Genomic DNA, 72,089 nt, shown 5'->3' with positions numbered 1-72,089 from the left:
CATTAGAAGCCCACAATGATTTGGGCTATCAGACCTGCAAATAAGTATGCGTTGGTGAAAACCTAACTGGACGTTTACATGTGTATTTTCTTACATTAGAACATATAATTTGACTTTTTATTGATTCGATCTATAAATGACCATTGGCATTTCTAGATCATTTAGTATTTATCTATAACTGGTTTGGTATTTAAGTAAAATTTATCTGCTAAACCTAAAAAGAAAGGTCTCTTCTTATTTTTTTTCATTCAGAAAATAAATCTAAATAGGCAGACTTGTTCACTTACATTCTTTCTATTAGTTCTTTCTCATCGAGGGCACCTGGGAGATCTCTCTTGTTTCCTAATACAAGGACAGGTATGCCCTGAAGTTGTGGTTTGTCTAACAAGTTGTGGAGTTCGTTGCGTGAAGCTTCTAATTTGTCTTGATCAGCAGCATCTACCATATAACTGTAAAAGAAGTGAATAAAATGAATGACCATTTGAATACAGAGGATGACTTTTTTTTGGTTTTAAATGATTTACGGCAACACATTTAGGTCATATCAACGCCAGTAAAAAGGAAGAAAATGGGATAGTCAAATTCTAGAATTACAATTAAAGCACCCAAGAAAAAGTAAGACAAAAGGGAATTGGGAACAAATAGGGATCAGAGGTAGATTCCAAGAGCATACCATCAATGTACTTAGTTTGAGGTCACCTATAAGTCTCATCCAGACACAAGCACATAATCCAACTAAGAGGAATACACTCAAATGCTTACATTATACATTCAAAATAACAAATATAATAATACATTACAGAGAGATGATTTACAAGGAAAAAAATATCATCTCCAAAAACAATAACTATGCATGTGACTGTTTCCCTCCCAGTCAAAGAATCCGGCCACGGCCAGGACAAAACCAAGTAATCTCATTCTAAAACAAAGACAGAAAGCAAACTGATAAACAGCCATAAGGGGATAGAGGACACAGTAATCCCACCCAGGAATACAGAGGATACCGTCTCATAATATATTGAGTTGTAAGACAAACAAGACAGGGTAATGTGTAAGAAAGGGGGAGTGGTCACAGCATAATATTCAGAATTCTGTTACAACGGCATCTTAAAAATCCTTTCAAGAAATAATGGAATGGATTGATGGGTAACATCACAATGAGTAAGAAGGGGGGGGGGGGGGGGGGGAGGAAGAGAGAAAATTAGGTAACCGATCACAATTTAACCATAGACAATACAACAATTAACGATAGAATGGGACAATTTGTTACAGTGAATGACATAATCAGTCGGATTGTGAAAAGGTTTGAACTTGAGATATTGCCAAGTTTAGTTAGAAGGATAATTATTATCAAAAATGAGTTCTTGCCATAAATGATTAAATTAACCCTTTTTGTAAATCTTCGGGAAATATCAAAGCTTAATTTTACAGTTAGTCAAGTTGAAAAAGTATGAAATTTGAGCAAAGTTCCTGGATATCTTTCCCATTCACCTGAACATTTCATGAAAAATCACCCGATTTCCTTCAAATAAAGATTAAAATGCTCTGTGAGCATCATCATCATCCATCGTGGCTTGTGCTCTTGAGGATGTTGCCGGTCAGCTGTCTCCACGAATCATGATCCTCTGCGGTGTGCATGAAATCTGTGTTGCTTTTAAAATCACATTTGGCCATTCTTAGGTTATTTAATAAGTCATTGTTTGTCTTACTCTAGCTCTCTTTCCTTCGATCATCCCAGATGTTACCAACTTTTCTATTTCGTCTCTTCTCCACACATGTCCCAGAAACCGTAACTGCCTCTTTCTGATGGTATCGAACAATATTCTTCCTTTTCTCACCTTCTCCAACACTTCCTCATTCGTATACCTGTCTGTCCATGATAACTCAACATTCTTCTATACACCCACATCTCAAATGCCTCTAACCTCCTCGTACATTCTTTGTCAAGCGTCCACGTTTTACAACCGTATAAAATGGTACTTATAAGATATGTTTCTACTACTTTCATTCTGGTCTTCAACTTCAGGTTGTTGTTTGACACAACTGGTTGTATTTTATGGAATACGTTTTTTGCTGTGAGCATATTGTTTCATAATACGCAAAAAAAATGTTTTCACCTTCCGACTGATTATGTCATGCACTGACACATGTATTTGGCATGAAGTAATAATTGACAACTTACACTATTGCATGAACACCCCGGCAGTATCTTTCCCACATACTTCTAAACCTTGGTTGGCCACCAATGTCCCATAACTGTCATGAGAAGAAGAATATGAGCACAGAAATAAAATATTAAACACAATCTCTTCTTCTCAAAACATGCAAACTTGTACATTTCTAATGATGTAGTTCCTAAAAACTGAGGTACCATGATTGAAAGTTTGTTTGTTTGTTTGTTGCTTTAGGTCTCTTCCAACACAATTGAGGTTATATGAGAGACCGCTGAAACAAAAAAACAAGCAATCTAACAAAAATAGTACAAATGTAAATCAAAATCATAACCTAAAGATATCATAAGCTAAATTAGAAATAACCAAGAACAAACAGGCAGAAGATTTACAGAAAAAAAAAATACCCCCTGTCAAAAATACAATCACAAACCAAAGAAGCAGGATAGGCTAGTAAAGAGAAGAAGAAACGACATCACTATCGGATCGTACACCCATGCGAACATCATAGGTATATGATTCAAGGGTGATGCTCCCATCCAACCACCCGCCATGATTGAAAGTAAAATAGCTGAATGTCTTTGAAAAAAATGTCTTGTTTAACCATTGGTTGCCTTTCCTGGCACACATATATTCAAATTTTTCTTATGACTATTATGTCATAAGACGACAATAAAGAATATTTATAAAAAGCAATTAACGCTTAACAATTAAGAACCATTTTAAACAATGGAAAAGAATTGTTCAGATGAATCAAATTTATCTAAACAACATTGAACCACAAATGGGGTATATCAACAAAAGTGGAACCAAAATAAAGAAAAAAGCAAAACAAAACAAAAACTAAAAATCAATCAACACATCTGCAACACTGTAATTATGGTCCCTGTAATCTAGATGTCATTTAAGTAAACTGTATAATTTTGTTGGTCCCGAGCCTACTTGGATAAAGAGAGTTATGGTATTACAAAGAGAAAGGGCTCGCCTGCTGAATATCTAATGATAAAACCTATTTATTAACTGAACAGTTTAACTTACTTTGATGGTAACATTGCCCTTTGTGATCTTTCTCATATTGAAACCAACTGTAGGGATCATATCTTCATTGAACTGACCAGACTGTGAAACAAAATATTAAAAAAAATAATTTATGACTAAAATATATATGGAAACTTGTATTCATCATAAATAATTCATTATTTTCATTATTTACAGTCAACTGTCAGTCTCTGGAGCTCGACAATGGGAACATAATTTGTCCTTCTTTGCTGTATCAAGATAAATCATTCTATTATTAGTTATGAAAAAAACAAAACAAAAACACCCCCAGTTCTTTCACCACTTGGCCACCCGTAATTCTACTGTAAATGGTACAGAACTGAGGGACCCCGACTTCAAAATCTATTAAGACATTAAGTCAAATATTGAGGACGAGCATAACTGAGTCAGTGGGGCGACGGTCCAGTATTGAGGACGAGTTGGCTTTGACATCGAGCGCGCCAGTCCATTATTGAGGACAAGATCAACCCCGTTTATGAATGGAGTTGTTAACCTTTCTATATTTAGAAATGCAGTAAAAACTTAATTGATTCTGATAGGTCAATAGTTTAGCTATGTCCTTCAACTTGTTGAAGGCAAGTTAGTGGCCTTTCAAGTCATAAACGAAGCCAACAAAGAGCCCCCCCCCCCCCCCCCCATGCCCCTACCACACTGTTTTGCATGCTCTGGTCATCTGTTACATCTCAAACAAAGGACACAAAGAAATAATGTTACCAACGTGTGTGTGTTTGTAGAAAATTCCTTTACTACATGTGTGCATCTGTACGTGGGCTCTTTGTGTGTATATGCGTGTGTAAGACGAAAACTAGGCTAATGTGTGCAGCAATAAGGTGCAAAGCCTTGCTCCCTCTCATTCCACCACTCAACTATTCGAAATAGAAAGATGACTGTTACAGGTTTAATAAATTCTTACTAAGTTTGCTCTCTCTCAATAATTATCTTATTTCCCTATAAGAAAATGTAAAGGTTGTACCATAAATTATTGCTATTAGTATTAGCTCAAAAAAGTATATTTTCTGGGATGGGTGTAAATATTGAAAAACTGCTAGGCGAGCTGCCATTGTTTCAACTGATCAGCTGTAGCAACTAGGCACTGTCCAGTGTAACTTCTGGAATGCAAGGCCGCGCCACTTGAGTTAAGAGTATTTTGTAGGGCAAAACCATTTATGGAAGGGAACTGTGTTTTCAGTCCACCAGTGGACTGAAAACACAGCTGTGTATTCAGTCCACCGGAAATAAAAATATAAAAAAGGACCAAATATCGTCTATACTTACCTTAATCGATACTGAGCCTACTATAGGCATCATCAGAAATGGACAGGCATAAAATTTATGGCAATTCAATGGCTTAATAATATCATTTAAAACGTTTTATTTACTCTCGGAAAGTCTTTATTGAGAGTTGTTCGAAACTGGGGGATTGAAATAGATCTCATTGTCAAAACTGATTTATCAATTATTGACGAGATTGGCCACACAGAGAATAATGTTTCTACAATTAATTTAAAATTAACATTTATATCTATCTTTAATTTTTCCTATCCTTAGAATTTTTTTGATTATCAAAAGCGATGAGTTTTCCAAGGAGATCAGAGTTTTAGTATTGTTTGCCCAAGTAAGGTTCTACTTGGCCACTTATCACATTGATCACTGGCCTCGAGTATGGCTGTGCTTCGAAGTGTCAGGCCTCCCCCTACCCCTCCCTTGGCAATCTTGACTTTGTCTTCTTCCAACATCTTTTTCTTCCAAAATCATTCGTTGTCCTTTGTCTTGTAGGACTGGTCTATTGTTCATTGTCTATCATGTCTTGCAAAACTAGACTTTTTTGACTGGTATTCCATTTCTTCCTTTCTACTAGCCCTAAAATATCATCAATGTTATATAATAAGTATATAAGCGCCATGAAACCTTTAACAGAGTCATCTTCCTTGTGGCTCAAGCCGATATTGCCTACACCAAAAGTGTCCCAAGCCACTGGTGGACCGAAAACACAGTTCCTTATGTAAATGTTGCTTATTTCCCTTCTTATTCCTCTGAGGGACAACATCTTAGAGATGGCAGACAGAAAAAACTGAATCAAATCAAGATATTTCAACCTCTAAAACAATATTTTTTTATAAATCATATTTTCAAAAGATAAGCTTTGTTCAAAAGGTTTTTTGCTGCGTTTTGAGAGGGAGGGAGGGGAGAGAGAGAGAGAGAGAGAGAGAGAGAGAGAGAGAGAGAGAGAGAGAGAGAGAGAGAGAGAGAGAGAGAGAGAGAGAGATGGACAGTGACGGAAACTATAAAGAATCTTTTTTTTCCCCAATTCTCATTCACTTTAAATTGCATAATCATGTGTCCCATTTAGCAAGTCCATAAACGTTAGAGATAGAATCTAAAGAAGCTGCCTCTTGAGTGGTTGAGCTGACGCGTTGCCGTTGTTATGTTATTGTTATGCACAGAATGAAGAATGTAGAATTGAATGAAATGCCTCTGAACTTTAAACTTAAATTCGATTGAAAAAGATTAAGTATTTCACTTTAAAATATGGTAAAAAAATTCGTATGGAATTTTGCACGTTTGAGAGTGTGGTGATTTCAGTGATTTTGTTCTGATTCTCTAGTGTCAGCAGAGTACGGTTGTTGGTCACATGAGCAGTTGCGAGTAAAAATACGAAAATAGACAGTTAATGCACTTTTATATGCCTTCTTACATTTCCTTCCCCACACAACAAAACAATAAACGGAATCGTTTTGACAACAACAAGATAATATAATTTTATTGACACGTCTACTTTATTGAATTCAATTAGTCCCGTTCTTTGTTGTGTCTGTGGGTAGAGTGTAAGGCAGAGAAACTTTTTTTAATAGACAAATGACAGTAAACTTACAGCGATAACATTGACAAATGTCGTTTTCCCCGAGTACTGGAGACCAACTAAAGTTAGCTCCATTTCTTCCTTCCAGAATAGGCTTCTGAACCAATCGAGTATTCTTTGAAAGAAAGACAACATCTTGTTTTTTTTCGGATCTACTGAGGGATCGTTATAAAAATCTCAGTTCCTTCTTGTCTGCTCTCAACGAAGATACACCGGAAAGACGTACAGATTATCATGTGACTTTTAATCATATGTCAAGGACGTTGTTAGAAGTGGTTAAAGGTATATTATGGTGATTATTTTAAGACTTGAGATAAAACTTCCGGTGAAAGAAAACCCCAACTCTATCAAAACCTGCTTTAATTGACTGGACAGAAATAAGGACAATTTTATAAAATGGCTAAACACAGTAACGCTTTCATTACATGTCTGTCTCATAAAACAAATCTAAAGAACAACAAAAACACGATGATGAAACTGATATCATTGATGACGACGACGACGACGATGATGATGATGATGACGATGATGTTAATATGATAAATAATAATAATAATAATAATAATAATAATAATAATATAATAATAATAATAATAATATAATATAATAATAATGAATAATATAATAAAAATAATAAAATAATATAATAATATAATAATATATAATATAATGATGATGATATAAATAAAAAATGATATAATATAATGATGTGATATGATGATGATGTTATAAATATGATAAAGAGTGATGATGATGATGATGATGATGATGAGATGATGATGATGAGATGTATAATAATAATAATAATAATAATAAATAATAATAATAATAATAATAATAATAATAATAATAATAATAATAATAATAATATATAATAATAATATAATAATAAATAATAATAATAATAATATAATAATAATAATAATAATAATAATAATAATAATGATAAAAATAATAATAATAATAATAATAAAAATAATAATAATAATTAATCCTGAAAACTTATATAGCGCTATAACTCCAAGACACCAGACTCTGAGCGCTTAAATTACAAATTACTTTGGCTGAAACATAATCATTTACACACACAAGAACGCACAAACACACACACACACACACACACACACACACACACAAAACACAAACCAAACCTATCATGTTTCTCATACCATCTACTAAAATCGAAACAGATGTTTTAAGCGAACGTTTAAAAATAGACAAAGATTCTTTTTCACGAATACTCTGCGGTAAGGCGTTCCAAATAGAGGGTCCGAAATGAGAAAAGGATCTCATTCCAGCATTTTTCCGAATTCGAGGGACAACTAGTTTTGTGGAATCACTGGCCGAACGTAAGGGGCGTGGTTTTGAATATCTTTCAATTAGTTCCGAAAGGTAGGAAGGGGCAGTACCTTCAAGACAACGATACACTAAAACACAAGCTTTGAATTTAATCCTTTTCTCAACAGGCAGCCAATGCAGGTCATGAAGTAGAGGTCCGGCAGAGTCGCATTTACGCTTCACGTCTGGCAGCGCTGTTTTGGACAATCTGAAGACGTCTCAGATTGTATTGCGAAACGCCAAACAACAGAGCATTACAATAATCCAATTTCGATAGTACGAGGGACACAACCAGGTGCTTGGTCACATCCTCAGATATGAACCGTCTAATGGAAGCATGGCGTACTAAAAGAGTATTATAGTAGGGCTATGAATGGAAGCAATCTTTTTTAGTTGGAAAAAGAGAGATCTAACCAAATTATTAACCTGATGCTCCATCGATAGTCCAGAGTCTAAGAATATGCCAAGGTTTTTCACTTTGTCAACAATTTGAGTGGAGGCATCCCCCAACTTCAAATCTGTTTCACTTTTTCACTTCCTGTTCCCTACATACAGCACCTCCGTCTTATCATCATTCAGTTTCAGTCCGTTCTCATTCATCCATTTCTTAACACTTTGGATACAATTTTTACTATTGGCTGATACTTCTTGTAAATTTCTCGTATTGGAAACGCAGTACAATTGCGTATCATCAGCGTATTGATGGTAAGACAGACTGAAACTTCTGATGATTTTAGACAGAGGGCCAACGTACAGAACAAAAAGAACGGGTCCAAGTACTGAACCCTGGGGAACCCCACAATCAAGAATTATTTCCTCAGATCTATATTCATCCACCGTAATAATCTGTTTACGATTAAACAAATATGACCTAAACCAATCAAGCGCTGCACCAGACACACCATAAGTAATTTCAAGACGTTTGAGAAGAAGATTGTGATCAATAGTATCAAAAGCAGACGAGAGGTAATTATAGGATTAATAATAATAAAAAAAAACAAACTAATAATAACAGTAGCCTGATACTACTACTACTACTACTACTACTACTACTACTACTACTACTACTACTACTACTACTACTACTACTACTACTACTAATAATAATAATAATAATAATAATAATAATAATAATAATACAGTATTAATAATAATAATAATAATAATAATAAAATAATAATAATAATAATAATAATAATAATATGATGATGATGATGATAATAATAATAATAATATATAATAATAATAATGATAATAATACAAATTGATAACTTTAATAATAATAATAATAATAATAATAATAATAATAATAATATATATTAATAATAATAATAATAATAATAATAATAATAATAATAATAATAATGATTATAATAATTATAATGACGAGGATGATAATAATAATTAATAGTGATTGCAGTAGTAGTAGAAATAACAGTATTACGATTATTATTATCATCATTATTATTATTATTATTATTATTATTATTATTATTATTATTATTATTATTATTATTATTATTATTATTATTATTATCATTATTATTATTATCATTATTATTATTATTATTATTATTATTATTATTATTATTATTATTATTATTATTATCATATTAATATTTATAAGATGCTGATGATGATGATGATAATAATGATGATGATGATGATGATGATGATGATGATGATGATGATGATGATGATGATGATGATGATAATAATTGTTATTAACTTTATCATTATAATGTATTATGCTTATTATCATCTTTATGATCATTTCCTCCGATACAAGGCTGGGTGTTCTAGGTACTCCAGGTACTCAGTCAACTTCAGTAGACGGTGTAAAAGCGCCTGGTGTTTACAGGGATGCCGAAGCATGTACCTCATGGACTGCTCAGAACCACATAATGCACAGGGTTGCCAGTTTGGCATTTTAAATGCCAGATTCCAAAAATCTGGCATTTTTGAAAACCGTTTGGCATTAGAAAAATCATTTGGCATTTGGCATTTTCATTTGGCATTTATTTTCTTGTATATTATACTTCAAATGACACCTTATTTAACTGTTTACGCATTTACCTTTCATGTTAATGTATTTCTTTTTCATTCTTAAAATCCAACCGTGGTGTAGTGAGTTAGCACCCCACTTAGTAGTCAGTAGGTAAAAAAATTACCCCAACAGGAAATTTAGTATAATTCAAAAAAAAAAAAAAAGAAAGAAAAGAAAACACGCAAGCCACCAGGATATGATAGTAAATTGTCTATCAAAAGTGAGTAGTTTTCTTAGTGGGGGTGGGAGTCAACAGACTTTGGCATTTTTTTGAGTGTTTTGGCATTTTTTGAGTCTTCCCCTGGCATTTTGTTGAAAAATAATCTGGCAACCCTCATAATGCAGTGAAAAAAAAAAAAATAAGGGAAAAAATAACAAAAACAAAGGTTGCCAAACCGATCCAGCGTAGATTTTTCATGAATGCTTGAATTAATCATAATTGTTTGCAATTTTTTTCATTTTTCTGGCCTTGCAGCAGGGAATAATAGCATTAAATACATTGTATAATAACTCTCTGTTGCGGAACATCAAGCTCAATATCTAACCAAATTCAGAAAATGACTGACAGCGATTCGGGAGCGGTGGTGGTAAGTCTCAACTTTGACCTATTTTTCGGTTTAGCAGTCGGAAATGAAAAAAAAAAAAAACAACAAAAAACTACACTCCGTGTGACTGTGACTGCTGATTGAACTCGACAAGTTCATGCATTCTTATCTGCTACACCAATAACATTAGATCAAGCGGTTATTATTGATTCAAATGAGATTCAAATTGACAACGCCACTCGGTCTTCTCTTTGTTGGTGAGACAAATAAATTAAATAGTCCTCCGATAAGTCATTACCCCTGCGTTTTAGTTTTAATTTAAAGTTTGAGAAACTAAAGCCGGGAACGTTGTCAATGAAGTTTTAAAAGTAAATTACAACATTGTTAAATAAACAAGTTAAGCGACTTTTACATTTAATTTTCCATTCATTTCGCATGCCACCGGCACCGGTGCCGGTAGTAGTAATAGTGCAGATACCGCTTGTTGCTGCTTGCTACAGCAGATGTCCATGTGACAAATTATGGATCATCATATTATCTTTCACTTTCTACATCAATTTACTTCAGCACCTTTTCTCTAGATAGAGCTATCTATCTTATCACTCAAAATGCAATTATCCGGCTTTTCGCAATGATTTGAGAGAAGGATTAATGATTAATTGTGAAGTGAAATATAATTTTATAATGATATTCGATAGCTATTATTTTAAACTAGAGATAGGTAGTCTAGATCTAGATATAAAAGTAGTTATTACACTGTAATTTGTATTCAAAGTTCACACATTAAAAAAAAAAATGATCATTTCACAGCAAGACGAAATTGCCAATAAATTTGTTTTACCTGAGCGCCAAGCCAAAGTAAATTTGTTGATAAAAGCTATGGAGCAAGTGGGCCCAGATGTGGGAGATACATTGTATTGTATTTGCAGATCTTCAGACTGTGAAAGGTTTATGATGTAAGTGTGTTGCAATTGATATTTTTCTTAATTTTTGTCTTTTTCGTTTTCATTTTGTTACTAAACTTTTTGCTCAATAAATAACACGATGGAATAATATGATAAATGCATTTTTCAAGTCAGTCCCAATGACAGTGTATTAAAATATAACTAGAGCTAGTGCACAGTGTTAAGCCGAAGTGGTTTATTGAAAAAGGGAGATGAGAAAATAATATTATAAAAAGGTGATCATTCGGAATCGAAAGACTCTTGAATGCAGAGTTTACCCCACTTTCACTTGTTAAATGAACAATAACAATTGCTGGCCACTCTTTCGTCGATAGTTTGCTTGTTGTCTTAAAATACTTTTGGACAGATCTTATCACTACTGTTTGGACAAAATGTTAAGAATAAATCTTGACTGCTCTTCTAATCACTGTTAATCTCTTCGTAATCAACAAATTATTATTTCATTTCATGCTTTTTCAAATTGAGTGACTGAGTGTTATCATATGTGTTTGTATTATGTGTTTTTCATTTTGATTCAAGTGGTTGTGATCATTGTGAGGAGTGGTATCATGGAGACTGTATTGGTGTGACACAGCTTGATGCCAAGTCCATTAAACGTTACTACTGTGATGCATGTAGAGGTATGTAGGTATTCAGCATTCTAGGGGACTGATCGCATCATTATGATTTATACAGCACTTTGCTCTTAGTGGAATCATTTGGTGGAAATGTGAATGTTTCAGGGATGCCACTTTTTTGGCTCTAGCCGGAAATCCGGCATTTGGCATTTGACTGGATCCTCTGGCTTCTCTGGTTATGATGGTCCAACGCAAGTCATAACTTTAAAAAAAATGTTTTAGCACTTTCTTAAATGATTTAACAAGTATCTGCTATACTTTACCAGTATTCCACTTCGATACTTTGAAGCCGTACTCAACATAATAAATGGCACATTTATGCAATTTTTCAGGATTAAAAAAAATAATTGCCAGGTGGCATCCCTGATATTTTGTAATTGTAACTCGCTCAATATTCAAAGGTTTGTGTCATAGATTCGTACAAAGGGCACTATCTTACCCAGAGATGACAACTGTTATAAAAGTTATAATTATTTGATGTAGATTGGTGTCAATACAAATTTTTTTTGAAAATGACATGTTTTTGGGCTGCTGTTTTCCTCATAATTATATATTCTGTAAACTGTTGATTATGTCATTAAAACTTTCCCGGTTTACTGCTTTATGATTTGCTGTTGATATTGAAAACTGTACTTTCACTTTGTGCTTATTTTATAACAATTATGTGGTGATATTTATTGTGGGATTAAGGTTAAGAGTATTAAATAGATGTCATGATTTTGTGAATGGCGTTCAATATTTCTTATGAAATGAGGACTGCACTGGATTGCAAATTTTTTTTTGGTTGAATTTACACATTGTTTTCCTCCCAAATTACAAATTTCTGATTCTTGTGGTTGGCATCTCTGGATACAAAGTGTCCTTTAGAATTTTTATAAATTATGCATTTTTACCTCATCTTTATTTCAATATACTTTTAAAATGTCAAGCTGTTTTGCATACATTAAGACTACTGCTGATTTTGATTTTAGTGCCTCGAGCTTTACCACAGGAAAGGTTGGATAAAAATAAATTTGTAGATATACATATTTGATAAAATAATGTATTAGATATAGGGGTTTTTTGAAATGTTACAGGAATATTGTAAGATGCATAGATGAATTTTGTTAAATGATAATTGTGTCTTTGCCCATATCATAGTCCAGCTTGGTCAATCTAGTAATCCAGTGTTAAAGGTCCTAAAGACCTATACTAACCGAATGGTAAAAGAAATTTGGACAGCAATCTGAAGTTGACTTCATAAAAGAAAAGAGTTAACCTCTTCTACACTACACTTCTAACCCTCTTTTTTGTTTTTTGTTTTTTTGTTTTGTTTTAAGTGAAAAACCCATCTTTACAAATCAAATACAAGAACAAGAAGAAAGAACCAGAGAAGCCTATAAAGAATCGTGAAAAAGCAGTAAGATTTAATATATTTTTCTTTATACTTTATTTTTTAAAAATTGTATTTTCTTTGTGCAGCTATGTGGTCTTGTGGTATGGCACTCGCCTTAAGACCGGAAGGTCCAGGGTTTTGAGTCCTGCTCTGAGTGGCGCATACTTGAGTCCTTAGAAAAGCCTCTTTACTCAAATTCTCTTTCCATACACAGGTGCACAAATGAGAAACTGATTGTTAATAGCGTTGATATATATGTTGTGAAATATGTATATGTATATAATCTTTTCTTTAATTTTATAAGTAATGTAACTCATTCTTAGGCACTCTGAATTGTAATCCTGGTTCTGAAAAGCAATTTAGAAACTCAGAGGCGGAGCTAGAAGAGATGAGAATGATTGCTTTTATTCTTGATGTATTGCTTTTAAGTCATGTATTTAGCAATTGAGCTGTGATTTCCCCAATAGCAAAGGTCATGGCTATTTTTTAACAAGGTTGCCAATTTTCCATGTGTTTGTGTAAAAGTTTTGTAAATTCTTGCCTTGTGAATTGGCAACACAGTTTTAAAAATAATTAAAAGACACAATACTTATTCTACCGTACTCTGGAAAAGTACTATTAAAAAATTTGCCAAGATTAGTTTCATTTAAATCGATCGATATTTGAAGGATGAGTTTTCTGGCCAAATTTTTTAATACAGTTCACTCCGCTTAATCACACACTCTGCTTTTACTCTACACATTCCCGAAAAACGGAATTTTTCTTTGTAATCGCTCCGCTTAATCGCTTACCTTCTCCGCTTAATCGCTACATCTTGATTCCATCTTGATTTGAGAAAAATATTTAAAAAATGCAATTAAAAAAGGTCATGAAAATCCGTTTCACATCGAACAAGTTCGGCACATCCATGCGTGAAAAAAGCTTTCCCGTCAACGCAATTCCACTGTCCCTTTGACCCCGACCAGGTGAGATGCGCAATGCTTGTTAACTGACATCAAAGGATTACCTGACACGAGGGGCTAATTGACTCAGAACACGTCAGTATCACAAGGTGTGAAATGTGATCACAATCCACCCAATGCCGTGTGTTTGTTTACATTGTCTGACCACTTGATTGCAATTCTCTACCTGTGCATTGTTTTCCTCTACTGGGCCGTGAACAATAAGAAAGGATTATAGGGAGGATTCGCGTCTCATCTTTTGATCTATACGGTCCGTGTCCACACTCAATAGGTGACTGAACTGGCATAAACTTAAGGCAAGCCTTATTCCACGTTTGGAAAGCTGGCTCTCGAGATGGAAAGGTCGACAGATTGTCGGGCTTGAAAACGAACATGACGAAAAACACTAAGCAGATGTTTCTTCTGCCAGCCAATGAAGTGATGAAGTTTTGAAACAACTTCTTCAGCAGTGAGACTCTAATGACATTTGCAATTTAGACGAGACAGGGATTTATTACAATCAACGCTTCACGATTACCATTCTTACAAAGAATAATGTCACACTTTGCTGTCGATGAAAAATGAAGAAAAATAAATTTTTTTAAAGAAACCCCCCCCCCCCCAAAAAAAAAATTAATTAAAAAATGATTTTAAAAATATATGAAAAGAAACCAAAAAAAAAAGAAAAAGAAACGCCTCTTCTAATCAGTCTATTGTCTTGAATATGACGGTCCCAAGCCTGTAGAATCCTCGAAGGGGAAGGTCCTACATGAATGGTGATGAAAGTTGGTGCTTAGATGCTAGTTTTAGCTTCTCTGCTTAATCGCACACTCCGCTTAATTGACACATTAACCTGAACTCCAGAGGGTGTGCGATTAAGAAGAGTCGACTGTATGTGTTTTTCCAGAGTACGGCATTATTTTATCTTATTTATAAATCACAGGCAACGAAAAGATCAAATCGTAAATGTGGCAGTTGCAGCGGTTGTTTAAGGACAGAAGATTGTGGAAGATGCGAATCTTGTAAGGTGAGTGATAACTCGCAGTACAAGATGATAATGTACAAAGGCCATGTGTCGAGTTTCTGTTGCTTTAAATAGACAGTAATCATTGCTTGTTGCCCTTTGAACAGGATGTTAGATTATTGCTAAGTTCTTTCCAACAGATCTAATAGATCCAGCTACCCAAAACACTGCTTGGTGTATAGAGGGGTCTCAACAAATTTCAACCTTACCTTGACTCCTCTGTGTAAAATACTGTGCTGGTGTTTTGGCAGGGTTTTTAGATGTTCCCAAACTGGACACATGCATAGATTGTTCTGAAATTTTCCCTCTGTTTCCCGTTTGGATAAGTCCTTAGTCTCAAATTTTGTGTGGTTGTAACTTAGAGCTATTCTAAAAAAAAACAAAAAAAACAGCAGTCCTTCAGAGTCATTAAGCCCATGGAGCCGGAGTTCATCCCGGTTTCTATGTTGTGAAATGGACAATAGCAATTGCTTGCTACCCTTTGGATAGGGTGCTAGTTCATTGCAAAGTACTTAAGTGCTTTCCACCTGATGTAATAGGCCCAGCTACCCAATCACTGCTGGGTCAGAAAAACATCTCGAGTGCACCAATCGATCTCAGTCTCTTTCATGTATTTTTTTGCATATTTTTTAAAACAAATGATTGAGTGTTTGTATATCTGAGAGAGAAACAAAATTTTATAGATTTCAGTAGTTTTTGTTAAATTGCAAAAAACTTGCTTGTTTGTCATATATCTTTGAGTTGATTTTTTAAATAATATTGCCAGGATATGAGGAAATTTTGAGGCAGTAACCAATGGTAGTGTATATCCGAGAAAGAAATAATAAATCGATAGATTTCAATAGCTTTTGCTAAATTAAAAAAAATCTTGCTTTTGCACAACTTATCATTGAGTTACTCTTTTTTCTTCTTATTGCCAGGAAATGAGGAAATTTGGAGGCAGTAATAAATCGAGGCAGAAATGTCGACTGAGGCAATGTAGTAATTATGTGAGTATTTTCTTTTTACACAAGTCATGTGTAGCATGTTGATTTTTATTCTTGTTCATACACTAATAATCCCCCTCCCCACCCTTCTCATGTGTCCGATTAAGTGTGTTGAATGTAATTTCAGTGCAATGTAAGTTATCAGTAATTCCCAGTGTAAATTCGTAGTGATGAATAAATGAGGTTAATTTAATTTCTTTATATTTTTAGTATTCATCGTATGACATACTTTGTACTACTCAAAGAAGGGAATACTCACCATTACCCCTATTTACAAGTTTTTATTAATTCTTTTTTTTCAATTATATTTCAAACATTTTAAAAATATTAAAAAAAAATTCTAAACAAGTCTAGCAAAGTAGTGAAAGTATTAAATTTATGAAATGTTCTCTTCAGTAATCTTTTTTTTTTCTTTCGCCTTTTTATATATTGTTTCTATAGCCAGCTAGTGGCAAAGGACCTTCGGAAATAAAGGAGGACTCAGAATGGTCTGATTTAGAGTAAGTATTAAATGCTTGTGTAGACGTAAGTAATATGTTGCAGTGAATGACATAATCTGTTGGATGATGAAAAGCTTCGAACGAGATATTTATCAAAAATAATTTTTTGTTATAAATCGTTAAATCAACCATTTTTGTACATCTTTATGAAATATCAAAGCTTAGTTTCACTTCTAAATATGTTACAGTGAATGACATAATCAGTCGGATGGTGAAAAGGTTTGAACTGAGATATTGTCAAGTTTAGTTAGAAGGTCAATTTTTATAAAAAATGAGTTCTTGTTATAAATGATAAAATCAACCCTTTTTGTACATCTTCGGGAAATTACAAAGCTTAATTTCACTTCTAAATATTTTTTTAAGCTAGTCAAGTTGAAAGAGTATGAAATTTGAGAAAAGTTGCTGGATACCTTTCCCATACATCTGACCATAATTTCATGAAAAATCACCCGATTTCCTTCAAATAAAGATTAAAATGCTCTGAGGAGTATCATATGCTTTCAGAAAATGCAAATCCAAAATTTTCACCTTCCGACTGATTATGTCATGCACTGACGCATATGAGTAGCTTACTTACAAAATGAGTTGGCAATCTCAAGCTGTCTTATGGACTCCATAGAATCACCAGGGAAGATTTGGAGTTTCAAAACACTCAGGGTACACAAGACGAGTATTCCTCTTTAAGTCAATAAATAAATGACAAAAAATTACTGTTTTCTTTGAATGATGAAAATGGGACTTAGTGTGTTTGATAGTCACCTACTCATATTTTGTATGTGTAGGACTGCTGTTAAAATATATAAAAGAAATGGACACATTGTCGAAGCCAATATTGGTCTGCTAAATTATTATATTTTCCACCACGGTAGCCTTTTTTTTTTTTTTGTGTTTTTTTTGTGTGATAGCTCTAGGAGAAAAATAAATGAGAATTTGCTTGTTACACCAATCTCTTGGTCTTGTTTACTGTAAGTTGCATTTTTGTTTCAAATTTTGATTTTTAAAGAAGAAAAAAGTAGGTGCAATGCTCATTTTTAAAAATTGATGATGCCCCTGCATTTTTATTATTTGAATTGATTATGTATTTGAAATTTGATATTGAATAGCTCTTATGTTCATTAAGTATACGATTTGGATGAATGAGGCATATACAATTCTCATGTGAGAGATCATATTATAATTTATAAGAACTTTTTCATTGCATCTAGTGATGACTTGGATGATGAGGAAAATAAGGAGAAGCCAAAACCTGGGCCCAAAAAGAGGGATAGAAGAACAAGTTTGTCGGATTCATCCCCACGCAAAAAGAAGAAGGTGAAACATAAGGAAAATGCTGCTTCAACAGAAAAAACACAAGTGAGGCTTCATAGATATTAATACTTGATAAATTTTATATAACGGTGAATTGTTGTGACTTTATGTGGAATGGGTTTATACTGGAGATGGTTTCTGACCTTACATCTTTGGAGAAAGAAGTCAGCCAATCTGTGCTGTTGCTATTTTTCCGTTCCATCACATAACTTTCTGTTCTTGAATTATAATGGGATCATTGCTCAGACCCTTGTCAGGATTGTATGTGGAAATAAAATGAAAAATAAATAAAATAAAATTCCCTTTATTCATCCCATAGGGGAAATTTGTTTCTAGGGTCTATTCCAAGGGAAGACAGAAATAACCCAGGCATCTGCCTCAGCGCAGCACCGCAAATTGAGCTCGGTTGAGGTGACTTGCTCAAGGCCACACAGCGCAGTGGTGGGTGATCGAACGGGTACCTTTCAGGTACGAAGCAAAGACCTACAGCTGAGCCATGCTGTCCCATATCCATAGGGAGACAATCAGTTGAATTTTAAATAATCTGTTTATCAAATCTTTAAACGATTTGTTTATCAAACCATTAATAATTATTATAAGACGTTTTATAAACATTTTAGGGTATCGCTTTTCTGGCAGGGATCATGTTCCAGTTAAAACTTTATCAGTATCCCAGGCTTTTCTGTTTGAATTAGAGATCCCCAAGGTTACTGCTTTTTTCTTTAGGCGCTTGTTGTGAGAGCAGCTGAAATGACGATTTATAAATCTTTTGACTATGCCTTTATCTGGTGCTGAAATTTCCAAGATGTGATACATAGAAAGACACACATACACACACACACATGCATCCATGCATTGTTTGTATAACATTTTGTAATCTCTTATGTCAGTATTTGATACTTTCTTTTCTTCTTAACTTCACTTTTTTTCTTTTCTTTTTTTTTTGCTAATATTCAGTATGACCTATGTTTGTTTTTTTTGTATTTTTTTTCCTTTATGATGATTATATATAACATATTCTTTATTCTGCAGAAATCCCGGCAGAAATCTAGTTCAAGGCGTCATGTTGAAGTTGACGACGCACTAGAAACAGATGATGAGGTACCAAGACAATGTTATGGACCTGGGTGTGTGGAGCCCTCCAAACTGGGATCCAAATACTGCTCTGATGAGTGTGGCATGAAATTGGCCAAAAGGTGCATGTTTAATAAAAAGTTTGTAATGGTTCATAGATATATTAAGTATAGTAGGAAATATTAAAAACCAGGCTGCCGCTTGAGAAGTGTGATAAAATCTAACAGCAGGCTTAAAATTTGAAATCAGGAAACTTTCTGCTTCACATCTACATTCTTTAATTAAAGGCGATTGATACTTTCTTATTTTGATATCCATTTATTGCACCAATGGAATTGTCCCTTATTCATTCTTGATACATTTTTGAGGCAGTACATGGGCAGCATTGAAATCATTAAAATAATATTTTGTATTTTATTAAAATATTTGTCCTCTCGTTCTCTTTCTTTCAATTATATTTTTTTTTAAAATATGTTTGCATATTATTTTCTCACAGTCGTATCTATGAGATACTACCATCTCGCATTCAGCAGTGGCAGAGCAGTCCATGTGTAGGGGAGGAAAACAACAAGAAATGTCTCGAGAAGCTTCGAAACGAGACTATAGAAGCTAGGCTGAAACTACGACAATTGGATGAAAAAATTAAAGAACTTGACTCATTAGTTGAAAGGGGGAAGCGGCTAACTGTGGAAAATGAGCAAGAGGTATTTAAGTCTACTTCTGTGTAATTTGAATTGAAGTAAAATTTGTCTCATTTTTTAACATTTAGGGACCTGTTTTCATCGAATTTGTTTATTGTACTCCTGATGATTATAGAATAAAAATTCCAGTCAAAGCATCAGCATCACCAATCTACAAACTCAAACATCTTATATTCACTATCAAAGACTGGAATGCTCTTCCTGAATCTTGTGTGAACACAACAGATTTGGAAACATTCAAACGATGATTATCAAAATTCTTAAGCCTAAATACTAACAATTCCTGTCTCAGCCAACAACTCTCTCACAGGGAATCCTTACTACTCTTTTATCTCCTTCGAAATAGAAATTTGAACATGAGTGCAGATTATTTTGAGTCTCAATTCATGTAAATTCAGTACTTTAGATAAAGTATACATGAATATTATTATCATTATTATTATTATTATTATAGTTATTATTATTGTTTTTTAAAACTTATTTTTATCATTATGGTACATACACCTCCAGTCTGTCATTGGATGAAGTAGTTTTGAGGGTATTTTTTTCTGACAGAGTAGAACTTTGCTTTTATCAATTATGCTTTTAAATAACAAATATTAACAGAACTTAATTTTTTTTTTTTTTTTTTCTGTTATGTAGGCAAATGACCAAGAGGAGGACACAGAGTTAAGCATCTATTGTGTGACTTGTGGAGCTGAAATCAGTCAAAAGGGGGCCCTGAAGCATATGGAAAAATGCTATCTTAAGGTAGATTATATTTTCCCTTTACTACTGTGTGTTCTCGTTACTGCACGTGTGAAGAATTCGATATTTACTATAGCATGATTGAGTTACATGTTCATGTTTTATTTTGATTTATCTCTATGCTGTAAATAGTATTGATAAGAAACTATGAGTAGTAATCATGCAGAGTAATCAGGCTCACAGAGTGGATGTTTTTCCAGACTTCTCTTTGGAGGACCATGACTATGACCACCCTTCTTTGGCCTATTTATTTTACCCATGCCTATCACCATATATAGACATAAGAGCAGCAACATTACCCTGCCAATTAAGTAGTCCTTCAGAGCCATTCTGCCCATGGAGCTGGAGTTTCAATAGCGATTGCTTGCTATCCTTTGGATAGGACGCTAGTCTATCGCAAAGTACTTTCCACCAAATTTAACAGACTCAGCTACCCTTTCACTGCTGGGTGGACAAGGGGGTCTCGACTGCACCCAAGAATGATCTCGGTCCCTTTGCGTGTGAAGTGAGTGCTCTATCAACTGAGCTATCGGGACCCCCACCCCGCCAATTCCTAGACTAGATTCTTAAGGATCTTGAATGGTTGGAAGTCCAAAACAAACATAGATGCGTTTACTGCTTGAGCAGCTCGGACAAGTAAACCTCACATGTGAAGCAGCAAAGAAGAAGGCAAAGGACGGATCAGGGTGGGTGATAATTATGTGTAGGCCTTAATGCTCCTTGAGGAGGGAAGGGAAAAATAATCATTCATCCTATATCTTTTCTCCACTTTTTAACGATTTTCATTCCTTGTCCTGGAATAACAGGAGAGATAAATGAGAGAGATGATACTGTTTGTGTTAATTATCTTTCGTGTTTAATCACTTATTATTATTTTAATTTTTAGTCACCGATTTATCTAAGGTATGACTTTGTAAACATTTGAGTGTTTTCACTTTGGAGGATATCCTGTGTGGGTGGGACTTTTTTAGCAAGAGTAAAATCTACTGTTCATCCAACTTTGACATCACATACGCGCATGTATTTATTTTAATAGATTTTATTTACCTTATAAACCACATTTAATTTTTATGACGTTAAACTAACTGTATATGTATTTACAAATGCCAGTTGTCAATCTTAATGTAAATAGTATTGGATTATTAAATGACCCTTTTGATTTTGATTGTCTAAGATTTACAAACATAATTAAATCTGATTCCTTTCTTTTTCTTTTTCTTTTTTTTTTTTTTTTATGGATTGATATTCTTTCATTCTTTGGTAAATGTTTGACAAATCTATGTATTAAAAAAAAACTGACGTTGTAATTGATTAATTATCACATTTATTTTACAGTTTGAAGCTCAGACTTCATTCTGGTCATTGTATCAGACAAGAATTGAGGGAAATTCCATGTTTTGCGACTTTTACAACCCGCAACAAAAGATGTATTGTAAACGTCTCAAAATCCTTTGTCCAGAGCATACAAAAGAGCCAAAGGTAAGTCAAGGTGTAGTTGGAAGTTTTATTCATCTTAATTAATAAAACACTCTGGGTGGGATCTTACATCTGTTTTCCGATTTGCTTTTTGTCTTTGTATTGAAAAAGGATTGCTTGGTTTTGTCCTGGCCCTTGCTGGAGTCCTTAACTGAGAGGGAAACAGTCATATTTTTAGTATTAGTTTTGAGAGGTGTTTTTTTTTTTGTCCCTTGTAAATCATCTCTCTGTTATGTTTTCTGTTTTTGATATATTCTGTAAACATTTGAGTTTATTCCTCTCAGTGGGATCCCCTGCTGGTGTTTGGATGAGACTTTTAGGTAATCTCAAACTAAGTACACTGATAGTATGCTCTTGGAATCTATGTTTGTTCCTTATTTCAACCAGTTTCCCTAGTCTTACTTTTTCATGGGGCCTTTACTTGTAATTCTAAAATGAAATTTACTATCCCATTTTCTTCCTTTTCACTGGTGCGGAAATGACTTAATAGTGCCGTAAAACCCTTAAAACAAACAAACATAATAAAATACTGCTGACACATAGAAACCAGTTTTCAAAATCAAGAGTTTTAAACTGTCTGTTGGATAGCGGGGTGTCTTTGATATTACTGTTTTTATTTTCATCAAGAAAAGGACTGTTTGTAATGCTTCTATTATCTTAAAATTAATTTTCCTTAAGTTGAAACTTATTTTCTACCATCATCTCGTCCTTTACAATTTTTATTTAAAAAAAAAAGGAATAGATAGAGATTAATATGTATAAAGAACATGGATTTATCATGCTTATTGCACTTCACATTGCTTCATTTAATCCCCCAGTAGGCCATTATTGAACTATATTTCCATTTCATAAAGTAGAAGTCACCAGAAAGACGTCCTTTTTTTACAAGCAATCCTACAACATCTGTCACTGCCTGAAGCTTCACTTGCTTATGAGTCAAGAGGAGACTGTGTATCGCTGAGCCACCAATGCTACTGTTCTTTTAGTTTAGTTGGATACATTCCACTTTGTGTCTGTTTTGATAGCATAAATTCGCCTATAATGGACAGGGAGGTCGCTTAGTGTCTTCTTCTATACCTATATATCTGTTTTCCAACATGCTTTCTGTCTTTGTCTTGGAATGAGATTACTTGGTTTTGTCATGCCCTGGCCGGATATCCTAGCTGGGAGGGAAAGTCAAATTATATTTAAGAGTTTTGGGAGATGATATTTTTTGTCTTGTAAATCATCTCTCTGTTATGCACTGTATTTATGTTTTGTTTACATATTATATATGATTTTTAAACATTTGAGTGTATCCCTCTTTGTTGGGACATGTGCTTGCGTCTGGATGAGACTTTTGGGTGATCTTAAACCAAGTACTTTGATAGAGTGCTCTTGGAATCTACCTCTCATTCCTTTTTGAACCAATTCCCCCTAGAACTTTTTACTATCCCATTTTCTTCCTTTTTACTGGCGCTGATATGACCTGAATATGTTGCAAGCGCTGTAGAACCCTTAAGTAAAAACTAACAAGCAATAGCATGAATTATTTTATAATAATTTTTTTTTTTCAGGTCAGTCCAGATGCCGTTTGTGGTTGTCCCATTCCCAAGGAAGTGTTCGATGAAGGAGAAATATTGTGCCGCCTGGCCAAGAGAAAATGTTCCAAACATTACTGTTGGGAAAAGTTACGGAGAGCTGAGATTGACATGCAGCGATTGAGACAGGTTTGTTTGTTCACAAACTAATTTCCCTCGTTATCAGTCGATGTTTGAAGTAAACTGTAGCCAAATTTTAAAAAAAAATAATTTTCATTTATCATAGTAATAGACTTTGGACAACATGGGTGATTCCTGTTGACATCAGACTTGTTTGATGAATTATTTATATTCTTTCGTGGAATGCCTAGGCGACATTATCTTATGATGTCATGGTGGAAGGGCATAAAAAGAAATAGAGTGCAGCCCTGATTACTCTTGGTATTAAAATGATAAACAGTTAAGACTTAAATCCAATATTTATCAGTGCTGGGAGGGGGGGGGGGGGGGGGGGGTAAAGCAGTAAAAATGGGGTTTAAAGGCTATCATTCAAAATTTTCCTTCTTTTTCACTCTTTCACTGCTGATAGATTTATATATTTTATATTAGATTTTCATCATTTCTCAATTGCTACAATGGTAATCTGTAATTGTCTAACACAAATTATGCAGTAAAAATTGGGGTTTAAGGCAGTCTTTCAAAATTTTCCTCTTTTTTCACTTTTTCTCACCATCAGCCCTGATTTACAGATTTTTTACTAGATTTTCAACATCATTTCCCAATTGCTACAATTGTAATCTATGATTATTGAACACAAATTATGTGCCTTTTCTTTCGACAGTGGATGAAGCTGGATGATTTGTTTGAACAAGAGAGGAATATCCGCATGGCAATGTCCAACAGGATGGGGGTGCTGGGCTTGATGCTACATCAGACTGTCGACCACGATCCAACTACTCCTATGAAGTCTACCCCTGCATAGAATTTTTAAAAAATTATTATTTTATGGGACCGATTAACTTAAACTACACACAAACTACATCAGAGCCAATAGGCCCTTGGAGCCAAAGTTTATCCCGGTTTTTATAGCATGAAACGGACAATAGCAAGCAATGGCTTACTACCCTTTGGAAAGGACACTGGTTTATCGCAAAGATCTAACAGTCTAGCTACCCAAAAACTTCTGGGTGGACAGGAGGATCAGAAAAAAATCTCACCTTCATCCAGGATCAATCTCGGTCCCTATATGCGGATCCTGTTCCCTATTTGATCTAATCCCGTTCATGACCTCCCATGGTGGGCAGGGATGTACATACTGAGACTTCCATCCTCCTATATCTGTTTTCAATTTGCTTTCTGTCTTTGTCTTGAAATGAGATACTTGGTTTTGTCCTGGCCCTGGTCGGATAACCTGGCTGGGAGGGAAAGTCAAATGTATAGTTAGTTTTGGGAGATGATACTTTTTTCCTTGTAAATCATCTCTCTGTTGTGCACTATATTTTTTTCCTTTTACATATGTATGATTTGTAAACAATTGAGTGTGTTCCTCTTGGCGGAGACCTGTGCTTGTGTCTGGGTGAGACATTTAGTGATCTCAAACTAAGTACTTTTACAGTGTGCTCTTGGAATCTACATCTGTTTCCTATTTGAACCAATTTAGCTGTAAAAACAAAACAAACAATCAGTTCTCTAGTAGACCTGCATGTGAGTCCTGACCAAATTGTCTGAACTTTTTCACACATATCGCCTTACCGGATCTTTTATTTTGTAACTCAGTACTTAGTCATATACATTTTCTTTTGGATTGTCCTACCGAATATATTTATTTTAAAATGCTAAAAAGTTCCAAAAATTTATAGGGAGAAGGGACAGCATGGAGGTAGAGTGGTAGTTTGATATTTTTTCAAAAATAAAAATTAATACTTATTTTTTTACATAGACAGATAGGTCTTTAAAAACCATTTAATAAGATACCTTACTTTTGGATCTAGGATAAACGGTTCCAAAGTTATGATGATTTTACTACTCTAAATTTACTTTTACAAAAAGCTCAAAATTGATTGAGAATTCCCCCCGCCTCTCGATAAGGTGACTACTGATTAAAACGGGATTTTAGCATAGAAAAAAGAGGGTTGGTCACTTGTGGTCAACATTAAACATACTGCACTGTCTTCAATCTTTATGAAATTTGATATAGACATAGACAAATGAATTATCTAGATGCCTTCTCTTTTATTTTTTTGCTATCTCAATTTTGAAAAAGATTTCAAAAGTTTTAAAATAAACTATTTTTATCAAATTATAATTTTTGATACAATATGTCAACATTGATTTCTATCACATCAAAAGAAATCTTGATCTCTGCCCTTTAAAATGATACCAGAGCCGTTCATATACTGTGAAAAATAATGCAACAGTGATTATGTGAACTTGTGTTATTCAAATTTTAACCCAAAGTTGCGCTTCACTTGTCCAATGGCTAATCGGCACCTGTCTACCTACAGACTGGAATCAGTTTCAGTTAGGGCTAGGGTTGAGTTAGTTAAGAAATCTTGTGAAGCTTGGAGAGAGGACGAGTCTCTGTCTCAGCAGTGAAAACAGCCGCAACGACTGAGTTGTTTTTTTTCTCTTGTGTTACTCATTTTGTTGACTTTGGCTTGAGAATGCCTCTTTATGACATGAATGATTTTCCTTTGCCACCGTAATCAGACCCCCCACAGTAGTTTTTAACCTGGAATAATTGATCTTATCTCTAAAGAGCAATAACCATCCCAATCATTAGACTTTAATCCACTGGCAAAAAAACCCCAACAAAATGCAGCACCCGGCTTTGCTGGCTTTCTCACGTACTCCGAAAGAAAATCATCGGTGCAGTCTTTCTCTTCCAGATCCCATTTGAATAGATTTCGAACACCATTATCAACTGACTTCAGATCTGACGAACGGTCAAAGAGTTGTACAGGCATGATAACAAAAAAATAATGTAAAATATACAACGACAAATCCAGAAAGTTGATTGATAGAGCGAATAAAATTGAAATGTAGCAACATTCAATTGAACAAACCTAAGTTACTTGAATGGAATACTGAAAGTATGAAAACGAAAGTTAATGAACTGCACAAGCTCGATTATATCGACACACTTCCCGTTTTTCAGACAGTGAAGAGTTGCGGTCAAATCGGAGACTTGCAAAGTTTCCCGATAATTGCCGAACGAGCGTAACGAGGGCTTGAGAGTGCCGACAATATTGTCGGCAATCCGACGCCCATTCGTCGGCACTTGACTGCTTGCCGCCGGTCGAGTTGGGGATAGCCGACACTCCGACAATTGACGTCACTCGCAATCGGATTACTTTAGCAATAAAAAATAAGTGATCCGGGAGATCGCAACGACCGTGATTGTCGGAAAACAGACAATTGTCGGCACACATGCAGGTCTACTCTAGATTGTCTTGGTCACGACAGTGTCAAACATAAAATTATATTGTACATGATGTATACACATTCGAAATAAATTTTTTAATTATGTTAAAAAAATAGGTGTGATTTTTTTTTTTTCAATCATTATAATTTTGTAGAACAGTATGACAATAGGGAACAAAAATGTGTTGTCAAAAAACTGGTTCTTATCTCATTGGAAGTGTAAAATCACTCTTCTGGATGATTCAATATGTAACCTATTCATTATTAGTCCTCCGAAGGACTGGTAACATACAAACTTCCAAGTATTTTTTAACTGGAAAAATAGGTGTGACGTCACTACTTTTTTTTTTTCCCCCCTATTGAAGTGAAGGGGTCTAAAATCTGAAAGTGCTCTATATTGTTTGTACTGTCTTCTTTATGCATATCTATATTAATATAAGCAAGAGCATGCACGTCTGTCTGTCATGACTCTGTCTGTGTGTGTTGACTACAGGGAAAACCAGACTACTATCTGCTATGAAAATTAGCCAGTTCGTTAACATTTTTATCCTTCTGATAATGGATATTCCTATATTCTTCACGAGGGGCCCAACTATCGGGAACTTCTGTGGTGTAAAGGTAGCATGTCTGACCGGTAATCAGAAGGTCTGACTGAGGTTCGATCCCCAGTCGAGGTTGACTGGTTTTGTTGGAATGTTTTTTTTTCTTGCTTTGTCTGACACCTTTCATACACACTGGTTCAGTTCTTTATCTAGTGATACCGAGCCATTACCTAACACGATACCACACCACACAAATGTTGCATCTATCTTCAGTAAAGTTTGGATTGGCTCGTATGGGTAGCACCGCGGCTGGTGTCTTGTTTTGTCCACAATTTTTAAAAAAGTTAAGCAATATTGAGCATGGTCAGTGGCCAGATGGGTGACAGTGATTATGGAAAATTCTGGTCCCGTCATTGTGTCCTCAGGTGTGAATGAGTTTCTCTCTAAAGGCTGTGATGGATATTGTAAGAGTGTTAGCACAAAAGGTTGCCTAACCGGCAACCTTTACCGTATGAAACGGAAGTATGGTTCTATATGGTTTACGAGGGGAATAAACTAAATATCTTGAAGCGCGATAGTAGTTAATTGGAAAATGATGATTAAACTTAGAATACAGATCAATGTGTGTCCTTCATACAGATCAATGTATGTCCTTCATACAGATCAATGTGTGTCCTTCATACAGATCAATGTGTGTCCTTTATACAGATCAATGTATGTCCTTTATACAGATCAATGTGTGTCCTTCATACAGATCAATGTGCGTCCTTCATACAGATCAATGTGTGTCCTTCATGCAGATCAATGTATGTCCTTCACTGGGTGGGGTTCCTGGCCTCCCATAGTGGGCAGCGAGGCTCTTAGTGTTCTTCTATCCCCTTATATCTTATTTTCCAACTTGCTTTCTGTCGTTGTCTTGGAATGAGATTACTAAGTTTTGCCTTGGCCCTGGCTGTAGTGCTTGGCTGGGAAGGAAACACAGTCAGATGCATAGTTATTGTTTTGGGAGATGATATTGTTTTCCTTGTAAATCATCTCTGTTATTTATTGTTATATTTGTTATTTTTAATGCATAATGAAAGCATTTGAGTGTATTCCTCTTAGTGGGAGCTTGTGCTGGTGTCTGGATGAGACTTTTAGGTAATCTCAAACTAAGTACAGTGATAGTGTGCTCTTGGAATCTACATGAATATGTTCCCGATTTGAACCAATTCCCCGTTGTCTTACCTTTTCTTGGATGCTTTAATTGTAATTCTATAACTTTTTACTATCCCATTTTCTTCCTTTTTACTGGCTCTGATATGACCTAAATGTGTTGCAAGCGCCGCAAAACCCTTAAAAACAAACTATATCCTTCATTCAGATCAATGTATGTCTTTCATACAGATCAAACACACTGTTGCACTCTGAAAACAACAATTAAAAAAAACAAGCAAACAAAAACAAAAAAACCCCAAAAACCCCAAGCCCTCGCCCGTCCACTACAACCATCAGTTATTGGGTAGATGGGTCCGCTCGATCCAGATGCCCTCAGGGCTGTCCGAAGCTTTCCAGAAGCTGTCCGGATGCTGGCCTTCGGACAGCTCCTGGTGGCTTTTGAAAAGCTTCAGTCAATTCTGAGGGGTTCCTGATGGCTTGAGAATGTTTTAGATGACCTGACAGCTCAGGATGGCATCCGTACGGCAATTAGGTAGGACCTCATCTATTCCCCTCGCCCGTCCACTAAACTCATCCGTAATTGGGGAGATGGGTCGACTAGAGCCGGCGGAAGGCCTCCCCTCCCCTCTTTCTGGAAAACTTTGGACAGCTCTGAGGGCCTCCAGATGCCTTGAGAATGTTTTAGATGACCTCCGGACGGTAATTAGTAGGACCCATTATTAGTGATTTTGTAACTCTTTATTTAAGCAGAAACAATATCTTAATTTTATATATATATATATATATATATATATATATATAAATATATATATATATATATATATATATAATATATATATATATATATATAATATATATATATATATATCAAGGAATTTACCCAATGGAAACCGTACGGTGCTCTTATTGGCTAACAAACCAGCGGCCTCGATGAGAAAAATATCCGCCATTGAGACATTGGCTGGGAATCGTGTTACTATAGTAAACAAGCGCTGATCGGCCGTTCATGAAATCTAAGAAAATAACTTCCTGATCGCTCGTTTAACTCAAAATTATTCAAAACGATGTCTCTAAAATGATATAAATGTGACTTCTTAAGGTTTTCTTCACGGTCAAAACCACACAACATTCTATTAATGATTACGTCCGAGGCAAAAAGGAATATTGACAGGTCGACCGAGAGTTGAACTCGTGAGACGACAAACATCAATGCGAAGTGTAACGAGAGTCAAGCTATTGTTTGTCTTGGGGAGCGTTCACATATTACGTCATCAGCTAGGGGGGGAGGGGGGGTCTACCAAATGTTGACATGTGTTGACATGGGGGAGGGGGGGGGTCAGACCCAAGATGATGTCATCAAAACATAGGCAATTTAGGCCTATTTTATTAAATGCAAGAGCTTCAAAAATGGCATTCCAAATAAATTAGCAAAAAGGTGAAAATTTTATGTCCCCATTGTATCGTAAAACATAAATTATCAACAGTTTCTGAAATTAATAAAATGTCTGAATGTGTTTTATCAAACGTTGATAATCAATGTTTATGGTTTGAAAAATGAATAATAAATATTGTGAAATTAAAGTTATCTTTTAGTTTTTATTAAATTAGATGACGTCATCATCTGTTGGGGGAGGGGGGGGGGGGGGGGTCAGGTCAATGATGACTTGGGGGAGGGGGGGGGTCTAAAAAGGGCAAATTTTTGATGACGTAATATGTGAACGCTCCCTTGTCCTGTTCTATATAGAGAAAGGGATTAATAGTATAGCCTCGTGTGTGAGTGGTTGCGTGTCATAGTCATGTTTTTAAATTGTTTCTGTTGTTGTGTAGTGATGACTCTCTCACACTCAATTTCAATGCCGAAAGAGGAATTCCCGCACACAAGAAAGGGGAATTGGGGTGGTTTTTGGCATACATATTGTATAGTATCTAGTTCTAAATAGATATCTGATAAGAATTATATTATGATATATAAACACAATGCCAAATACAATTCCGAAGTTTCCTTATTTCAAATGAAGTAAAGCTCCAAAACCTAATGGTAGTGATTGTAGTACTGGTGTTAGTGAGGTGATGTGGTGTTGGTGGTGGTTGTAGTTGTAGTAGTAATAGTGATGATGATGTGGTGGTGGTGATGATTGTAGTTGTAGTGGTAGTGGTAGTGATGATGATGTGGTGGTGGTTGTAGTTGTAGTAGTAGTGGTAATGGTAATGATATGGTGGTGGTGGTGGTTGTAGTAGTAGTGGTCGTGATGATGATGTGGTGGTGGTGTTTGTAGTAGTAGCCGTAATGATGCGGCTATGTGGTCTAGTAGTATGACACTCGCTTTCGGATCGGAAGGTCCTGGGTTCGAGCCTCGCGCTCGGCGCATAGTTGAGTCCTATAAAAGGCCCTTTACTCACATTCTCTCACCGTACTCAGGTGTAAAGTGAGTACCTGGCCGTTAACAGAGTTGTCTTTGTCCGAAAAATTGTAATATCGCCTAACAGGCGTCATGTCCCGTCCAACATGTTAAATGTTGACCAGGGACCCCTTGTAAAGCGCTTTGAGCACATTTAGTAGATATTGCACTATATAAAGCTCAATTAAAAAAAAAAAAATTCAATGATGATGATATGGTGGTGGTGGTTGCAGTAGTAGAGTAGTGGTAGTGATGATAATGTGGTGGTGGTTGTAGTTGTAGTAGTAGTGATAGTGATGATGATGTGGTGGTGGTTGTAGTAGTAGTGGTAGTGATGACGATGTGGTTGTGGTGGTTGTAGTAATAGTGGTAATGGTAATGATATGGTGGTAGTCGTGGTTGTAGTAGTAGTGGTAATGGTAATGATATGGTGGTGGTTGTAGTAGTATTGGTCGTGATGACGATGTGGTTGTGGTGGTTGTAGTAGTAGTGGTAGTGATGATGATGTGCTGGTGGTGGTGCAGTAGTGGTAGTGATAATGATGTGGTGCTGCTGGTTGTGGTAGTAGTGGTAGTGATGCTATTGTGGTGGTGGTTGTAGTAGTTGAGGTAGTGATGATGATGTGGTGGTTGTAGTAGTAGTGGTGGTGGTGGTTGTGGTAGTGGTGGTAATGATGATGATATGGTGGTGGTGGTTGCAGTAGTAGTGGTAGTGATGACGATGTGGTTGTGGTGATTGTAGTAGTAGTGGTAGTGATGATGATGTGCTGGTGGTGGTGTAGTAGTAGTGGTAGTGATAATGATGTGGGGCTGGTGGTTGTAGTAGTCGTGTTAGTGATATTGTGGTGGTGGTTGTAGTAGTAGAGGTAGTGATGATAATGTGGTGGTGGTTGTTGCAGTTGTAGTGGTCGTGATGATGATGTGGTGGGTGGTTGTAATAGTGGTGGTAGTTATAGTGAAGTAGTAGTGGTAGTGTTGATGATGGAGTGGTGGTGGTCGTAGTGGTGATGATGATGTGGTGGTGGTATAGTGGTAGTGATAATGATGCAGTGGTGGTGGTTGTAGTAATTGTGGTAGTGATGAAGTGGTAATGGTGGTTGTAGTAGTAGTTAGTGACAGTGATGATGTGGTGGTTGGAAAACACATTATAGGTTATTATAATACATGATTACACACATTCTCTAACTTCATTTTTTGACAGCTTCATTGTGCCATAAATATACGCAACAGTTCTGAAACATTTTATTGTGGATTTTGATATTGTTTGTTGTTTTTCTTGTGTCGTTATGTTGACATAGCGACCGAATGAATGGTAATGCTTACATTCCCAGCCCAAGATATAATGGCGCTGAATGCTTTCATTGGTGGACACTTTTTAGGCTTCGTACGTATACTCATTCGTTTAATTCTATGATATATATATATATATATATATATATATATATATATAATATATATATATATATATATATATATTATATATATATATATATCATAGAATTAAACGAATGAGAATACGTACGAAGTTTAAAAAGTGTCCACCAATGAAAGCATTCAGCGCCATTTTGTTGTTGGCTGAGAATGTAGTAATTACCATTCATTCGGTATCTATGTCAACATAACGACACAAGAAAAACAACAAACAATATCAAAATCCACAATAAAATGTTTCAGAACTGTTGCGTATATTTATGGCACAACGAAGCTGTCAAAAAATGAAGTTAGAGAATGTGTGTAATCATGTATTATAATAACCTGTAATGTGTTTTCCAACCACCACATCATCTACTACTACAACCACCACCACAATATCATCACTAACACTACTACTACAACCACCAGCCCCACATCATTATCACTACCACTACTACTACACCACCACCAGCACATCATCATCACTACCACTACTACAATCACCACAACCACATCGTCATCACTACCACTACGACTGCAACCACCACCACCATATCATCATCATTACCACTACTACCACAACCACCACCACCACTACTACTACAACCACCACCACATCACTACCTCAACTACTACAACCACCACCACAATAGCATCACTACCACTACTACTACAACCACCACAACCACATCGTCATCACGACCACTACTATTACAACCACCACCATATGAGTACCTGGCCGTTAACAGAGTTGTCTTTGTCCGAAAAATTGTAATATCGCCTAACAGGCGTCATGTCCCGTCCTACATGTTAAATGTTGACCAGGGACCCCTTGTAAAGCGCTTTGAGCACATTTAATAGATATTGCACTATATAAAGCTCAATTTAAAAAAAATAAAATATTTCAATGATGATGATATGGTGGTGGTGGTTGCAGTAGTAGTAGTGGTAGTGATGATAATGTGGTGGTGGTTGTAGTTGTAGTAGTAGTGATAGTGATGATGATGTGGTGGTGGTTGTAGTAGTAGTGGTAGTGATGATGATGTGGTTGTGGTGGTTGTAGTAGTAGTTGTAATGGTGATGATATGGTGGTAGTGGTGGTTGCAGTAGTAGTGGTAGTGATGACGATGTGGTTGCGGTGGTTGTAGTAGTAGTGGTAATGGTAATGATATGGTGGTAGTGGTGGTTGTAGTAGTAGTGGTAATGGTAATTATATGGTGGTGGTTGTAGTAGTAGTGGTCGTGATGACGATGTGGTTGTGGTGGTTGTAGTAGTTGTGGTAGTGATGTTATTGTGGTGGTGGTTGTAGTAGTTGAGGTAGTGATGTGGTGGTGGTTGTAGTAGTAGTAGTGGTGGTTGTGGTAGTAGTGGTAATGATGATGATATGGTGGTGGTGGTTGCAGTCGTAGTGGTAGTGATGACGATGTGGTTGTGGTGATTGTAGTAGTGGTAGTGATGATGATGTGCTGGTGGTGGTGTAGTAGTAGTGGTAGTGATAATGATGTGGGGCTGGTGGTTGTAGTAGTAGTGTTAGTGATGATATTGTGGTGGTGGTTGTAGTAGTAGATGATGTGGTGGTTGGAAAACACATTACAGGTTATTATAATACATGATTACACACATTCTCTAACTTCATTTTTTGACAGCTTCGTTGTGCCATAAATATACGCAACAGTTCTGAAACATTTTATTGTGGATTTTGATATTGTTTGTTGTTTTTCTTGTGTCGTTATGTTGACATAGATACCGAATGAATGGTAATTACTACATTCTCAGCCAACAACAAAATGGCGCTGAATGCTTTCATTGGTGGACACTTTTTAGGCTTCGTACGTATTCTCATTCGTTTAATTCTATGATATATATATATATATATATATATATATATATATATATATTATATATATATATATATATATATATATATATATATAAAGAGAGAGAGAGAGAGAGAGAGAGAGAGGAGAGAGAGAGAGAGAGAGAGAGAGAGAGAGAGAGAGAGAGAGAGAGAGAGAGAGAGAGAGAGAGAGAGAGAGAGAGAGAGAGAGAGAGAGAGAGAGAGAGAGAGAGAGAGAGAGAGAGAGAGAGAGAGAGAGAGAGAGAGAGAGAGAGAGAGAGAGAAATATAATTTTTACTTTTTAAATTAAATAGGAATGTAAGTACCTATGTCTATGATTTTGAATAATACTCGAGACGAATATAATAGAAGTAACTGCTTGAACTGTTCAATAAATCATTATGAGTGATGGGTGCTAGTTGATATGTGCAAATATTTCGATTTATTGTGGACTTAAAAAAACATTAGGACGATATCCGATACCCTATTCGATACTGACGTCAGAAAAGTCCGAGAGAAAAATTACCAGATGTAGACTACTATCACTGTTCAAGAATTCTGAATGCGTTTCCCTATTTTTTTGGTTAAATGACATCAGTAAAACGTATGAAACTAATTTTCATTTCATACTGTATCAAAAGTTACCTGTTAATCTTTTCGTGACAATCAGCCACCAATGAAAATCAGGTATACATTCAGACCTAAGTGGAGTGACCATTGTCACCATCCATTCTTTAATCATACTCAACATCCCTTGATTTTATGGCGTGGAGATAAGGAACTGCAAACTCAACGTCCTGTTATTTATTCATTACACAATCTAACTGCCTCAATTATATTATGATAGGTGATTATTGACATATGCTTTAGTTTTTTTCTTTTCTTTTCTTTTTAAGGATAATGGTTGTATGAATGAGGTGATTTCTGATCGTGTAAGCATTTCAGAAAATAGAAATGCGACTGAGATTTTCTCTGAAGGTTTTTAATCTAATTAATTAATCTGTTGAAACCCGCTGTGGTGGCCAAAAACAAACAAACAATGCTATATCTTTTTCCCCCCCACCATGACATGGCTTCAAACCATAACTCGTGACAACACATTAAAATAGAGCAGTTATATAGCGCAATATCCACTAAACGTACTCAAAGCGCTTTACAGCAACACTTAACATGTAGGATGAGACATGACGCCTTTGGGGCGATATTACAATTTTTTTCGGACAGAGACAACGTTGTTAACGGCCAGGTACTCATTTTACACCTGAGTACAGTAAGAGAAAGTGAGTAAAGAGCCTTTTCCAAGGGCTCGACTATGCGCTGAGCGCGGCTCGAACCCAAGACCTTCATGTCCGAAAGCGAGTGTCATATCACTAGACTACATAGCCGCACATGACCTCATCATCATGGCTTATCTTTCCATGACTCGTGACAACACATATCTAGATGCCAATGACAACGCTGTTAAAGGTCAGATACTCAATTTACACCTGAATATGGTGAAAGACTGTGAGTAAAGAGACTTTTCCAATGAATCAACTAAGCGCCTAGCGAGGCTCGAACCCAGGACCTTCCGATCCGTAAGCGAGTGTCATACCACAAGGCCACATAGCGCACATCTTACGTCGAGAAGATAACATCCCAGCCCAAACTGCAATGCAATGACAGAATATTTCCTTCATGGCAACAAATATGTAGGGAGACCATCGACATCATTAGTAACTACCCTGAAGCAGGATCTCTCTACAAATCAGAAATTTCTGGATTCAGGTGAGGTCGAATTAATCCCTGAAGAATTTTGTTAAAAACCTGCAGTGCCCTCCGTACTCAAGTCACAATAAGATCTTGACATCCTCAGAACTCTGGCTCAGGACCGTGACCATTGGAAACAACGGCCCTCCGAAATAATTAACAACATGGATGGAGATAGCAGCTAATAGTCATCGAAGTTTTTAAAAATCTGTGTCTGAACGGTGGTGGATCTTTTTTACGAACCCCGGCGAAACCCGACGATATCCGGCAAAGTTATGGGAAGTAGACAACTGTGGGGAGTAAACCTGAGACTCAGGGAAGTGTACACCAGTCGGGAGCGAACCTGAGACTTTGGTTATCGGCGGGTTTCGTAAAATAGCAATCAGTGCAGCTAATACTCATCGAAGTTTTAAAAAATCTGTGTCTGAACGGTGGTGTATCTTTTTTTACAAAACCCGACAATATCCGGCAAAGTTATGGGAAGTGGACAACTGTGGGGAGTGAACCTGAGACTCAGGGAGGTGTACACAAGTCGGGAGTGAACCTGAGACTGTGGTTATCGTCGGGTTTTGTAAAAAAGCAATCTTATTGTCAACTTTCTGGATGACGAGAAGGCTTTCGACAGTATTGACAGAGCAACATTGTGGAAAATTCTGGCACCTAATGGACTCCCTGAAAAGATAGTAAACCTCACTAAGCAAATGTACGAAGGATCAAGTTGCAGGGTTGTACATGAAAACCAGCTTACTGACAGCTTAAGACTGGTGTCAAGCAGGGATGTTTGCTCTCACCACTCCTGTTCATCCTTGGCTAATGAAAGAAACCACCAAAGGGCGTAGAATAAATGGGATACAGTGGACCCCCTGGACACAGTTAAATGATCTGAATTTTGCAGATGATCTGGCTCATCTGTCCTACACCCAGGACCAGATGCAAGCAAAACCACAATTATAAACAGCCAATCCCCATTGGTGCCCACCTCCTATAGTGTCAGGTTCATTCTCCTCTGGTACCCAACTACTATAGTCCGGCTTCAATTCCCACTGGTATCCATCTCCCATAGTCCCAGGTTCATTTTCCACTGATATTCTCTTCCCATAGTCCCAGGTTCACTCCCCTCAGTTGTCTACTTCCCATAACTTGCCGGATATTGTCGGGTTTTGTAAAAAAGACACACCCGTGTCTAAACGAGTTATGGGCCCGTTCTAATGAACGCGGACTAGCGCTTAGTCCCGGACTATCTCTGACTTTAGTAAATGACTAGAAAAATCGGATTTAATGTGAGCTGACTAAGCTAGTCCCAGACTAAAATCACGTCACCTTTGGACTAAGTTTGGCCAAGATTTAGTCACTTGCTCGAGTCGGACTTGATCGTTTAGTCTCTGGCTAGTAACTAAGAAACGGCGTCAACAAAGATGGCGGCCAATGTTAGACGACTCGGTTCGCGAGAAAAAAATACATAGAAAAAGAATTATAACGACAAAAGTAACCTGTTGATATTTGTCAATGCTAATGGAAACGGTTTAAAGGTCACAGATTGTCGAAAACACACATTTTTGTGCGTGAAACTAATCTGATGAAGTCTGAGTCTGAGATATTTCAGCTTCGCGTGGTTAGATTTTTAGAGGATAACAAACATTCAAACACACGAGTTACCAACTAGATAGCTTATTTTTTAAATATGAAAATTATGTTGTTTAGCTAAAACACCCCCACCCCCTTTTATTTTCTTTATTTTTTGTGAGAAACAAAGCAATGCGAAGTTACTTTCAATCAAAAACAACTGTCAACACATGACAATGGCGGCAGCTGTGCTCTTCCAAATTCGTCAGAGACGACTGATTCAAAGGGAGAGGGTGTTTCGGGATCGACTAAATCCCGTCGATTCATTCAACGACGATGAAATTTATGAACATTTTCGTTTTAATCGGGAACATATTTTTATTATTTGTGACCTTGTTAAAGACGGTCTTGATCGTCTTCTTAGGAGGAAGGGTTAGTATTTGTATTCATTTTAATTCTAATCTCCTACTTGACTAACCTATACAGAGAAGTTTTCTTACATTCTCATGCATCCAACCCAAAATCGGTGCCAAGACTTCTTCTTCTCCTCCTTCATCTTCACATTTCATCGTCCTCCATCATCATCATCATCATCGATGGGGCAGCATGGCTCAGCGGTATGGCCTTTGCTTTGTAAAATAATATTTTTTTTTAAATTGAGCTTTTATATCGTGCAATATCCACTAAACGTACTCAAAGTGCTTTACAAAGGGTCCCCGATCAACAGCAACTTTTAACATGTAGGACGGGATGTGTTCCTGTTAGGCGATATTACAATTTTTTCGGACAGAGACATCACTGTTAACGGCCAGGTACTCATTATACACCTGAGTACGGTGAGAGAATGTGAGTAAAGAGCCTTCTCCAAGGACTCAACTATGCGCCGAGCGAGGCTCAAACCCAGGACCTTCCAATCTGAAAGCGAGTGTCATACTCATACCACAAGTCCACATAGCCGTACCCGAAAGGTAATTAGTTTGATCACCCATTGCACTATGTGGCCTTGAGCAAGCCATCTCACCCTAGCTCAATTTGCGGCACTGCACTGCGGCTGATGTCTGGGTTATTCCAGTGTTCCCTTGGAATAAACCCTAAAGACAGACACATTTCCCCGTTGGATGAATAAAGGGAATGTTATCTTTATGCTGGTCTGACATCTGAATGCAATAGGGGCCCCGTTTAACATTGTTGCAATGGAAATTATTTTGTGTCATTTTTTGAGATTTTCATTATAACAGTGAGGTCATGATGAATTGGTTTATTAGACCTGCAAATAACTGCACGTCACATTAAAAAAAATTCAGAAAAGTGAGTGGAGCAGGCACTTATGTTGGTAACAACAAGAGATGAAGTGAGTAGAGAAGTGCCAGAAGACAATGGAGAATAAACATTTTTTTCGCGGCGGTGATGGGGTATGAGAGAGGGCTCTCGTAATGAATGACCTGAGTTTGATACAATTTTTTTTTTGGGTTCGTGGATAGCTCACACATTAGAGTCGCGCTCTCACCGGCCAGGCGGAGTTGTCGTACCAATAAGGTCGCGGGTTCAAACCACAACCACGTCACATTAAGGCTTAAGGAAAGTTAGTTTATTTCACCCCAGCTTAAATGATGAGATTAACCGTTTTAATATTATAATAGATGCAAGAGAAAAATACAAAAATACAAACTATGAAGCTATTTCAATACGAAGAAGAAATCTGAGCCATTCGAAACATTACAAGAAATGCAAACAACAAATACAAAAATATATGAGAATCAATTAAAAATCATCTCTTGCGATACCAAAGCTGTTTAAAAATCACGATATGTTTTAAAATTTCACTTCAAATTCACATTACAAAGATGTTGTCAACGGTCAATTATAATAAACTATTCACTGGATACTTTAAAAAGTGAAAGTAATACAATCGAGTACAGTTTCCTTGAACTCATTTGAATGTCCCAATATTTTTCCTTATTATTTTTAGTTGTCATTCCATTCCTTCCTCGAACTAATTTCACCCAGCCAATGTAAAAAAGGATTAAATAAATTCAAGGTTTTATTGAGTCCAGAGACAAGGCGCCCGGTTCATAACTGGGAACTATAAGAGCAGAACCCCAGGATGCATGACAAAAATGTTAGAAGAAAGAAACCTCATCAGCCTCCAACAAAGAAGAAGAGAAACCCGTCTGTCATTCATGTTCAAGATTAAAACTGATCAAATACCATCAATAAAGGCAGACTCCTTTTTCACGCCACGACCAAACAAAAGAAAAATCCGAGCGCTCACTTTTGCCAACCACATAACCGAAAACTGACGTCTAAATACCAGTCTTTTGCCACAAAAGAAAACAAATCGTAAGTTGTATTTAATAGTTCAACCAATGAAATAACTTGTTTCCATGAGCTCTACTATCACAACTCACTAGGCGGTGCAAAAACCAAATAATGACGTCAAACTGCTAGGTAGTCCTTTTACTTTTGGATTTCAGTGTCAGGCTATCTGAATCACACAATTTCTCAGCAACTACTAGGCCTATCAAGTAGTAGTAGTTGTAATAATAGTGTATCGATAAGCGCCCATCTCTTGAAAATGCCGCGACTCGCGACTCGACTGACGACTGTAGGGCGTCTACGAAACGAGTTGACCGAGTTGACGCTCTCGCCTTCTCGCCTCGATAGTGTGGGCTTGGCTAAGAAGCTCACAACATTGCCATCCGGAAGTATAACGAGCCAACACATACAGTTTAGTAAGAATTACTCATTAACTTGGATGGCAAAAAACAATAACAAGTCAAGCCCGAGTGACGTCAACTTCCTTCTTCTAGATAGATATCTATAAACCATGGTTGGACCAAAATGACTTCAAGTCCGTGCGCTATACCTAATAAAACTAACAGTGCGTGATTAAAATCTGCTACAGGGGAGGCCTTCCGAAAGCTCCTCGTGCTAAGGGAAACAACCCAAATTAGTAAATTAGAGGGCACAGGAGTGAGACATCTTCAGTCTTCAGACAGAAGCAACAAGTGCAAGTGTCTGCAGATTACGATCTAATATGGTGAGAAAACATTTGGTTATAATATAACTTATATTAATATAATTATCATTTATTATTATTATTTATTATTATTATTATTATTATTATTATTATTTTATTATTATTATTATTATTATTATTATATTATTATTATTATTATTATTATTATTATTATTTTTATGGGAGGACTTCCGTAGTTTCACAGCAGTTTTATTATATATACTTATTCTTTTTGTAGTACAAACATTGTTTGATCAGGTTATATAGTATCTTTAGTTAGGGTTGAAGAGGGGTTCGGAGGGTTTCGCCCCGATAATAAAGAGGAGAGGGCGGGGGTTCGTTTGGTCTCCCCCACGATAATTAAAAAAAAAAAATCCCCTCTTTAGGCGTGCTGTGAAACTACGGAAGTCCTTCCATTATTATTATTATTATTATTATTATTATTATTATTATTATTATTATTATTATTATTATTATTATTATTATTATTATTATTATTATTATTATTACCATCACCATTATCATTTAGGGAGAGAAAAAAAAATCTCCTTAAATTTAAATTAAATATATGATCTATTTGAAAAGAAAATTCATGCCCTGGGCAACCTTGACTTAACTTATATTGAAATGTGATTCTCCCAATTAAACAACAAATGCTTTCTGTCTGTGTCTTGGAATGGGATTACTTGGTTTTGTCCTGGCCTTTGCAGGAGCCCCTTTTCTGGTAGGGAAACAGTCAAATGTATAGTGTTTCGAAGGGGATATTTATTTTGTTGTAAATCATCTCTCTGATGTTCTTTTCTGTTTTTAGCATAAATTGAATTGTAAACATTTGATTGTATTCATTTTAGTGGGATCCTGTGCTGGTGTCTGGATGAGACTTTTAGGTGATAATTAAGTAGTACATTGATGGATTCTACGTCTGTTGCCTATTTGAACAAATTTCCTTCGTCTCACTTTCGCCTGGGTGCTTTAATTGTAATTCTAGAATCTTTTGACTATCCCAATTTCTTCCTTTTTACTGGCACTGATATGACCTAAATGTTTTGCAAGCACTGTAAAACCCTTAAAAACTAAACACTCAAACTGCGTGGGCCTCATTCTCCATTCAGCTACTTTTTTCTTTTGATTTCAGGAGGCAGATGGAGATCATATAAACAACAGTTGTACTGTCAATTCTTATGAGGCCAACCATTTTAACAGTTCAGGGTCAGAGGTCACTGCTGATACTGCTGAGAATGGACAAGGTATTGAAAATTAACTAAGAGAGAGAGAGAGAGAGAGAGAGAGAGAGAGAGAGAGAGAGAGAGAGAGAGAGAGAGAGAGAGAGAGAGAGAGAGAGAGCACAGCCGTTTATTACACTAGAAATCTTTCACTTTAGTTTACTACCGCCTCATCCCCAATGGGAACGACCCACCGTCGATGACGGGGAGACCACCGTGTGGTTACGTCATAACAGATGTCCAGAACGTGAAAACTGGCCTATATTTATCCCTGCAGGTAGAATGCACCGCTTGGATTTCATTGTCAGTCAGGCTATAGGACAGATTTCGTAAAATCGACATTTTTACACTGCAATTGCTGACCATACACTTCTTCCATATTTTTCTATTTTATATGGATATAACGGCCACATTTTCATCTTTAAGACGCAATTATTTTCATTGATATCAAGAAATGGTGAGTATACTTTATTCTCTCTTGAAAAATGTATATTTTTCTATTTAAAATTAACCTAAAAAATATTTTTAATTGTTTAAAAAATTCAAATTGATGTTATCTGAGTTTTGTTACCCTAACACATGGTAGTAAATATAAGAGTAATAATCTACTTTTAATATAGTATTTATTTCAATGATTTGTAATGACCGGTTTTTGCACAATGAATGTGTAAACACATCTTGTCTAATTCTTTGTTGGCTAACAAAATAGTCCCGTATTCAGGCAAACTCCTGAGACATAAGAACACGAGTCCAATTGTGATGATAACGTTGTTATTGTTGTTTTATGGTGATGATGATGATGATGATGATGATGATGATGATGATGATGATGATGATGATGATGATGATGATGATGATGATGACGATGATGATGATGATGATAGCGCTGTTATAGTAGTAATCATAGAGTAGTATGTAGTATAGTAGTAGTAGTAGTAGTAGTAGTAGTAGTAGTAGTAGTAGTAGTAGTAGTAGTAGTAGTAGTAGTAGTAGTAGTACGCACACACACTCAGAGAGAGAGAGAGAGAGATAGAGAGGGCGGGGGGGGGGGGGGGGGGGAGCGTGTGTGTGTGTGTGTGTGTAAAACTCGTGTACGCACATTTTTAGCATGGAACGATTTTTATTGCTTGTTCAGTCAAGTTCTCATGATTTCTCTGTGAAAATTGAACTTTAAACCTATAACTTTCACACCAATTTGCCATTCCGTCTTCACGATTCGCACCTTCCCTCGATATTCTTCTACATCGCCCGTTGATACAGTCAACGGGCGTGGGAAAAGAGGGTAGATAGATATATTATGACATCAAAAAGCGATGTGATCAAAGGTGGCGGATGATTGTGTAACATCAAAAGCCCGGTGGACTGCGCTACAAGGCAGTTTCGAGGGGATATGTGATTTGAGTGGGAGGGGCTTATTTGACTTTGCCGATGACCGACTGGTGGACGATTGAAATTATAATTGTCCTTTTTCAGCAGCCAATTGGAAATGGGTAATTGTAAACATCTGATTGGCCCTTCATGGATAGAAATCAGTTTGGAGGTCATGGGATGAATTTGCTGGAGAGATGGAGTAAATTTGAAATGAATTGAACGTAATTTGAGGCGTTGTCTAGGTGTCAAATAAGACTCTCACAGACCGGTGATAAATCCTATTTTTTTGGCCGCAAATGCTTCAGTAAACTTCTTTCTCTGTCTTATTTTTGCTAAAAATATTTCAGAGTGGGTATATAGGCGGATTCCATTTTGAATAACGGGCATTTAGAACTATATTTTAAAGGAAAATTATTACGTTATTATTATTAGCAGGCATCTAGGCGATCACTATCGTATTACTACTAACAATCAATAATATTATTATAACTCTTATAATTACAATTATTATTATTATTATTATTATCATCATCATCATCATCAATATCAATAATAACTAATGATTTTTTTTCTTTACTCAGATGAATGGTCATACTGAAAACAAGCATTGTCTCAATGCAAATGGACTCTGCCGAATAAGCTGTGAAAGGGCTCAAATGAGATATGTGGTCAAAAAACATTTCATGCAAACTGCTCCAGAATTAGCAAGTGAAGTTCCACCAGTGAAAAAAAAGAAAACAGAACGTTGGTTAATTAGAAACTGTCTCTGTGAAATGTAACAATCAGCTGTTTCTTACAATAATCGTGAGGTTTTACGTATTTTAATAAAAAGTATTAATATATAAAATGTGTTAAGATCTAGACGTCTATACAAAGTTCAAAGGAATACTTATAACTTATCTTTACCTATGATTGTCAATTTATTTTAAAATAACAGTTCACTTTGATTATCTGATCATTAATCCTCCCCCCCCCCCTCCCATCTTTTTCAATGCATTTATCACGATTTTTTATTGTCAAAAAATGGATATTATTTATTTTTTACTATTATTATTATTACAGTGGTGATCAAGAGTAAGATAAATACACTGATATTATATGATTATTACTAGTATCAGTATTACATCGATATCACGTGTTTCAACTGATTCACAATGACAATGATCATTTCTGTTATCCACGATGCTTCGGTTGTTCAATAGGCAGACCATTTTCAACAAATTTCCATTTTAAATAGTATTAGCTACCTAGTAGGCGTCCTTTTTTTTTTGTCGCAGCACTGGAGAGAGAGAGAGAGAGAGAGAGAGAGAGAGAGAGAGAGAGAGAGAGAGAGAGTGTGTGTGTGTTTTGGTGTGTGTGTGTGTTGGTGTACATAAAACTAATTTATGCAACGTTTTACCACTACCACGAAACAATTTTCATTTTACCACCTCAGTTTAATCTCTCATCAGGTCTCTCTGACAATTGAACTTTGAACCTATAACTTTAACACAACTACGTCATTCCATCTTCACGATTCGCACCTCATCGCGATATTCATTTATGTTGTTGACTCGTGGTACAGGCAACGGGTTTGAGAGAAGATAGATATTGAATGACATCATCAAAAGCGATGTGATCAAAGCTGGCGGATGGTTGTGTAACATCAAAGACCAGTGACTGGTCTACAAGGCCTATCATATTCGTGGGTATGTGTGATTTGAGTAGGAGGAGCTTTCTTGACTTTGCTGATGACCGAGTGGTGGACAATTGAAATTAGAATTGTCCTTTTTCAGCAGCCAATTGGAAATGGGCAATTGTAAAAAGCTGATAGGACGCTCATGGAAAGAAAGCAGTTTGGGGGACATGGAAGGAAATTGCCGGAGAGCGTGGAGTGGGGAGGAGTAAATTATATTGAATGAATTGATAGTAATTTGGGGCGTTGGGAAGTTAAATAAAACTCTCGGAAACAGTTGATGAGTCAATTCTTCGGTCCCAAATGATTCAGTAAAATTCTTTATTCTTTCTTTCTTTCTTTTTTTTAATTTCCTTTCTGTCAGAGTGGACATATAAAGGCGAATTCCAATTTTTTTTTTAAAAGGGCATTTAGAACGATATTTTAAAGAGAAATTATTGCGTTTACCAAAATTAGCAGGCGTTTAGGTGATAGCCACTATATTATTTTCATGAAAATGATCATTATCATCATCATCATCATTATTATTATTATTATTATTATTATTATTATTATTATTATTATTATTATTATTATTATTATTATTATTATTATTATAGTTTAGATCTATACAAACGTCAAGGAATGCATATAACATATCTTTTCCTAAGAATTGTCAATTGCCATTACTAAAACCAGTTCGTTTTGATCATTTGATCAACAAACCCCTACAATTCAGTGATTACGCAATTTTTTTATTGCTGTCAAAAAAGGATATTGCTGTACAGGTGAGCGGATATCTCAACAATGCTTCATTACAAAACGACTTTGATTATATATTTTTACTCTGTGAATATTGATGATTATTGCAGTATTTCTCATTTATTTGTATAAACTCAGATAACTATGTAATGTTTGATTATATCGTTTGAAGTAATTAAAATTTCGGACCCATTTTTATGGTTATTTCCTATAAAATCTAATCCCAAATGATCTACTAAAATTATATCAAATAAAAGTATGTAAATCACTAGTTATGACTCTAAGATATCTTATTGCAACATCTAATAGCATCTTTACTACGCCACTTTGAACTTGAGAAAAAAATCGTCAAAATAGGAAAAGTTGCTCAGTCGCCCTTTCGGCACAGGCCGTGACTCACCATCTGTTATGAACTAGCGTCCGGCAAAATTTACCTGTCGAACTAAAGTGAAAGCAGTAAACGGCTGTGAGAGAGAGAGAAACTCATCCTGATCTTGGATCTCTGATTAACTCATCCTGGGGGCAGCGTGGCTCAGCCGTACTGTCTTTGCTTCATACCTGAAAGATACCGAGTTCGATCACCCGCCGCTGCTGCGCTGTGTGGTCTTGAGCAAGTCACCTCGCCCTAGCTCAATTTGCGGCGCTGCACTGCGGCTGGCACTGGGTTATTCCAGTCTACCCTTGGAATAGACCCTAGAGACAAATTTCCCTTATGGGATGAATAAAGGGAATTTTATTTTTTTGTTTATTTATTCTTGGATCTATGGTTAACTCATCCTCTTTGTTTTACATTTTTCTTGGCGCTTGCTAGCTAGATCTAAATCAAAATTAAATCATCTTTCCTTTTCTTGGTGATGAATTGACCTATTTTAAAAGTGCCGCAAGCATAATAGAAACCTTAAACAACATTATCTAAGCAAACTTGTGGTTACATTTACATTAAGATTTTCAGCTATGTGGTCTAGTGGTATGACATTCGCTTTCGGATCAGAAAGTCCTGGCTTAGAGTCTCACTCGGCGCATAGTTGAGTTCTTGGAAAAGGTTCTTTACTCACATTCTCTCACCTTACTCGGGTGTAAAATGAGTACTTGACTGTTAACAGCATTGTCTCCGTCCGAAAAAATTGTAATATCGCCTAACAGGCGTCATGTCCCGTCCTACATATTATGTGTTCTGTTGGCCAGTGACCCGATGTCAAGCGCTTTGAGCATGTTTGTGTAGTGGATATTCTGCTAGATAAAAGCTCAATTATTATAATTATTATATTTCTGATCTGAGGTTACATTATCAAGGCCAGGGTTTACTGTCTTTCAGAGTTTAATTACTGTTGAATTTTGTACACTGACTCATTGTACTAACAGTGTGATTCTCTATAATATGATGCTCCTCAGGGGTCCAATTTGATTTCTGTTAGACCTGACACATTGCCTCATCTATATGATGCCCCTCAGGGGTCCGCTTTGATTTCTGATAAATCTGACACATTGCCTCATCTGTATGATGCCTCTCAGGGATCCGATTTGATTTCTTTTAAATCTGACATCATCGTCTCATTGTACTTACACTGTCATTCTCTATATGATGCCCCTCACGGGTCCAATTTGATTTCTGTTAAATCTGACACATTGCCTTATTGTACTAATGCTGTCATTCTCTATATGATGCCTCTCAGGGGTCCTATTTGATTTCAATCAAATCTTGACACATTCCCTGCCCCATTGTACTAATTCTTGTATTATTTCCTGTTTGATCCTTCCACACAGAATCACAAAACCGGGATGAAATCAGACAGTCACAATCTTGTGTGAGAACTCGAATATGGGACCTTTTAGAAAAAAGTAAGTTGGTGTTATCATGTCATATCATATCCCAGAGCTGCCTACTTGAAATTTCAAAAATTCTTAGCAAGGGAAAAAAAGAAAAAGTCAATATACAAGGTTGCCAATTTTCCATAATATATTTACGGAATTCAGTATATTATTAATCCTCAGTATATTTTCCAATCGCTTGCTAAATGGAAAAAAAGTAAGTACATAATTTCTTTTTACTGGAGTTAAGCACTCAGAAAAAGGCCGGTCAATGTGTTTGTGTAAAAGTTCAGTAAATTTAGGCCTCCTGAATTGGCAACCCTGACTATTAATAGCTTTAGAAATAAATAATTTGCTCTCAGCACGGTCCACAAATGCTCCAAAGCCCTGACTATAGGTTCTATGAAACTAAACTCACAAGATTTATTGAGTCTACAGAGGCGTATGTAGCTCTGTAGCTGGAGCCAAAAATTCGTATTTCTAAGAAATTTTCATAGTACGAGGCAGGTCTGATATCCTGTCATATATATCATATCAGTAACAAGCTGTCCCCGCAGTTTTTCGCGGCTGCAAATTTCACCCTTGACCGCAAAAAGCCACAAATTTTTATTTGGCCTCAAAAGGCCGCAATTTTCGCCGTTTTTAGGCTAAATTGACGATTTTTGGTTAAAAAAAAAACAAACAAAAGCTATGAAAAATTGTGAAAAGACAGCGACTTTCAATGCTAGCATCCAAAATCGGCACTTAGTCATGATATGATTATTATGATTTTTTCCAGTTTTTTTCATTCAAAAACCCATTAGGCCTATATTGAAATATAAAGCAATAATAATAATGCTCAAAATTGGATAGTAAGTAGAGTATACAAATTTAATGTGCCCCCATTGAAAAATGGATTTTGTTTCTCTTTCCTTGTGCATAGTTATTTTTTTCCTCTCCTTAGTTAGTTTTTCAAATTTTGAATATTTTATGCGATTGTTCACTTTGATTTCCCAAATTTTAAGAAGCTAAATAGTTAATAAAATATTTTGATTACTTCCTTTTTTTTTTACTTACTTACTATGGCAATTATTATTATTATTATTATTATTATTATTATTATTATATTATTATTATTATTATTATTAATTATTATTATTATATTATTATTATTATTATTATTATTATTATATTATTATATTATTATTATTAATTATTATTATATTATATTTCAAACCATTCAAAATGTAAATAAATTCATGTTGACATGTGACATCAATATTCTACAAAATGCCCTATTTGTGTCAAATTTTACCGTACATGTTGTTTTAATTGTTTGATTTTTGTAAAACTAGCGGCAAATTTTGCTATTTTGACTGCAAATTTTACCATTTTTTATGGCAAATTTTGGCGTTTGAAATGGCAAAAAAACTGCGGGGACAGAACAAGGCTTTAAAATCAACCAAGTTTTCTTAACAATATATTGTGCATTACATTTTGCATATTCTTTGAGATAAAAATATTAAGATGGGAGAAAAACAGATAATAGTGTAGAAGAACATTTTTAGAAGGACAAACAAAAAACACAACCCCAAAAAAATAAATATATATATCCATTCTTATTATTGACATGTTATAAGTGCTCAGTCATATATATCCTTTAAAACAAAAAATCCTCTATCAAGGGCATTTTTCAATTCATTCATACCTTTAGCATTTTTATTTTTAGTTTGAAATACCATGTTTTGTCAGAATGGTATATAATGTATTGTTATATACATATAATTGTTTTGGTCATTAAGGATGATTTATATGAGATAATCGACCAATGAATACCCTCTAACTATGGCATGACTAATGAGCGAGCAAAAGTGTTAAGTCAATATTGATCAAATTATTGACATTAGCAGGTAGGGGTCCATTGATGCATTCGCAAAATAATTAAAAACTTGATTCCTGTGATGAAGATGATCTCTGCTTTCTCTGGGTTGGGTTCCTGCCTCCCATAGTGGGCAGGGTGGCACTTACTGTGTCTTCTATCCCCTTATATCTGTTTTCCAATTTGCTTTCTGTCTTTGCCTTGGAATGCGATTACTAAGTTTTGCCTTGGCCCTGGCTGTAGTGCTTGGCTGGGAGGGAAACGGTCGAATGCATAGTTGTTATTTTGGGAGATGATATTTTTTTTCTTGTAAATCATCTCTCTGTTATGTATTGTTATATTTGTCATTTTGAATGTATAATGTAGGCATTTGAGTGTATTCCTCTTAGTGGGGACTTGTTCCGGTGTCTGGGTGAGACTTTTAAGTAATCTCAAACTAAGTACATTGATGTTGTGCTCTTGGAATCTACATCTGTTCCCTATTTGAACCAATTTCCCTTTGACTTACCTTTTCCTCAAGCCCTTTTAAGTGTACAGCAAGAATGTCTTAACTATCCAATTTTCTTCCTTTTTACTGGCGCTGATATGACCTAAATGTGTTGCAAGCGCCGCAAAACCCTTAAAAACAAAACAAAATCTTTGCTCTCTCTTCTTACCCATAGATTCTATGTCAAACAAAATGGCAACGGATGCAAATATGAGTTAACAAGATGATTCCTGAATTGCACAAGCCACCTCCATGATAAAACAAGTCTCTGTTCAGTCATTGTCTTCAGACTTGTTTCTTTGAAATCATGAGTTCCTTTTTGAAAGCGGCTATGTGGTCTTGTGGTATAACACTCAATTTCAGATCCGAAGGTCCTGGGTTCGAGCCTCGCTCGGCGCATAGTTGAATCCTCGGAAAAGGCTCTTTACTCATATTCTCTCACCGTACTCAGGTGTTAAATGAGTACCTAGCGGTTATCAGTATTGTCTCTGTCTGAAAAAAATTGTAACACCGTCATGTCTCGTCCTACATTTTATATGTTACTGTTGTAAAGCGCTTTGAGCACGTTTAGTGGATATTGCACTATATAAAAGCTCATTTAACAGGTACAAATGATTTAACAAGATGATTTCTGAATTGCACAAGCCGCCCCCATGATAAAAACAAGTCTCTGTTTGTCACGTCTATGTGGGTGAGTGGCAAGTAGGAGTAGAGAGATAGGAGTCAGATAGTTTCCCCATAGACTTCGTTATCTGGTGCCACTTTATTTTTATCCCTGTTATAGTCGGGTAAAGCTCCAGACAACTTGACTGATAGTAGGAGAATGGTTTTTAGGTTTAAAGAAATAGGTAGTAGAAGTAGTGGTAGATTATTGGTACGTTATATTGGGATAGGTAGGTTCAGAAGGTAAGTATAATCCCTGTTAAAGAAGAAAGTACATTAAAGAATTAAGAATTACATTAAACCGAAATTTTGGGGACCTTCTAAACCATTTCGGTTTAAAGACATTTTGGTTTAAAGTAAGTTCCCGTATTGCAATGTTTTTCAAGGGTAGTAACTATTTAAGGAATTTGCTCATTTAATCGTATCATGGGTTTCTCCTTAAATGGAGTTGTTGAATAAATGCCGTCTTCGTAATGATTAATTTAAAAAAAAAAAAATTTGTGTGTTTTAAAAATATTTTTGGGGGTTTTCGTTTTCAATTCAAAATTTTTGAAAGAGTGAGTTCGGGATGCCGTGTAATTTACATATCTCCGTCTTGATCAACTTTTTTTTCATCGACTTCACATAGTATTTTGATTTTAAACTCAAACGTGTAAGCACAGTGCTTTCTTTTAGACAACTTTTAGTAAAATGCAAAGCTAAAATAAGATCGAAAGTTCTTGTGTGATAATTGATAATGAATGATGCGCAACTACTCAGAGGTGAAGTGAAATGGAAATGAAAAGGCATGTCAATGCTAAGCTGTCTACTACACATCCCTCTTTTGTTGAAAAGCCATTAGGTTCAAAGGCCTAATTACATAGAACCTCCCCCCCCCCCCCCCTCACACACATTTAAACAAAGTGGAAATGAAATGGCATTTCAATGGTAAGTTGTCTACCCCCCCCCCCCCCCCTCCTTATCGTCGTGTTGAAAATCCAGTCAGTTCCAAAGCATCAACACACGAGCGAAAACATCTCGCTTGCGTTATTCTACACCCCGACTCCCCCTCTTTCCTCATTTTTCGCCTGTCAGTCACCCGCTGTCTTCCTTTCCCAGTCTGTGCGATTGTGGTGTTGGCCAAGCCCAAGTGCAGTGATTGAAGTGTTTGCCTACCCCCCACCCCACCCATCACCCTCATCTTATACTTATGTTCTGTTTAATATCGCCGGGCATTATTACATGTGGCCTCCTTCCCGAATTTTTGAAGAAAAATATAGAGAGAAAAAGGGAAGGTGCTCTCAAGTTGTTTCGGTTTAAGGAAAGTCCTGCTTAGAAGTATTTCGGTTCATCGTAAGAATTAGTACAAAGATAATGAAGAAACTCGTACAATTTATTAAATTCTTTGCGGTTTAAGGTATTTTTCGGTTTAGCTTCTTTCGGTTTAAAGTAATTTTACTGTACTTTAATATAAATCAACAAAATTTCCTCATACTTGAAATATATCAGTACACTGTTCAGTCATTTTCTTCAGACTTGTTTCTTTGAAATCATTTGTTCCTTTTTCCCTTCATGCCAATTCCAGCTGGCTTTGCCCCTCTGGCCACCGAATCAACCGTCAGTCAACTGATAGAGATGGTGACGAATAAAACACTTGAAACAGAGGAACAGCTTGCTTCTATTTTAAAAATCCAACCCTCCACACAACTGATTCAGGGTAAGTATTTCAAATACATGGCCTGCTGTCTCAAAAGTCGACTTTTTAAACCAGTTATGTCAGAGACAACTGCAATTTTTTTTTGGTCATTCAGAGAAAACTGGACTTTTTTTCGTCATTTGGAGAAAACTGCTATTTTTTGGGGGTAATTTCAGGGAAAACTACCATTATTTTTCTTTGTCATTCAGAGAAAACTGCAATTATTTTATGACTAAAAAAACCTCCCAAAAATACAATTTGTGTCGTTGTCATTCATAGACAATGGATTGCTAAGTCTAAGTATAAATTACTGTATAAATTACATTATAAAAAGAAAACATTAAAGCAGGAATCCAATTTCTAATTTGTCTGATTGACAACAGTGTATTTATCATTTTGTTCTTCATCTTTTTGAGAAAAGAAATTTGATGACTTGCCCCCCCCCCCCCCTCCTCTCCATCCTCCCCTCCCCTCCTCCTCCCCTGCCCCCCCCTCCTCTCCAATTTTTGTGTGCATATGTACATAGATAACAACATCACTGATGGTTATGAAATATCAGGAGGCAGGGAGAATCTTTTTGATGATGCAGATGCTGTTACAGACCGTTGTGTTGGATTACGAGCATTGCCTAGCGAGGGCGAGGACAGAGGTAGCCCAATTTCTTTATCTGTGCAAATTACTCCATATAAAGGATATGGTTCAAATGATGAAATTGAAGATTGCAAAGGAGGAAAATCACTTCCTGATGATTTATCTCCAACATCAGACATAAAGATCTGTAGGAAGGTCAAGGACAATATGTGTCTTGGTGGAAAGTCGTTTTCAGTTAAGTTGACTGATGATATAGATCTTTCCACTTCTGAAAACTTAGAAAAGGGGAGTCCTCTTCTTTTTGCAAGTAAAAAGAAGAGGAAGGACACTTTTTCCAGTAGTGAAATATCATATTTGGAACGGAGTCCTGTTTCTGCAAGTAAAAAGAGGAAGAAGGACACTTTTTCCAGTGGTGAAAAATCATTTTTGGACAAATCAGTTTCTGATAGAGTCAGTCCTGTTTTTGCTGGTAAAAATTCATTTTCTAAGAAAGACAATGTGTATTCTCACTTTAAAACACTCCTGGATGGGGAGACTTATAAATGTGAGATTTGCGAAGTATGCGTTTCCAAGAGATCAAATTTGAAGGCACATTCAAAATTACATTTTAAGAACAAAAACACGTTGGTTTTCTCTGGACCAAGCACCAAAGGAAAGTCAAATGAATGTGTATATTGCAGGAGAATATTTCCAAATTTATCACGATTAAAAAAGCACACAAGATCTCATACCGGAGAAAAGCCATTCAAATGCATGACGTGTGGAAAGGCATTTAACCAGACTTCAAATTTACAAAGACACTCGAAAATTCATTCGGGAGAAAAGCCATACAAATGTCTGACATGTGGGAAAGCATTTATCGATAGAACTCACTTAAAAGCTCACTCAGTACTACATTCAAATGAAAAGCCATATAAATGTCTGACTTGTGGAAAGGCATTTCCTCGCAGATCAGCCTTGAATAGGCATACAAGAATCCATTCGGGAGAAAGGCCTTTTAAGTGTAGGACCTGTGGAAAAGCATTTGCACAGGGGTCAAACTTGAGAGAACATGTTCACATTCATTCAGGGGAAAAGAGATTTAAATGCCTCACTTGTGAGAAGACCTTTACTTATAAAGCAGGGTTGCGAAAACACACAAGATCTCATACTGGAGAAAAGCCTTTTAAATGTGTAACCTGTGGAAAAGCATTCTTTGAGAGGCAAGGATTAGAAAGTCACTCAAGAGTTCACACTGGAGAAAAACCATTTAAGTGTTTGACTTGTGGAAAGACATTTAAAGTTAGAAGCAGCTTAAAAATTCACTCAAGAATTCATTCAGGAGAAAAGCCGTATAAATGTTTGAGTTGTGGAAAGGCATTTGCATATAGACAATGTTTAACTGGGCACGTACGACTTCATACAGGAGAAAAGCCTCATAAATGTCTGACCTGTGGAAAGGCATTCGCAAATAAATCAACCTTAGTTGAGCACTCAAAAATTCATTTAGAAGAACAGCCTCATAAATGCCTGACATGTGGAAAGACATTTAAATCAAGATCAAGTTTACGACTACACTCAAGATTTCATTCAGGGGAAAAGCCGTATAAATGTCGGATTTGTGGAAAGGCATTCGCATTTAGTTCATATTTGCGTGAACACTCAATGGTGCATTCAGGAGAAAGGCCATATAAATGTCTGACCTGTGGACTAGCATTTAGAAGGAGATCACATTTACAAAAACACTCACGAGTTCATTCTCTTTAATGATCAACACAGGAATATTCATGCTACCTCTAGGTTAGGAGCCCATAGTATTTTTAACCTTGCATAGGCAGATTAAGCACTAAGATGAGGTCGAGAACAGTAAATGAATAAAAGAGAAAACACTAGATTGTGATAATTCCAAAAGTTGCTTTTTTTCTCTCAAATTTGAATGGAGGGTGCTGAATCTATGTGTACTGGTACTAATTTTTGAAGCAATTCAAATTATTTTTAAGATTTTAGATTTTATGACTCATAGTTTCTGAAATATGTATGAGTCTCTGCTTTTGACATGAAAAGGTATTGAAAACTCCTTCGGATGCCGTATACAGAACACAGAACCAATGAAGAAGTACTGGAAGAGGTGCAAGATCATGTGGGATGACAGACTGTCATGGTTTGGCCACAATGTGAGGCATGAAGGTTTGTGCAGAACTGTGATGGAGGGTACCCTCGAGGGAGGAAGATGAAGGAAAGTTTGGGTGGACAATATCAAGGAATGGACAGTAACGAAGATGGAAGAACTCTTGGAGAAGTTAGACCAACAATAGAGAAGAATGGCGGAAAGTGGTGAGAGCTGCATCCCGTGTATCCCCCCCCCCCCCCCCCCCCCCCGATGATCATCAGATCATGGGATGAATGAATGACACTTCAAAAGGGCAGCTTTTTGTTGTTGTTGTTTTCTTTTTCTCAATTATTTTTTTTTTATTCTTTGTAAAAGAACATGATTGTTTTTACTCTCATTCATAAATGCATATGATTTGTAAACATCTGCGTTTGAAATTTCTATCAAGTTTCCTGCACGAATTTGGGGACGAGTTTAAAATTTAAAACGCAGGAGGATCTTATAATTACCAAATACCCCTCCAGTGTAATCCTATTAGAGCCATTAGGCCCATGGAGATGGAATTTATTCCTGTTACTGTAGCGTGAAATGGACGATAGCACTTGCTTGCTACCATTTGGATAGGACAGTCTATTGTTAAGCACTTTCCACCAGATCTAACAGGCCCAGCTACCCAATCACTGCTGGATGGACATGGGGTCAGAAAAAAAAATCTTGACTTTACCCAGTTTTGGTGGTGTTGATGATGGTGAGGAGGAGGAGGAGGAAAAGCAAACAATAAATTTATTGTGTAAATGAAGGCAGTTCGATTTATGAGTCTTTTTTTTTTGTCTCTTGTGAATCATAATACTCAACACATTTTAGGTACCGTCAACTAAAGGGGAAACTTTGCCTCTCGAATTTTGGACCAATATCAATAAGAGATTGTTTAGGTTGTGGAAATTCTTTGATAAAAATTCAAGTCTTTTAACGAGTATAATTACTGCAACAAAGCGGAGATTATTCAGAATGCTCCAAATTCACAGAGGCATTGTTTCCCATTGAGGGAAAAAACTGAGCTTTTATATAGCGCAATAGCCACTAAATGTGCTCACAGCGCTTTACAAGGGATCCCTGGTCAACAACATTTGACATAAAGGACGGGACATGACGCTTGTTAGGCGATATTACACATTTTCGGACAGAGACCACGCTGTCATTTTACACTTGAGTACCGTGAGAGAATGTGAGTAAAGAGCCTTTTCCAATGACGCAACTATGCGCCGAGCGAGGCTCGAACCCAGGACCTTCCGATCCGAAAACGAGTGTCATACCACAAGACCACATAGCCGCACAAAGTTACCCCAATTACTGGTAATGTATATATGGATGATGACTGCGATAACCATTATGATGAAGATGATGATGGTGATGATGAAAAGCAAAATGATAATATGCATTGTTGTTTATGAATGTATAGGGCTGGGATCGCGGAAAATTGCCATTTGAAATCGCAAATTTTGCCACATTTTGATGTCAAATTTCCAAATTTTGCCGTAAAATTTGTCAAATTTTCCAAATTTAGTTAACTATTCGTATTCAGATTCAGATTCAGACAACTTTATTTATTCCCGGAGGCCAACTGAATATTACATTAATCTAAAGATGTAAACAAAAAGTCACTCCGGTGCATATCAGTATCAGAAAGAAAAATGATTAAAAACATAAATCTTTTATTAGGGGAGGGCATCCGGTCACCAAAAGGTCATCGATGCTTTATTTAGGTTTTGAGAAGTCAGATCATCGACGACTGAGAATTTCCCGACCTCCACTTAGTTCTCGATGCTTTTCTCGTCTCGAGAATCTTGGTCGTCGATGCTTCTCGTATTGAGTCCCGAGTCTCGAGACTCGAGACTATACTGCGCGAGCGACGCACGCGTTACTAACAATGTGTACTATCTGCATTGTTCACCCCTCTCTCGTCGGCGATGATTCCAGCGAAGCTCGAGACTTTTTTGCGTCTCGATGCTTTTTTGAGTCTCGAGACTCAAAAAAGTCTCGAGCATCGCTCTAGTCATCGGTGCTTTCATTCAATACCTAGTCATTGGTATTGGGTATTGACGTTATATCATATTTTAAACAGCTAACAAAACACAAACGTCGTAAATAGATCAAAATGGTTATAGGTATCAATGTTTTATTATTATACAAAGTGAATTTATTTAATGTATTTTAAGTTTTAATACAAAAAAGCCATCCAAAGCTCAGTTGAAGTGCTACTTCTCGGGAATTCCCGACTTTTCCTTGGTCATCGAGTTCGGGAAGTTTTGAGTGTTGGTGGCCGATGACTTGAGGTATCATCGAGACTTCCGCTCGACACTTTTATCAAAACAAGAGTAACGAAACCTGCAAAGACAAGCATCAAATTTTCATTACACTGGCATAGCGGAAAGGAGTGATGTACCTATATAATACGTGATGACTTTTTCCTGTTGTCTTCCTTATTTCTTACTCTTAAAGTGGACAGGGAGGTCACTTGCTGTGCCTTTTATACGCACGCCTATCTGTTTTCCAACTTGCTTTTTTGTCTTTCTCTGGGAATGAGGTTACGTGGTTTTGTCCTTTCCCTTGTCGGAGCCCTGTACGGAGAGAGAAACAATCAAATGTATAGTTAAAGTTTTGGGAGATGATTTCCTTTTAAATCATCTCTTTGTTTTGTATTGTTAAATGTTGTTTTTAATGTATAAGAATGTATAATGTAAGCATTTGAGTGTGTTCCTCTTAGTGGGATTCTGAGCTTCTGGTTGGGGTTCCTGACCTCCCATGGGCAGGGAGGCACTTAACTTAATGTCGTTTCTATCCTCTTCCTATCTGTTTTCCTTCTTGCTTTCTGTCTTTGTCTTGGGATAAGTTAAACAGCGTATGGGTCTCAAATTCTTTGGAGGTCCTTTCGGGTTTTCGGGCTTTTGTATTGATATCAGTTCCTGTTTTAAAATCCAGACGTTGGTGATTTTCAAACGCTTGATTTAAGATGTTCATTGCATGTTCATCTAATAGTCTGGCATGGTAGTTGATTTTTTTTTTCATCGCTTGCGGCCGCAAAATATCACTGATTTGCATTGCGGCCGCAAAATCTGCTATTTTTTTTTTGTGTGCAAATTTTCGAGATTTTGCAGAGAAAAAAGGCGAAAAAAATATATGATTTTTCCCCTTTTAATTCGACAGCTCGTGTCGAACTTGACAGATAATTAATCAAGAGCGCTGGCAATTTTGAATCAGCTTGAAAAATGGAGAAAATTTGTCTTTGTCTCATAAAAATCGGTCAAGAAATAACCTTTTTTGTAATAGATTTGATTTTGAAAATAGCTTTCTCAAATTTTATAATTTGATGATAATTTCCTCATTTCTGGGCGATGTTCTTGATTTATCTGTATAATATCGTTTTTCATTTCTCAATGAGACGAAAGCGCTGATGTACCTCGTTTGATTCAAGAGTTTAAAACACAGATTTCGTTTTTTGATTGTGAGTCCAGCCTTACTAAGGGATTCATGAGCGTTGAGATAGTGACGTAACTATTCACACAAGACCGCGTTCTCCACGCCACAGTAGGGCTTTTGGTATTATAACCACTCATCGCTTTCGGTCAACAGAGGTCTTTGAAGTTACACAACATATTATTACCGCCTGTGATGCATGTACATAAATCAATGGCTGAGCTGACACATGTTGACAACGATTGACAAGCGAGCTATCAAAATCAAAAGAGCAATCGTTGATTGGTCAAAAATCTCAGGATCTCATGTCATAATATAAGCGTTGAGATAGTGACGTAACTATACATACAAGACCTCGTTCTCCACGCCACAGTACGGCTTTTGATACTCATGTTTTATCACTTTACGGAGCCCTAATTTCATCATAAAAGTTCTGTCCACTGACGGATGGTGGACAGAACTTTTATGATGAAATTAGGGCTCCATAAAGTGTTATATCATGGCAGGCTCCACCCTCTCTTTCTATTCTGGTGTAGATGTAGATGGGTCGTAGGGGCCAAAAATAAACACAATTACTGTTTTTATATATTTGGACGACGAATTAACCGAAACGACCCAAAGAGGAGGTACACAAGAGAGAGAGAGAGAGAGAGAGAGAGAGAGAGAGAGAGAGAGAGAGAGAGAGAGAGAGAGAGAGAGAGAGAGAGAGAGGCGAACTGAAGGTGATAAATTGAGTGAATGGTCCACTTTATTGATTTGTGAATACTTTGGCTTTAAAGCACTCCCCCCCCCCCCCCCCACAAAAAAGTCCCTACCAAACCAAAAAAACAAGAACAAAACAAACCAAGACATCACTTAACAAACCCAAAATATTCACAGTGTCTGCAACTGCGATTGATGGATGTAACTAAAATTATGAACATTTTCTTAGTGATTCATTTGATTTCCGTTCAACGAGATCAGAGGCCCAGTCCAAAAGACCTCGTTGAATGGGGCCTCCTCTGCCTAATATTATATAAGAGAGAATAGATTTTATTTTTTACAAAAAGGAAAAAAAGTATGAGGCTGTTTTAATATGAAGTGGAAATTATAAAGATTCAGAACTGGGCGGAGTTATCGACCTCCCATAGTAGGCAGGGAGGTACTACATCTTCTACTTCTATACCCCTATATATCTGTTTTCAAATTGCTTTCTGTCTTTGTCTTGGAATGAGATTACTTCGTCTTGTCCTGACCCTGGCCGGAGTTTCTTGGCTGGGAGGGATACAGTCGGATGTATAGTTATAGTTTTGGGAGATGATATTTTTTCCTTGTAAACCATCTCTGTTATGTACTGTTATTAAAAAAAAAAATGATTTGTATAGACGAGTGCATTCCTCTTAGTGGGATCTTGTGCTGGTGTCTGGGTGAGACTTGGGTGATCTCAAATTACACCAATAGTGTGTTCTTGGAATCTACATTTGTTCTCTATTCGAACCATTCCCCTTTGTCTTACTTTCCTTTAAGTCCTTTTAATTGTACATCTAGAAGTTTTTACTATCCAATTTTCTTCCTTTTTACTGGCGCTGATATGACCTTAATGTGTTGCAAGCGCCGTAAAACCATTAATAAGAAAAACAAAGATTGAAAAATTTACAAGCCGCAAGAACAAGGCCTAAACTCAGTAACTTGCCAAGTTTCATATTGGTTTTAACTCCCCCCCCCCCAAAAAAAAAGAAAACAACAAACCCCCCCCCCCCCCCCCCCCCCAAAAAAAAATACAACGACAAAACAACCAAAAAATTACCCCCCACCCCCCTAATCAAAATAATAAAAATAATATAAACAAACAAAAATACAAATACGAAAATAAAAAAAACAAACGAACCAACCCCATACCCCCCCCCCCCAAAAAAAAAAAAACAAAAAAAAAAACAAAAACAAAACAAAACAAGACAATAACCAAAAGAAAAAGACAAACCTTAGCGTAAAAATTCGCTTCCTGGCAAGCATAACTTGGCAATCTGGCATATCGACATAAGTCGTTTCCCTAGTTTCGATTCCTCTTCTTTGAACCCTCAACCCAATTTCCGTTCCTAAAAAAAGCAACAGTAACTGAAACTGGAATCTCATGATGAATTTTAGCAAAAAGGATATACCAATAGCCAATTCAATAGTGGTCGTAATAGTGATCGTCCCTCGTGATCGCTTTGGGGATCATGAAACATAAACTAAACAAGAAAACTTCGAAAGTAAGTTGGTGTAATAATACTCACTCTAATTAATAATAATAATAATATCTATCTACGATCTAATATTACTCTAATACTAATAATAAGATGATTTATCGGATTTATTTATTTTTATTGACAATATTCAATATTGGTGAAAATAAATAATTAAAAATTGTATCTGCTAAAATTTAACTAGAAGTTACCCAGGGTCGAGCTCTGACAACTACAGCCATCTTCGGGAAGCCTTCCGAAAGCTCCTACATCCTCAGTATTCTTTTTTTTTAATTTTTTTTTTTTTTTTTTTTTTTTGGTAGAGGCTAGGGAGACCAAGATTTTGGTCTCCCGGCGTAAAACTGTATATTTTCGTTTATAGAACTGTTTCTTTTTGTTGAAGAGGCGAATTTTTTCTTCTTTTATTTATTGCTTGCCTGTTTGTTTTTGTTGCTGTTCTTGCTTTTATTATTATTATTTTTTGGCTCTTTATAATCACGCCCCCCCCCCATCCCCACCAAAAAATGTCAGAAAAGAGATTGCAAGTTATCGGCCGGTCGCCCACACAAAATTTAATTTAATTTATTTTTAAAACAATATTTTTAGATTTTTGCTAGGTTAAACGTCTTCATTTATAAAACTGCTTCTTCATGTTGTGGATTTTGTTGGGTTTTATTTTTGGTTGTTTTTTTTTTTTTTTTGGTTTGTGTTTTTAGGGGCTTGGTAGCTAACATTATTATCATACCCCTACCCCCCCCCCCCCCCCCCCATACGAAATTTATTTTTGTACTCTTCTTTTTTAAATTCAATTTTGGCAAGATAGACCGTGATTTTGGCCTCCTGAGTAAAGCCATGTTTTCAATTGTCGGTGGCTTTTCTTTTTTGATCTCGTATCATGGTCTCCCTTGCACCCAACATCTCGGTTGTTTGTGGATCGCCCCCCCCCCTTCCACCCGCCTTCCTCCACCACCAGTTTATAATTTTCTCTCCATGTCTAAAGAGGGCTCTGCATGCATTGTTATCTAATATTAAATAACACAAGACTGATAACCAATGGAGCATTTAAAAAAATAAAATTTGACAGTAATTATCCCAAGGTTTTGTTCTTGTTGTTGATTTCCACTTCATATTAAAATAGCGTCATGATATTTTCCGTTTAAAAAAAATTCTCCCACCATATCTGGCCCCGCGGTTTTATGCATTTTAAAAATGAAAAATATTCATTAAGGTTAGGTGAATATGCATTCAAAAAAGAAGAAAATATGAAGGCATCAATAATATACAATAAACAATTCGAACTCAACGACGTACAACTAAAACTAAATTCTGTGAACAGAACGTGTTGGGCACAGGGGAAACCATGATACGAGATCAAAGAGAAAAAGCCGCAGCACTTGGATGGTGTTTTTAAAACTATCCTATTTTCTTCCTTTTTACAGACACTAATGTGACCTAAATGTGTTGCAAGCGCCATAAAATCCTTTACAGTATTCGTCGTTGTACTGCATTGTACTCAACAGTAAGTACCCCCACCCCCAAGAAAAGTAACCGGATTTTTTGGAACTACATAAGAGAAAATTGAAGAACAAAGAAGAAAATGAAAATGAAAATAATTTTTGTGTCTGGCGTCTGATAACTTGCTCTCTCTCTCTCTCTCTCTCTCTCTCTCTCTCTCTCTCTCTCTCTCTCTCTCTCTCTCTCTCTCTCTCTCTCTCTCTCTCTCTCTCTCTCTCTAAAAAAAAACCCAAAAAAATGAAAGAAAGAAAGAACAGCAACAAAAACAAACAGGCAAGCCATGAATAAATAGAAGAAGAAACTCGCCTCTTTAACAAAAAGAAACAGTTCCATAAACGAAAATACGGTTTTACGTCGGGGGCCAAAATCTTGGTCTCCCTAGACACTTCCTTTTTTTTAAAAATATATAATGTTCTAGAGGGTTTGGGAGGGGGGATGTAGGAGTTTTCGGAAGGCCTCCCATATCTTCTATATTTTGATCATTTTTTTTTTTCGAATTAGAAATGCCATATTAATGTTGAAAACAAAGTAAATTGAGTTAGCTCCAAGAACTTGGTTAAAAACATAGTTGGCTGTATCGTAGTGTTAATGATGTTTTCACAAATTAATAAATTCACAATTCTCTGTTAGCAGGAGCAGGAGTCATGTGTTGAGAAAGTGAAACATTTAGGTTCCTTAACAGTTAGCTTCTAAAATTAATAATAAATAATAATAAATTTTCATTTTGAAACGAAGCAGTGTTGATCATCTGGTTCTGAAAAATCATGTAAGATATCATACAGGAAATTCTGAAGACTATATACCCTCTGTAGGGGCAGTCATATGCCCCAGGTTACGTTAGAATGCTCGCTAATCTTCAACCAAAGTTCTTATATGGAATGTAAGGAGTGTGAGGCAGCAGGAAATAAAAAAGATAATTATATATGAACCTGGCATTGGCATAGGTAAGATGGAATGTTGCTGGTTCCGTTCATTTATAGGGGATGCAATAATCAGGAGAATGATTTAGGTACATGAAAAGGGAGTTGTAAAGAGATTTTTAACTTAGCACCAAGGTCAAATGGGCATAATATTTCACTCCAAGAAAAAAATCACAAAACTTTAAAAAAAAATTCTGAAGGATTTGTTTAATTTGATGTTAGTGTTAGAAAGATAAAATTGACAAATGATCGAAGATAAGAAGCTCTAATCATTGTCAAACACATACCAACAACCCCTCTAGATCATCACCATTCATCTGAAATTCTTCAGTTTTAAAAGGATTGTGCATTGAATCATTGAGAAGACAAATGATGCTGATTTGTAGAACAAGTTCAACATGAGTAGCGGGGCTGTATAATAGTAGATTATCAAAGGAGATTGAGGCTATCCTTCCCTCTGTTAGTGTTTGCCCGACATTTCATGTCTATACTACTGTGGTCTGTCTGATGGGTTAAGTAATTGTGACTCATCGCCAAATAAACAAAATTAAGCCTATCATTTGCTTCACAATAATCCAAATGGACTATTTTTGTACTATAAATTACATTAAAAATTCTGTCGATAAATGTCCGAAGAACAAACTCTAAATGTTTGAATGCAGAGTTACCAATAACAATAATAAAATGACTTTATTTGACAAAATCTGCTCCGAACTTGTGAAAACAAAAATGTAATCAAATATCAGCTTTAGACGCTAGTGAATTAAAGGATAAATGAGAATTATTAAAAACAGTAAATGGAACGTGATATTAAAGACAAGACATAAACATAAGTCGTCAAGTATGTTATAGTAATAATGTTATGCTACTTCTATTATGTGAATCGTTTGAAATTCAGCTATCCAACCGACAAAATTATTTTCTATGACTTTGGTAGGTGATTTCTAATCTAAATAACAATTTTAGATTAAAAAAAAAGATTGAAGCATATTTATTTTGTTTCGTCTTGAATCAATCGTTGATATCATAAGTTGCTTAATTTTACGATTTTTTTTTACATGAATGGCCGTATAAGATTTTTTTCTCGATTGAATAAAATAAAAACAGAATTCCCTTTTTTCATCCCATAGGGGAAATTTATCACTAGGGTCTATTCCAAGGGAAGACTGGAATAACCCAGGCATCAGCCACAGTGCAGCATTGCAAATTGAGCTAGGGTGTGGTGACTTGCTCAAGGCCACACAGCATAGCGGTGGGTGATCGAATTCGGTACCTTTCGGGTATGAAGCAAAAATCGTAATGCTGAGCCATGTTGCTGTGAATTCGGTATTTTGAGTTTTGATTAACTAGATAAATTTTGATTCTTAAACATGTACATTAAAGAACAAGTAGTTTTCTACAACTTTTGTTCTCACAAATAATTGGCTAAATTATGTTTTATGTTGTCCAATATTCTGACAGATTCTTCCCGTCCTTTTTGGCAAGTCATTTTTCGACAATGTTTTTATTGACATTGACATGATATCAATGTCCCATTTTCTTTTCTAAATAATAATAGGAAATGAATTTCTCTTCTATATCAATATAAATTTTACCAAGAATACAGTATATTGACACAGCAATCTATCGATAACGACAATAGTTAGTGTTTAAAAAAAGCAAGAAAAGAATTTACAATTGACTAAAAATATCATGCTGTGAGGTATAATACAAGAGCTAATGAAAATAGGCTGTGAGGTATAATACAAGAACCAATGAAAATACGAGATTATTGTTCAGTGAATCCCTTGAATCGTCATTGATTAAAGGCAGTGTCTACATACACAGTAACCGGGCACCTAGCCTCAGGATCTTAGTACACGGTAGCTCCGGTAACTGGTTTGCCGCTACAATACAAGCTATGGATAGACCTCCCTCTGTATGTGTGTTTGTGTGTGTGTGTTATTTTAAAAAATCAAACAATACAATTTAACCCATTAAAGGTGAGATTCAAGGTTACCTTGTATAAATGTTACCATTTACGTAGATCCTGAGGCTAGGTGCCCAGTTAGTAACAAAAATAATGATACCAAAATATCTGCAATATTCCTCTTTATAACGAAGTTATGCATCTTTAATTGAACCCCTCTAAACCTTTTAGTAACAGCGAACGCAATTTCCAGTCATAACTTTCTTATGGGTGAGATTGGGTCACAATTTGACTCCCACTGCTGCTGCTCACTAAACGGCCTAAAGTTACCGTGTATGTAGACACCCTGTTGATTAAAACCTTGAGGTGAGTTTGTTGATTTGACCAGAACACCTGATTTGGAGGAAAGTGCACAGTCAAAACCAGTTTCCAACCATGCTGCTATATCAGCTATCAAGATCCTATGCTGCTTTGCACATTCTGAGGGTGTTATTCCTTTTTTGACGAAAGGGTTTCTAAAATGATTTGTGGTAACAGACCACAATAACTAAGTTTTGAAAGTCAAATTAAGTAAACCGCCCTAAATTTCAAAATTGTGAGTAAAGAGCCTTTTCCAAGGACTCAACTATGCGCCAGAGTGAGGCTTGAACCCAGGACCTTCTGATCCGAAAGTGAGTGTCATACCACCACATAGCCGCACAAATCTAATAACTTTTCTTCCTTCTTTTCACAGGTCATTCTCAATTGATCATGACTTTACTGTTCAAGTATCAATGATATAAACGTTTAAGTCGTGGACATGTTTTTCCCAATTAGGACAAAATTCCACTTTGCATTGGCCTTATTGGCCATCACGGTTCAATGGAACTTACTTGGTTAAAAACATCCATGTTACTGATACAGTTGACACAGTCATTGCCCTCAGTCTGACGTTCAGGTCTCCAAATTATTTTGAATCAATATGAAAAAAAAATAGATGGAAACAGTTCTGTTGTAATGTAAGAAGGCGAATGAGTCTAGTTTGAAGTGATATATTCTAATTTTGTGTATGTGACAGTTTTATGTAAACAATAACAAGCTTATGTTATGCATTTTGGTAAAAATACTTGCTTCTTGATGGTAACTCAATTGAAATATTGGCTACCCATGTAAAGGGAATTGATGCTGAAAAGTGGAAAAAAGGAAACTATCCGTCCAACACAAAAGTGAGACACAATTTACAATGGATGAACGGGTCGCAATTTATAATGCTGTGTCTGATGGTAATGGCCGATCACTGTGGGACCTTCTCAAAAATGGCTGTAGCCCAGATATAGTGGTAAAAGAATCCACTCGTCTCAGTGGTCTAATTTGGGCTACGGTGAAAGGAAGAACAGCTATGGTCAAGACATTTATCGATTTTAGAGCTTCGTTGAACCTCAAAGACAAGCGTGGAATGACAGCCATAATGTATGCTTGTGTCTACAAGAATGCAGAGATTCTATCCCTATTAATGTCTGCCAGAGCAGATCATTCCTTGGTAGACAACGATGGGAAAACAGCATTGCATCATGCAGCTCAGGCAGGAGCTTTGGATTGTTTAATCCGTATTTTAAAGGAAGATAAGCTTGATTTAAATCAAGTTGATTTTGAGGAGAAATCTGCAGTCATGGCTGCCGCATGTGGAGATAGTATAGGGTGTTTGGAGTATTTAGCAAATCACACAGGGGTTGACATTAATCGGGTAGATAAAGATGGAAATTCCCCTCTCATTGCAGCCATTCATCGGCGTAAAATAGCTCAGGCTCAGATTCTTCTTGATAAAGGTGCTGAAGTGAATGTAAAAAATCTCAAAGGCAAGACTGCTCTATCTAAAGCTTTTGAACAAACCAAGAATGCTGCGATGATTGGGATGGTAAAAATGCTTCTTTCCCACGGGGCAAAGCCTAATTTTTCTTCATATGATGAGCTTTATCTTCATGAAATGATTGCACGTGGTCAAGTGAAGATTGTACAATTAATGCTTATAAACGGATGCTCTCCTCGTTTACGACAGTGTAGAGAAAATATTTTTAAATTTAATGTTACAGGGAGAGTTTCTCCACTTGCTGTAGCCCTGCTCTCAAATCAACATGCCACAGCTAGATATCTTCTGGCTAATTTATTTTTAACTCCATTTGACATTACAAGCCTACCACATTCTTGTGAAATCATTGTGCAGCTAACTAAACATGGCTACAACCATTGTTGGTCACTACTGAAAGCGATGTCACTCAATCCATTTCCGCTCTTCTTGCTGACATTTATAAGTGTTTGGAATTTAACTTTCAACAAAGACTACAAATACCAAACTCATTCTCAGCAATATATTTTATCTCGACTTCCAAAGCTTCTTCAGCAAAAACTTGTTTTCAAGACAGATATTGCATCACTGTGTATTCGAGAATGGGAGACGATTCCATTGATGTTTGAATCAGGTCACAAATTTCAAGTAATGCAGCCTCTTTATTCTGTGTGGCCATTTGGACACAAACTAACTCGGTGCCAATTTGCTTGCTGCTCTAAAGAAAAGGGTTTCAGGCTCTTAAGATTAAGACCTAGTCCTGATGAATAAGCTGTTTGTTTGTTTTTAAGGGTTTTATGGCACTGGCAACACATTTCGGTCATATCAACGCCAGTAAAAAGGAAGAAAATGGTATAGTAAAAAGTTCTACTAGAACTTCTAGAAATACAATTAATGCACTCAAGACTGTCCCGGTACAGTCCTGTCTTAGTGCGCTAGGGGCATTAGAATTAGATACACATTTTGAACTGTTTTCGGGTGACGGTCTTTCACAGTTTGCTGAAGTCAGTGAGAGTGAAGTCAAAGACTGTATTCTCTCAGCAGCTTCGAAAAGCTGTGAGTCAGATCTGATTAAAACTGACATTTTAAAATTATGCATAAACGAATTAATACCACCCATCACTCTCATCAAAAATAAATCACTCAAACTGGGTGTCGTGCCTGATATCTACAAAATTGCGTACGTTAAACCCTTATTGAAAAAAGTTAATCTTGACAAAGAAAACACTATCGTCCTGTTTCTAACAAAAATTATTGAAAAGCTAGTCCTAAAACAACTTCTAGCTCACCTTAAAATAAATTCCATGGAAATCTTTCAATCTGCCTACAGACAAAACCTCTTGACTGAAAGTGCTCTTGTCCGGGTTGTAAATGATCTTTTTCAAATCATTGATAAAGGTTCCCACACACTTCTTAACTTTCTTGATTTATCATCAGCTTTTGACACTATCGATCACGACCTACTGTTAAAACGTTTAGAAATAACTTTCGGCATTTTTGGTACGGCGCTCAGTTGGTTAAATCTTATTTATTAGATAGACGACAAATTGTAGTTGTAAATAGTTTTAAGTCCGATCAAATTCCTTTAGAATGTGGTGTCCCACAGGGGTCAGTTCTTGGACCTATGCTTTTTGTTTTCTACATACATCCAATCTCAAAGGTTATCAGGGGGTTTGGCCTGTCCTACCACCAATATGCTGATGACACCCAGTTATTTGGATCTGAATGTACTAAAAACTTTTAAAATGTCATTAGTTCATGTGAAAAATGCGTACTAGGTGTAAGAGATTGGATGAGTAGGAACAGACTAAGGATGCATGACGACAAAACGGAAGTGATGTAAATAGGGAACAGAAGATTTTGGAACGAGAAGAAATTGAAAGTGGGAGAGGTGTCAATAGATATTGTTGACAAGGTAAAAAATCTTGGAGCATTCTTAGATTCGGAACTGTCGATGGACCATTAAATTAGGACAATTATCCAATCATTGCTGTGTCATTTGAAAAAAAAAAATGGATCTATTTGACAGTACCTTTATGAGGATGTTACCAAGAAACTTGTTGTTTCTCTTTTATTTTCAAAGCTGGGTTACTGTAATGCTCTGTTGTTTGGTGTCTTGGTAAATAAGCTCAGGAGGCTGCAGACAGTGCAGATTAGTCTTTCAAAGGCGGAGGTTTGACGCTGCCACACCTCTCCTTCGTAGATTACACTGGCTGCCTTTTGAGAAAAGGGTCAAATTCACAGCATGTGTCCTAGTTTATCGTTGTCTGGAAAATACTGCCCCTCCCTACCTCACAAAACTCCTAAATAAATATTTGACAACCCGACCTTTGCTTTCCTACTGTGACACCACCCATTTGGCTATCCCACGCATTCGTACAGAGGCGGGAACAAGGTCCTTTTCTCATTTTGGTCTGTTTGTATGGAACACCATTCCACAGAGCATCTGAGAATCCAAATCATTGTCTGTTTTAAAGAAATCCTTGAAAACATTTCTTTTTTGATGTCATGTACTTTCTATATTGTTTTAAATTTAAAGCGCCAAGAGCCTCATTGTTGAGGATATCGTGCGCTCTATAAGAGTCTATTATTATTAATAACCCAGGTATCAGTTGCGAAAAGTGGCCTATGACGTGGTAACTTGCTCAGTCCACATAGTCTTAAGCGATACTGTCTGGGTTTGCAGCAAAGACAGTATCGCCATGCCACAGTGCCCCTTGACAGTGTCAGTGAGTAACAATGACAATAAGGGAGCGTTCACATATTACGTCATCAAAAATTTGCCCTTTTTAGACCCCCCCCCCTCCCCCAAGTCATCACTTGTCATCATTGACCTGACCCCCCCCCCCCCTCCCCCAACAGATGATGACGTCATCTAATTTAATAAAAACTAAAAGATAACTTTAATTTCACAATATTTATTATTCATTTTTCAAACCATAAACATTGATTATCAACGTTTGATAAAACACATTCAGACATTTTATTAATTTCAGAAACTGTTGATAATTTATATTTTACGATACAATGGGGACATAAAATTTAAATTTGCAAAGATAAAATCTAACAAACATTATTTAAATTAGGCTACTTGGTGCAGGTGCTATTAAAAAAATTTCAGAAAGTGTAATTTAAAATAGTATAGGAGGCAAATTATTTTATAGCATATTAGTCTTTTAGTGGAATGAATTTCTGTTTCAATTTCCAAACATAAAATTAATTGATTCAAAAATGTTTCTGCCTTGGACTTCTGGCAATGTACTATAAATACGAGGGCTCTTTCATAATTAACCGAAAAATGCCTGTAAAATCCGCGTTTTTTATGCTATCAACAAAATTCTTGCACGTGTTCATACCTTGACTTGTCCTTCATATCTCTACGTAACAGCCAAGTCTGTCGACACACTTCTGCCAATGCCGCACCATGGAATAGATACCCTCTCGGAAGAAATTTCCGTCAAGGTTTTGTAGCCATTTCCGCACATGGTCAACAAGCTCTTCATCGACATCAAAGCGCTTTCCTGCCAGCTCACGTTTCAGTGGCCCAAAGAGGTGATAATCAGATGGTGCGAGGTCTGGACTATGTGGTGGGTGTGGCAAAATCTCCCATCCATATTTCTCTAGCCAACCTTGCGTCACTCATGCTGTGTGGGGTGTAGCGTTGTCGTGTTGCAAAATGACCCAGTTGGTCAACTGCCCTGGGCGCTTTCTGCGAATGGCCTCCCTAAGCTTGTCAAGAGTTTGGCAGTACCTTGCAGCATTGATTGTTTCTCCAGGTTGTAAGGTTTCGAACAGAATGACACCACGACTGTCCCAGAAAACAGTTCCCATTATTTTCTTTGCTGACCGCATGACTTTGAATTTCTTCGCGACAGGTGAGGATGGATGTTTCCATGTCATCGAATCTTGCTTTGTTTCTGGGGTGCAATGGTGCAACCAAGTCTCATCACCGGTGACTATGCTGTCAAGAAAAGTCACATCGTACCCTAGAAAGTCTCCGCCGGCGTTGGCAGTATGCCCGTGAACCCTGCGTGAGCTCTTGCTTCTTCTCAAAAGTTCCCTGCAGATGTCCAATCTTTGTTCTTTATGATTGTCTGTCAATTGCTAAGGAACTCATCTTGCGCTGACTTTTCTGTAGCCAAGTTCATCAAATACAATTCTATGGGCAGAAGTTTCCGAAATTTTAAGACTGCTTGCGATTTCATGAAGTTTCAACCTCCTGTCTTGACGAATAAGCTCATCAACTCGCTTCACATTGTCTTCTGACGTCACAGTTATCGAACGCCCTCTCCCTTCCCTGTCTGTCAAGTCGGAATGGCCGGCTTCAAACAAATTACAGCAGTGATAGACTTGTGTACGGCTTATAACATGCTCACCATATTCACTCTGAAGTTCTTTATGAATTTCGGTAGGATTCAGACTTTTGGCGTTCAAAAAACGTATGACAGCTCTGATTTCCTCCTTTGACCAAGTCTCAAGGTGGGCCGCCATCTTTAAAATCGTCTAGAAATTCATTGTGCAAAATGATGCACTTCATAATTTCTGGGAATATCCGTAAGGAAATAAGGAATATCATGTCGTTTACAGAATTTAAAAATCTCCACTGGTTGCTGAGCAATGGGCATTTTTCGGTTATTTCTGAAAGAGCCCTCGTAGTATCATCAATTTCATCTTCATCACTTTCTCCCATTTGCTGTTCTTCTGCACAGTGGTTTACCAGCGGATCACTTAGTTGAGATGCTAGGTCAAGAGGTCACTACTCTCCTTCTCTTTACCTGCACTCTGGTATGGCACGTGCCTGCAGTCAGTGAAGCGAGTAGTCTAATTGGTCTGATAAATAATGGCATAGCCAAGTGACAACTATCTTAAATGTAAACCTATATTACTCATGTCATAGATTGAAATCCCCCTCACACAGTGGACTAAATATCATAGATATCATCAGTATATTTCTCTCTCAGGAAGACAGCAAAGTAGACTCACATTTTCACTACATTTATCATTTAAATCAAATGTTTCTGGAATCCCTACAACAACAATCAGACGTTGCAGTTTATTATTATCCACACTAGTACATAGTACAAACTGTCTACTTTCTGTTGCACTAATGTTAATTCAGTTCAACAAATATGTAACAAGTGTAGGGGTGGGGTATCAAATTTCACTGGGAATATCTAGCAGTCTATGAGATGTCTAGGCTATCGTGGGTGATGAATTTGGACCAGTTACACAATGTAAACAATGTCATAATCATTTCCTGGACTCCCACTGACCATGGAACACTTTACTACACCGATTCTACAGTCTTATCATTAAAAGTTCCCACGAATATGGTAAAGGAGTGAAGAAGTCATACTTATTGTAGTACAGGAATATATATATATATATATATATATATATATATATATATATATATATATATATATATATATATATATATATATATATATATATACTCTGCAAGTAGCCCTACAATAATAGTTCTTAAAGACACATCTGTTACTGATTTAAGAAATATGAAATGAATGGGTTTATTTCATTCATGTCTCTGTTGATTGGTGTGGGAAGGTTTTATTCACCAGCTGCACTACTTGTACATTGTGAATATTGTCTGAATATCTCTTAATTCCTAGGAGGTGCCACTATTATTTTCTCTATCCCCCCCCCCCCCCAAACCTTCCCCTCTTCTTATTTTCCCCAGTCAAAC

The 72,089-nt window shown here is 36.3% G+C and overlaps 4 protein-coding genes across 6 annotated transcripts in view; 3 read left to right on the top strand and 1 right to left on the bottom strand.

Annotated features, from left to right (window-relative positions):
• The window catches only part of LOC144975101 (ADP-ribosylation factor-like protein 8A), a 12,986-nt gene extending 6,658 nt beyond the window's left edge, over window positions 1–6,328 (bottom strand). The window contains exons 1-4 of the mRNA XM_078918828.1: window positions 6,103–6,328; window positions 3,210–3,290; window positions 2,183–2,256; window positions 288–449 (exon numbers count right to left, since the gene is read on the bottom strand). Coding sequence (XP_078774954.1) covers window positions 288–449; window positions 2,183–2,256; window positions 3,210–3,290; window positions 6,103–6,225 — 440 coding nt within the window. The 5' untranslated portion in view covers window positions 6,226–6,328. The remainder of the gene's footprint in view (window positions 1–287; window positions 450–2,182; window positions 2,257–3,209; window positions 3,291–6,102) is intronic.
• A 3,461-nt stretch (window positions 6,329–9,789) lies between these two features.
• On the top strand, window positions 9,790–26,791 carry LOC144975100 (CXXC-type zinc finger protein 1-like). Of its 2 annotated transcripts, none has more exons than XM_078918825.1 (14): window positions 9,790–10,062; window positions 10,831–10,976; window positions 11,505–11,605; window positions 12,922–13,001; window positions 14,862–14,945; window positions 15,863–15,931; window positions 16,370–16,428; window positions 17,634–17,781; window positions 18,769–18,932; window positions 19,307–19,514; window positions 20,154–20,261; window positions 21,594–21,737; window positions 23,291–23,443; window positions 24,096–26,791. In XM_078918825.1, the coding sequence occupies exons 1-14, from the start codon at window positions 10,033–10,035 to the stop codon at window positions 24,234–24,236; spliced, it is 1,635 nt and encodes a 544-aa protein (XP_078774951.1). In that variant the 5' UTR covers window positions 9,790–10,032; the 3' UTR covers window positions 24,237–26,791. The 2 variants fall into 2 exon arrangements, with proteins under 2 accessions (XP_078774951.1, XP_078774952.1); XM_078918826.1 differs by lacking the exon at window positions 9,790–10,062 and adding an exon at window positions 10,146–10,277.
• A 13,112-nt stretch (window positions 26,792–39,903) lies between these two features.
• Window positions 39,904–55,341, top strand: LOC144975095 (uncharacterized). Its single transcript, XM_078918820.1, has 5 exons — window positions 39,904–40,377; window positions 41,492–41,603; window positions 47,131–47,205; window positions 51,748–51,879; window positions 52,385–55,341. The coding sequence occupies exons 1-5, from the start codon at window positions 40,375–40,377 to the stop codon at window positions 54,193–54,195; spliced, it is 2,133 nt and encodes a 710-aa protein (XP_078774946.1). The 5' UTR covers window positions 39,904–40,374; the 3' UTR covers window positions 54,196–55,341.
• A 4,566-nt stretch (window positions 55,342–59,907) lies between these two features.
• On the top strand, window positions 59,908–69,614 carry LOC144975096 (uncharacterized). Of its 2 annotated transcripts, XM_078918821.1 has the most exons (3): window positions 59,908–60,243; window positions 61,656–61,735; window positions 65,294–69,614. In XM_078918821.1, exon 3 carries the CDS (start codon window positions 65,783–65,785, stop codon window positions 67,151–67,153), a length of 1,371 nt encoding a protein of 456 aa, XP_078774947.1. In that variant the 5' UTR covers window positions 59,908–60,243; window positions 61,656–61,735; window positions 65,294–65,782; the 3' UTR covers window positions 67,154–69,614. The 2 variants fall into 2 exon arrangements, with proteins under 2 accessions (XP_078774947.1, XP_078774948.1); XM_078918822.1 differs by lacking the exon at window positions 61,656–61,735.
• The last annotated feature ends 2,475 nt before the right edge of the window (window positions 69,615–72,089 follow it).

This window comes from Berghia stephanieae, chromosome 6 (genome assembly GCF_034508935.2).
Source record: "Berghia stephanieae isolate SIO BIC M18660-M18661 chromosome 6, UCSD_Bste_1.3, whole genome shotgun sequence".
NCBI classification, from domain to species: Eukaryota; Metazoa; Mollusca; class Gastropoda; order Nudibranchia; family Aeolidiidae; genus Berghia; species Berghia stephanieae.
Note: the sequence above shows the minus strand (reverse complement) of the source record. Positions and strands in the feature narration are given on the sequence as shown.

What these genes read in the sequence shown, in the direction of transcription:
- LOC144975100 (XM_078918825.1), top strand. Translation starts at nt 10,033, where the DNA reads ATGACTGACAGCGATTCGGGAGCGGTGGTG. An exon ending in TCAGAATGGTCTGATTTAGA is followed by an intron (nt 16,429 to 17,633) that starts GTAAGTATTAAA and finishes CATTGCATCTAG; the next exon opens with TGATGACTTGGATGATGAGG. An exon ending in GGCATGAAATTGGCCAAAAG is followed by an intron (nt 18,933 to 19,306) that starts GTGCATGTTTAA and finishes ATTTTCTCACAG; the next exon opens with TCGTATCTATGAGATACTAC.
- LOC144975095 (XM_078918820.1), top strand. An exon ending in TACTGCTGAGAATGGACAAG is followed by an intron (nt 41,604 to 47,130) that starts GTATTGAAAATT and finishes CCTTCCACACAG; the next exon opens with AATCACAAAACCGGGATGAA. An exon ending in ATGGGACCTTTTAGAAAAAA is followed by an intron (nt 47,206 to 51,747) that starts GTAAGTTGGTGT and finishes TGCCAATTCCAG; the next exon opens with CTGGCTTTGCCCCTCTGGCC.
- LOC144975096 (XM_078918822.1), top strand. Translation starts at nt 65,783, where the DNA reads ATGGATGAACGGGTCGCAATTTATAATGCTGTGTCTGATGGTAATGGC.